Source organism: Bubalus kerabau, chromosome 5 (genome assembly GCF_029407905.1).
Source record: "Bubalus kerabau isolate K-KA32 ecotype Philippines breed swamp buffalo chromosome 5, PCC_UOA_SB_1v2, whole genome shotgun sequence".
Taxonomy (NCBI): domain Eukaryota; kingdom Metazoa; phylum Chordata; class Mammalia; order Artiodactyla; family Bovidae; genus Bubalus; species Bubalus kerabau.
This window is the reverse complement of record NC_073628.1, coordinates 36,804,637-36,876,725: the sequence shown is the minus strand read 5'-3', so window position 1 is coordinate 36,876,725 and position 72,089 is coordinate 36,804,637.

The window sequence follows — 72,089 nt, the reverse complement described above, 5'->3', positions numbered from 1 at the left end:
GCTGCAAGGGCTTGCTGCAAAAGTGGGAAAAAACTGCAGATTGGTCTTAACTGCTTTTCTGGGAAGGAAGTGCTGTTGAAAGTGTGAAGATGTATACCCAGAATACCTGCAGGAGCACCAAGCAGGCAGGGAACTCGCTGGAAGGGAAAGGAGCCAGAAAGTCCCTTCTTCCTTCTCCAACCCTGTAGTCTCCTTCTAGCACCCGCTACTGGTGGGCTACCTGGGAAGAACAGGGAAATGGAGACCATGAAATAGGAACATCGTTTTTCTCAGGTGCGGATGTCCTTGTGATGAGTTTCATCCCACTTTTCCAGAAATGACTTTCCCACTCTGACTTCCAACCCATGTCTACAAACACTTCCTAGATTCCCTTGCCAAGGAGCTTGGCATAAACAAGGACAAAAACAGGACTTACCTTTCAGTACAATTTTATCCATAGTAGTCTTGAGAGTGAGGAATTGCCCCTCACATACCTACCTGTGGACAGCATCAATGTGGTGACTATATTAAAATGTAAAAAGGGGAGGAAGTAATGGAACAGTGGGGGCAAAGCTCTTCTGTATCCTGGTGAGGGAGGGGCCAGATATTTTTGTTAAAATGACAGGAGTAAAGTAACTCTTGCAAAGGATAAAAATAGCCTTATCGTAAATTACATAATGTATTATCTTAGATAACACCTATTTTTATGTATTATTATAGTTGATCCACAAATAATTGTGTAACCGAGTTAATACTAAGAACTATACAGATGAGGAAACAGAGGTTTAGAGAGTTTATATGACCCAAACATGATTAACCATGTCCGACTCTTTGCGACCCCATGGACTGTAGCCCACCAGGCTCCTCCATCCGTGGGATTCTCCAGGCAAGAGTACTAGAGTGGATTGCCATTTCCTTCTCCAGGGGATCTTCCTGACCCAGGGATCGAACCCGGGTCTCCCACATTATAGGCAGCCGCTTTACCATCTGAGCCACCAGGGAAGTAAACATGATTACCCATATAGGATAAGAGTGGGGTGCCGAGTGACATCTGAAAGTGCATGAATTTGAAGTCAGACCAACCATGTGTGAATCTTGGTTCTGTCATTTACCATTTGAGACACCTAGGTATTGATATGATTGCCTGAGACTCAGTTTTTGACCTAAGGGAAAAAAAAGATATGATATATTCTTCTTTATATTATTATGACATTTAAGTGATATAAGATATTTAAAATGGCTAATACAAGTGCTAACATGAGTACCCATATAGGATATGAGTGAGGGTGGGCTGTGTTGGTATGACAACTGTTGTCTTGTTTATATTTGTAGTTTTTGTTGTAATAATTCTCATTTTGGTGATGATAAGGAAAATGATGATGGTTTGCTTAGCTAAAATTTGAACTCAGGATTTTTGTCTTTAGATATTACACTCTTCATAAACGCACCACTTCCCCTGCTTCACTCCATTTTTCTCATGCATTATCCAGAAGAGTTTAAATTTGATTTTTATCTGCTTTTAAATATAATCAACATCTTTATGTCCTTACCAGTTGCTACATGTGGATCTGCAACACCATCAAGCAGTCTTTAGTGTCTAAGGAAAGACTGAGGGCTAAGTAGTTATATTACATACAAGCTAAAACCAAAACTGCCCTCATTTCTTGCAAGATAAGCAGAGAAAACCCCATTAGCAACAATGCTCAGTCAGGCAGACAGGCCTAGCACATCAGGGTGTGCAATTGAAAGAGCTGCTGATACGGAAACCAAAAGGTATGTGACTTACGTTATTCACTTCGTGACTGCTAAGCACAAAACAAAAATCACCTGGAAGGTACAGAAGCATGCAGGGAACTCTTTGGAACCATAGCAAAGAATTTCGCCTGAGCAGTAAGGAAAGGAGGCATGAATGCAACTCAGGCAAATTCTGCTTTCTTTTCAGGACTTAACTGATTATGCATTGTGAAGACCTTTGTCCCAAACAAAATTAGAAGTCAAGTTACTGATATACCAGACCATTCGCACTAATAATTAGCTCTTCTACAGTCATGACTTTTTAATGCCAGAACCTTCATTTTCCGTTTGCTCGTTAGAGGTTTCAAGAGGTTAGATGTGTTGTTTCACTTTTGAGAAGCTGTTTAAATGTTTGTGTCATCGAGGCTACCATTTACAAAATATTTAATCAGCATCTATAGTCGTGATAATAGCTAATGTTTGCTGAACACCAGAAGGCATCAGGATTATGAGAATACTCTGTGCATATTTTCTCTAATTCTAAGAAAGACCTTTCTAGGTATCGTGAGCCTTATTTTGCAGGTCAAGAAACTGCGCCTTGGTGTTAATGATCTTGCCCAATGTTATACAATTACTAAATAGCAAAGGTAGGAGTTAAGTCTATTTCTCTAACCTCAAACTCTGCATTTTTAAAAATGTATTTATTCTTAATTGGAGGACATTTGCTTTACAGTATTGTGTTGGCTTCTGCCATACATCAACATGAATCAGCCATGAGTTATACATATGCCCCCTCCCTTGAACCTCCCTCCCACCTCCCACCCTATCCCACCCCTCAAGGTTGTCACAGAGCACCGGATTTGATTATGCATTGTATCATACAGCATATTATCCCTGTATCGGACAGCAAATTCCCACTGTTGGTGGGAGTGTAAATTGTTATAGCCACTATGGAGAACAGTATGGAAATTCCTTAAAAAACTAGGAATACAACTACCATATGACCCAGCAATCCCACCACTGGAAATATACTTTGAGGAAACCATAACTGAAAAAGGCACATGTACCCCCATTGTTCACTGAAGCAGTGTTTACAATAGCTAGGGCACAAAAGAAGCCTAGATGCCCATCGACAGATGAATGGATAAACAAGTTTTGGCACATATATAAACAAGGGAATATGCCTCAGCCATAAAAAAGAATGCATTTGAGTCAGTGGAATGAATGAATGAGTCAGTCAGTGAATGAAGTGGATGAACCTACTGTCCATTGTACAGAATGAAGTAAGTCAGAAAGAGAAAAACAAATATACATTAAGGCATACACACAGAATCTAGAAAAATAGATCTATATTCAGGGCAGCAATGGAAACGCGGACATAGTGAAGAGACTTGTGGACAAAATGGGGGAAGGAGTGGGTGGGATGAATTGGAAGACAAGCATTGAAACATATTTATTCATTGCTGCTGCTAAGTCGCTTCAGTCGTGTCTGACTCTGTGCGACCCCATAGACGGCAGCCCACCAGGCTCCAGGCTCCCCTGTCCATGGGATTCTCCAGGCAAGAACACTGGAGTGGGTTGCCATTTCCTTCTCCAATGCATGAAAGTGAAAAGTGAAAGTGAAGTCGCTCAGTCCTGTCCGACTCTTAGAGACCCCATGGACTGCAGCCTACCAGGCTCCTCCATCCATGTGATTTTCAAGGCAAGAGTACTGGAGTGGGTTGCCATTGCCTTCTCCGTATTCATTCATTACTATATGTAAAATAGATAGCCGGTGGTAATTTTCTATATGAAACCCTGCATTCTTTAAAGTCTATTGTACTATCTCTAGGCACATAATGTTCCACAGAGAGTAAAAGCAAATTTGATAATTTTGTTATACCTATGCCATGAGAAAGTGGCTTTAAGTTCTACTTTTTCCCCCTCAAAAATGAGCTTTGTATCCATTCACATTCTTTCCTCGCTACTTACCAGCTAGGGGCCCTCGGGCAGCTTCCCTTTTTCTGGTGTGGTTCCTGCACCCTCTAACAGAGTGGCCTGTACTGGGCTTTAAATAGGGAAGCTCTGCAGTGTGTGTGTTCATTCACCCCTTTAACAAGCTTTCTGTGAATGCCTGGGGGCCACATCCTGGGCTAGGCTCATACAATGTTTAAAAAATGCTCTTTCCCTTTGTGTTTCCATCTCGGAAAGTTTTCATCATATCCTAAAAGTTGTATTACTCAGTTTGGTGCTGAAGTCCCCAAATCTAAGATAAAAGAAAGAGGAGTTTTAATGAACAAACTTCTGTGAAAGGGAGAATACTTCTTTTAATGTTTTCCCCTTCATGGAGAAAAAGTGCCTTCATTTTGCATTGTGGATATTGATATTAAAAAATAAAAATCAGATGAGAGAAAGGACTTAGATATTGTTCCACCAACTTGAGAACTGTGCCATATTTAGTAACAACAATTTGTGGTAAGGATCAGTCACATATGAAAGTCTTTTGAACATTTTTGTTGGTTCAGTTTTGAGATAAAAATGTTCTAATGACTATTCAGCCATTGTGTCTGGCATGGTGTTGCTTTTAAGTGTTTCTAATGTCCCATTAGTCACAGGTTTATAAATACACCATGGTGTTTCTCTCTGGCCATTTGAACACAAATGAAAGCTACTGATGAGAAATCCAAAGCTGTGACTTGCTGAATACAGAGCAAAACTTGCTCTTCCTTGGATCCTCGAAAGTCAAAGCTCTCAAGGGAGTGGATTTTGAGGAATATAAATTCTCGCTCATAAAGTCAGAAGGCCCAAAGGGAGGTGTGAAACCATCTGTTCCAACACCTCATTTCATAAATGAGAAATCTGGGGCCCAGAGTGGCTGACTGGCTTATCCAGTCCCAAACTAATTGGCCAGAATTGGCAATTTTGGTGACAAGAGTGAACAGATTGAAATATACAGTTATGCTAATGAAGTAGGTGGGAGGGGTAAGAGGGAAAGCGAAGAGAAAAGGGAGAGGGTGTGACCCTGGACTCCAGCCATCAACCCCATTGCCAAGAGACTCTGTATAGAGCAGACGGTGGACTGATACATCAGCTGGTGTTCATGCTCTTTCCATTATACCACACTGCCACTCCATATGGGAAAACTCCAAGTCCTAATTGCTTTATTTAAGATCTAAATGCAGTCTCTCATCCAACTCCGTATGCCCACTTCTTCTGTTAAATATCCTTGGAAAGTCAACATGGCAAAGATGCTCAACTTCTTGTATGTTTCAATAACTACATGATTGACATTCAATGGCTATTTCTCCCTGCTGCTCATTGTAGAGTGTAAGAAATGACAAATGGCATTGACACCTGCAGCAGAGTACAACGTTAGAGCATAAAAGAATAGATTCAATATGGAGTCGGGTTTGTTCTCCTCTGTAATATTACCTGTGGTCTGAAGTGTCTCATTCAGGACATATTCCAAAGGCCTCTTATGTGCCTGGGTATATGGCATTCCCTGTTTTGGTCAGTTTTACAACTGATGATAGACTTTCTTCCCATCCTCACCACCTCCCTTATTAAAGTCCCCATTAGGTCCAGTTTGAGTAGCCAGTTCCTGCTTTTTTTCTGGTCATGTTGCTTTTATGCAGCAATCTTTAGTCTCTGTGATCTTTTCCTCTGATGGTGCAAGAAGGAAATGAGTGAATCTGTAGAAGAAGAGACCATTGGCTCCATGTCTTTTCTCATGTCATGTCTCTAAGTCTGTTCTCACTGCTGCCTCTAGTTTCTAGTACCACATGACCCAGTTGTAGCCCCTAAAGGCTTGATAATTGTCATCTCTGGCAAGAGCCCCATTTTCACAGCAGCACATAGTGCGTTTCTCAGAGGAGAGCAGGGAGGGGAGTAGGCCTGGGCGGCAGAGTTTAACTATTAAACACGTTATCCGTTGGTCACTGCCAGAACAGGGAGGCACTTAGCATCAGGGATACTTAGCATTTAGAAATCAGTACAAGAGCAACACCTGTACACTTTGAAACAACAAAAGCATCCTGACTGCAGGTAGCTCCATCTCGAGTCCTGGGTCCAGAGATGTCTTAAATCTTGCTTCAGAAGCCCCTGACTTGGCCTGATTAAAAATGTCTTTTAGGAAGCCATGCATTGGTCTTGGTTCCCAGACGTCTGAGTTAGATATTTCCTGAGGTCTGAAAGAGCAAATAAACATATAACAATAAAACTGAAAATGCACAAAGTAAAAATTTTATTTTGTGTCACTTCTTTCAAAGGTATGAGGTATAAAACAGCTTGGTATGTTTTAGGGAAGAACAGTTGGCTCAGAGTTGCAGAAAAGGTCACAGAGAGAGGGGAGTGTCAGTCGATATAAAAAAAAAAAAAGATTGGATTATGAAGTCCTTGGAAAGCATATTAAGAGGTTTGGGCACCATCAAAAATCAATTGGTATTAATATAGGTTTTCAATGAAGAAATTTACATGATCAGATCTGTATTTTATAAAGACTAATTGGGTACAATGTGGAGAATGGATTGCAATGTAGCTGGAAAAGAGGGGATTTAGAGTTCAGATGGAGAAGGAAATGGCAACCCACTCCAGTATTTCTCCTGGAAAATCCCCAGACATGGAGCCTGCTGGGCTACATTCCACAAGGTCGCAAAATAGTCGGACATGACCCAGCAACTGAACAACAACAAGAGATGGTATTGGGAAACCTGTGGAGTGAGTGAGGCAAAATATGATGAAGAGAGAGACTGCAGATGAGGGAGTGAGGCTGATGAGAAGAGTTACACACTCGTTAGGGTGTTGGGTGGATGAGGTTTGATGAAATGTGGCTTAGAAGAGAAGAAACAGAGGACAGAGACTAACTTCAGCTTCTTAGAAACAATGAAGGGCTGGACCACAGACAGCAGGGGTTTAACTGAGCAGATGTCCTAGTCCCTGGGCAACATCAGCTCCCACCTTTGTGCAGCCTGAGAGTCAGAGGGATGGGTCCTGAATTTTCAGCCACTTCCCTTGATTAGAAATGTAGTTCATTCACCGAGGGGGTAAACTGCCAATCAACTACCTCAAGGAAATGTTTTAACTGCAAGTTGAAGAGTGTTAATTCCAAACTCAGGTACAGGAACCCCGAGCTTGCTGTGATCACCTTCATGTGTTATAGAAAACTCATTCTCCGATCTATGCAGTCACATGGACATTCTTCCTCCAAGTCCATTTATTTAGGCTGTCTTTGATACATGTCTCCACTTTTGCTCCTAGTCTGCCCTCTAATTTTAGAAGTAATCCACGAAGAAGACACTAGGCCCTTTTTGATATACTAACGTTGTCAAAGCAGTGATCGTGTGAGCTTGGGTTTTTTTCAAGGGGACAATATGAAGTCAGGATAAAGTTATCGTGCATCCCTAAATGAATGCCACTGATACCCTGGAGTCTTATTCTTTCTTTTTGGTTATATTTCACTGACTGTCAAGTCACTGAATATTACAATTTCTCTTTTTCAAGTATAAGCATCAGCTTTGGAACCAAATAGATCTATGAGCGATGCATTGCCCATTAGAGGTGACCTTGGAACTCGGATGACCTGAATTCAGTCCTGGTTTACTGCGCAGTTATTGATAAGCTTAGGCAAATACTAGAAAAAATGTAAAATCTTACTTTTCTTACCTGTTGAAGGAAGATGGAAATGCTTATCTTTTCTTCACAAAGTTGTTAGGAATTTTAAATGAATATTAAATAAGTAAAATATTTAGAATAGTTTCAATTACATTTATAAATACAGTTGTCTATCAGTAACCACAAGGGATTAGTTCAAGGCATCACTGCCTATATCAAAATCCATAGATACTCAACTCCCATAGACTTCCCTCTGTATTCACTCTTTTGCAGTCACAAATAGAACCAACCACTGACCATGTAGTACTGTGTGGATTTATTGAAACTCAAATCTGTGGGTAAGTAACCCACATAGTTCAAACCCGTGTTGTTCCAAGGTCACCTACATATAATATAGATATAACTACACCTTATTACTTTATTATTATAGCTGTTATATAGATTTGGAACCTGTGGTAATTAAGCTCATCCATACAATGAGAGCTAATATACCCATCTCATATGTTTGTTGTAAGAATTACATGAAAGTAGTAAATGAATTTAAAGTCTAGCTAACTGATTGCATTGAAATGCAACCTGTATTAAGAAGGAATTTTTGTCAGTTTTTTTTAATTGCTCTATGTTTTGTCTAGAAAATTGCTGACCCAGAGTATACACTCAGTAAATATTTGTTAAATGATTCAGTGATGGGCCCATAGCCCTTTACTTCCTATATGTCTGCTATCCCTGGTCTAGTTTGGATGTAAAGCAACTCTCTTTTCCCTCTTTAAATCACTTGATTACTCTAAGACCAACATTGTTAATGTCCATTTTGACCACCTTTTACTTAAAATTTGAAAAAGGCAAAATAAAACCCAGTTTCTGATGTTTTCATGATTTGATTCTGACTTTTTTCCAATATTACTTCAGTCATTTACCTTCAAGTTACCTGCATAAGCTGAAACATTTGCTCTTCCACAAATATATGACCTAATTTCTGATGCTTGAGTTTTTTTTTTCCTTTTTTTCCTAGTGCTTTTCTATCTAAATCCGTCTTGTTCAATGGAACAAGATGTCCTTCTGGGATGAAGGACATATTCAGTCTGTACCATTACATAGGAGATCCACAGTTCACATGTAGCACTAGAAATGAGGTTAGTTCTGAAAATGAACTAACCTTTGAAAATGAACTGAATTTTAAATTTTCTCCTATTTTAATTAATTTCAATGTAAATATTTACAGAGTATAAGCTATTTGTACCAAACAGTTTAGGAATAGACTGTCTCCCTTCATATCCCAGTCCTCCACAGCTCTATTCAAATACATCATCTTCCCATGAGCTTGAAGTCTTTAAGTGGTCATAGCTGTTTATCTATAACCTGCTTATGATATATACTTTTGTATATTTAATTTCAGTTACATAGTTACTCAGTGTATAGTATAGGGTCTTCCACAGCATTTGAATTAATAAATATTGTTGATGGACTGACTGAGGGACTTGTTGATTGAATAAATGAGTAGGTTATTCCATTAATTAATACAATGAAAGAGACTTTGACTTCTAGTACTACGTCTGCTAGATACCACTCTTAAAACTGGAGGGAAACTTAGCAATCACTTTTTAAGTGATTCATCACTTAGCAATCACTCATATATCTTCATTAATGTGATGCCCATACACTCTTCCTATTGTTAGTCTGTCAAAGTAAAAAACTAAACCTCATTCTACTTTTCCAAGATAAGTCAAAAGTTGATTATACGTAAAAAAGAAATCAATAGGACTAAAGGAAATTTGTGTATCAGAAAGCTTTGGAATCTTTTCAATAAGGGCCTATTTGAATATAAAAGCTACTTAAGGAATAAGCAATCTTGCTCATAATAACTTAAAAAAAGAGTTTATTATTTATGAACTACTCAGAGCATATATATCCGCCCAATACATATTTAAAAAATGTGTTTCCAACATATAATTTTAGAGCTATTTAACATTCAAGTTGGAGAAGGCAATGGCACCCCACTCCAGTACTCTTGCCTGGAAAATCCCATGGACGGAGGAGCCTGGTAGGCTGCAGTCCATGGGGTCCGAAGAGTTGGACACAACTGAGTGACTTCACTTTCACTTTTCACTTTCCTGCATTGGAGAAGAAAATGGCAACCCACTCCAGTGTTCTTGCCTGGAGAATCCCAGGGACAGGGGATCCTGGTGGGCTGCCGTCTATGGGGTCGCACAGAGTCGGACACGACTAAAGTGGCTTAGCAGCAGCAACATTCAAGTAAATCCCTGATACCTATGGTGATAAAGAATATTAGACCTGCAAAAACACGCTATAAAATAATTTTAATACTCCAAATGTCTAGATGAGAGATTATTGGTTTTTCAGAGGCAGGAAACTACCATATTTCTTCAGAGTTAGCCATTTCTTATTATAAAACTTACTAATGTCCTTTTCTTATAAAATATCTAATTTATAAAATCAGATCAGATTAGATCAGTCGCTCAGTCGTGTCCGACTCTTTGTGACCCCATGAATCGCAGCACGCCAGGCCTCCCTGTCCATCACCAACTCCCGGAGTTCACTCAGACTCACGTCCATCGAGTCAGCGATGCCATCCAGCCATCTCATCCTCTGTCATCCCCTTCTCCTCCTGCCCCCAATCCCTCCCAGCATCAGAGTCTTTTCCAATGAGTCAACTCTTCGCATGAGGTGGCCAAAGTACTGGAGTTTCAACTTTAGCATCATTCCTTCCAAAGAAATCCCAGGGCTGATCTCCTTCAGAATGGACTGGTTGGATCTCCTTGCAGTCCAAGGGACTCTCAAGACTCTTCTCCAACACCACAGTTCAAAAGCATCAATTCTCCAGCGCTCAGCCTTCTTCACAGTCCAGTTCTCACATCCATACATGACCACAGGAAAAACCATAGCCTTGACTAGATGAACCTTTGTTGGCAAAGTAATGTCTCTGCTTTTGAATATGCTATCTAGGTTGGTCATAACTTTCCTTCCAAGGAGTAAGTGTCTTTTAATTTCATGGCCACGGTCACCATCTGCAGTGATTTGGAGCCCCCAAAAATAAAGTCTGACACCGTTTCCACTGTTTCCCCATCTATATCCCATGAAGTGATGGGACCGGTTGCCATGATATTCGTTTTCTGAATGTTGAGCTTTAAGCCAACTTTTTCACTCTCCACTTTCACTTTCACCAAGAGGCTTTTGAGTTCCTTTTCACTTTCTGCCATACGGGTGGTGTCATCTGCATATCTGAGGTTATTGATATTTCTCATGGCAATCTTGATTCCAGCTTGTGTTTCTTCCAGTCCAGCGTTTCTCATGATGTACTCTGCATATAAGTTAAATAAACAGGGTGACAATATACAGCCTTGATGGACTCCTTTTCCTATTTGGATCCAGTCTGTTGTTCCATGTCCAGTTCTAACTGTTGCTTCCTGACCTGCATACAAATTTCTCAAGAAGCAGGTCAGGTGGTCTGGTATTCCCATCTCTTTTAAAATTTCCCACAGTTTATTGTGATCCACACAGTCAAAGGCTTTGGCATAGTCAATAGAGCAGAAATAGATGTTTTTCTGGAACTCTCTCGCTTTTTCCATGATCCAGCGGATGTTGGCAATTTGATCTCTGGTTCCTCTGCCTTTTCTAAAACCAGCTTGAACATCAGGAAGTTCACGGTTCACATATTGCTGAAGCCTGGCTTGGAGAATTTTGAGCATTACTTCACTAGCGTGTGAGATGAGTGCAATTGTGCAGTAGTTAGAGCATTTTGGGGCATTGCCTTTCTTTGGGATTGGAATGAAATAGCCTTTATTAATCCTTTAAAATTGCATTGTCTTTAGAATGTGTTGAGAGGTGAAAGTGAAAGTAGCTCTGTTGTGTCTGACTCTTTTTGACCCCATGGACTATACTGTCCATGGAATTCTCCAGATCAGAATACTGGGGTGGGTAGCCTTTCCCTTCTCTAGGGGATCTTCCCAACCTAGGGATTGAACCCAGGTCTCCCTCATTGCAGTTATTCTTTACCAGCTGAGCCACAAGGGAAGCCCCAGAATACTGGAGTGGGTAGCCTGTCCCTTCTCCAGCAGAGCTTCCCAACACAGGAATCAAACCTGGGTCTTTTGCATTGCAGGCAAATTCTTCACCAACTGAGCTATGAGGGAAGTTAAAGTGTGTTAGATTTACAGTAATTTTTCACTTAATGACTTTAAAAATGAGTAGGAAAAATATATTTGTTACATACATGTGAACATATATATATATATATATATATATATATACACATATATATAAACTCATATCCAGAAAGTATTAGGAATTCCTTCCTACAAGTCAGTAAGACAATTAGTGAAGAAGTGTAGCGAAAGTCACTTGAGTCATGTCCGACTCTTTGCGACCCCATGGACAGTACAGCCCATGGAATTCTCTAGGCCAAAATACTGGAGTGGGTAGCCTTTCCCTACTCCAGGGGATCTTTCCAACCCAGGAATTGAACCCAGGTCTCCCACATCGCAGGCAGATTCTTTACTGACTGAGCCACAAAGCAATTGGTACAACTCAGTTAAAAAAAAAAAAAAAATGGGCAAAAGACTTGAACAGACACTTCACAAACAGGACATTTGAATGGCCGGTAGGCATGTAAAATGGTGCTCATCATCATCACTCATAAAGGAAATGAAAATAAAAACCACAATGAGAGACCACTGTAGTGTGTATTGAATCGCTCAGCGATGTCCAACTCTTTGCAACCCCATGGACTATAGCTCACCAGGTTCCTCTGTCCATGGAATTATATCCACTTAAATGGCTAACATTCAAAGATAATGCAAGGTGCTAGACTTACAATGGTAAGTAATAAAATGCAATGCCTGCCCTCATGATGCCTAAAATACATAGGATGATTCTGAACCTAAAGAGGCACTAAAATTACTGTTTTATGATAAGGAAGTAGCAATTGCTGTGAAAAGTGGAAGTGAAAGTATTAGTCACTCAGTCATGTCTGACTCTTTGGGACCCCATGGACTGCAGCCTGCTAGGCTCCTCTGTCCATGGTATTTCCCAGAGAAGAATGCTGGAGTGCGTTGCCATTTCCTTTTCCAGGGGATCTTTCCTACCCAGAGTAGGGATCTTCAAACCCAGGTCTTCTGCATTGCAGGCAGATTCTTTACCGTCTGAGCCATCAGGGAAGCAGAAAACAACATTATTTTTCTTTGCTATAAAACTGTGCAATAGACAATTAAGCACAAGGGTAGACAATTGCCAAAAGGGGATGGATCTAAGTATAACATAAAAAAATATTTTTTGCAAGAATACTACCTTAGAATTCTCAAACCATTAAAATTCATATGCAATTCCCTAGTATTATTCCAGTAAAAGAATCTTGGTAATTTTAGCCCTCTACCAGATTTTTTTTTTTTTAACTCCACTACAGTTGCAAATGTGTTCAAGGAAATTAAATGGCAGGCTAATTACAGCAGTCCCCATCGTGGCAATTAGCTTGCATTCATACCTCCCTGATGCTTCCACCATGCATCTGGGTCTCCCTTGAATTGAAACTTCTTTTATATTCTTCTCAGAATTCTTATTGGTTTGAACTTTGATGTCATGTAGGTAAGAAACATTGTGTAGAGAAAAGAGGAAATTTTCTTTGTACTTTCAGACTTTTTAAACTAATTTCATTAGTTGGATGAGGTTTCGAGTCCATTCTCTTTGGGGAGGGAAAGTGCTACTTATCAAGCAAATGTTTCTCAGAGTTTACAAAAGCTAGAGGCCCAGTGAGGAGAAGGCAATGGCACCCCATTCCAGTCCAGTACTCTTGCCTGGAAAACCCCATGGGTGGAGGAGCCTGGAAGGCTGCAGGCCATGGGGTCGCTAAGGGTCGGACACGACTGAGCGACTTCACTTTCACTTTTAACTTTCACTTTTCACTTTCGTGCATTAGAGAAGGAAATGGCAACCCACTCCAGTGTTCTTGCCTGGAGAATCCCAGGGATGGGGGAGCCTGGTGGGCTGCCGTCTATGGGGTCGCACAGAAGTGCACACGACTGAAGTGACTTAGCAGCAGCAGCAGAGGCCTGGTGAATGTTGTCCTCAAACCTAGGGATGTTGGGCCTGGAGACCTAGAAAGAAATTTGAAATTCATTCATCTGACCCTATGATCTTCCGTATACCCTCCCAAAGCCATTGCGTTGGTCTCTTCTGCCATCCAACCTGGCCAAGTGGGGTTCTCAAAGTAAAGTTGTCATACTAGAGATCTTTGGTCCACCTTCCTCATTTCTCTAGGAGATTCTGAAGGAGAATTAAGATTATTCATTGAGTGCTAGTCACCTGTGCTAGTTTATTTAATTCTCACCTTCATCCCAGACTAGTATTTCCATTACAACATACAACTTGCAGAGGAGCCATAACTTGAAAACATTTGGTCACTTTCTCCACAGTTAGAAAGTCCCCCTAGATGTTCCTCTCCAGAATGGGTTTGAGAAATAAGACACTTGAGACTCCAATATATAGAGGCTGGATTTTAAGACACACGATGCAAGATCATTTCTCTATGAACTTTGACTCTAAATTATCGTGGTACCCCACCCAGATTATATAGCTGGAATATTTAAGCTTTCTGAAGAAAGTGTAAATAAATTAGAGATTTATATTAGATTTCATAAGGGATTTTGAACATAATTGAGGACATATTGGAAAATTAAATACTACTTTTAATCAATTACTTCCATTTTTGAAAGAAATAGCAGAGCTTTTCTTTTCAAACAAAATGCTATGCAAAAAATCTCAGTTTAAAACAAAATAAGGCAGAGCAGCTCCCTGGGAAGAGAGTGCCCTCTCTTTCCCTGGCCACTCCTCCTCATCCCTAGCTCCTTCTAATATGCTTTCTTTGAAACCTTAGGGTCTCCATGGCAACAAGAGTTTGAAAACTACCTACTAAAATCAAGTATAACCTAAAATTAGAATGTCTTAGAAGGACCAACCAATAGTATCTACTGTCTTAGCATGATTATCTAAAGATTCACTCACTCTAAGGATTATTTTTATCAGAGTTTGTTACTAATCATAGAAACACGCCTTTTATAATGCCTCTCTCTCTCTTTCTGTATGTGTGTATGTGGGGAGGGAGGTGCATTTAAACTCAGTCTTCTGAAGCTTAGGATGTCAGATAGGCTGATAAGCTCAGTTGCCAAAATCTTTAATTCTCCTATTGTCCTATTTCAGATGTAAAATCATTATGCAATGGAGATTCTCTTTTTCTCACACTCTGTATTTATCTCACCTGAAACTAAAACTGAGACCTTGTAACCCACCCCAAGTCAATTGACATCGCTCCCGATAGCCTCATGCCACTACTTCGGATGCTCACCAGTACTTAGTTGATATCTACACCCTCTCTTCTAGCTGCCGTCCCAAACCCTCCAGCTCAGGACAGCAAGACAAGAGTTTTCAAAATCTGTTTCCCTAAACCCAGCAGGTTTTCAGTCTGCCCATCTTTAAATCCTGCTTTTGTCTTTTTTAAAAAAAACTTTATTTAATATGATCACCTTAACTGAATATAGTCAATGACTTTTTGATCAATCTGATTAATCTTTCCTTATTAAGAAAGAATGTAAAGAAACTAGGAAGAATAACTCTCAATACACAATTACTGAGCTATCTGGGTCAAGTCTCGACTTCTCTAAACTTCCTTTCTTACTCTGACATTATTAGTGTCCATTCCACACCTAGACTTTCTTCTATAGGCTGCAAGATGAGGGAATGTATCCAAATTGAGAATTCTTAATCTTGTCTGAAGCCTCCAAAAGATGCCTAAATGGACTGGAGAAACTCCATGAGCCCTCAGATTATATGTAAAGTGTATACTTTATGCAAATATTTATACATTAATGGGAGAGGATCCAAAACTATCATTTTTCTGAAAAGTAATAGGTATTAATATAGACAGTGGATTCTTAAATAAAACATCAGGAGAAAAAATAGAGTTCTTTGGACCCCCTCCAAACGTATTGATTCAAACTTTCTGGATATAAATGCAGAACAGAAATCTGTAATTTTAATACATTACCCAAGAGATTCTGCTCCTCTGTCACTGGTTCATGTAACCAGTGAATTGTGAGCCACTGATCACAAACCACTGATGTCACAGCTAAAATGATTAAGATTCAGCATCTGTGAACAGAGGCTGGAGTAATTGACCTCATAGATTTGTTTATGAGTCTCAGATGAGGTGATTTTTGATTTTTGAATACCAGGGGGAAAAAAATGGGGAATGGGCACTAATTCTTGTCTACAAACCACCCCTTAGTGTTCTGTATCTTTATTCATGGCCTTTGAATCATTTGTGTTAAATGTAATTGATGCTCAATAAATATTTATTCAATAAACGAATGAATGAGTGACATGTGAGGAAAAACAAAATCCAAATTGTATCAATGCTGTGATTAAAATGAATAGTCTGTCCTTTAAAAGACCCTCCTAGAGGACAGATTTCCTATGCAGATGAATTAATGAATAAACAGCATAAACATTTGTGGCTCACATCTGAGATAATGAAAGAATACTGGTTATAAAAGGTTGAGCAGCAGTGATGAAAATCCTTTGTTGATGCCCCAAGCAAATAACTAATTCCTCAGCTTGGTCAAGTTGTCCAGTCTTGGCTTCAGAGACTGGTTGGTATTTATCTCCCTCTCATATCACAAAGAAGCAGTATGTTGGCATAAAGTCATAGCACTATAATTAAATTGCATGTTTCTCTGAAATTATTCAGAATGAGTAACATTTGTTGCCATATTTTTCTCTCCCTCTGTGAAGTTACTCTGGGCCATTGGTTCATATAAATTAGGTTATCACAGAGAAGGAAAAATGTTATTGACAAGTTTATGACTTTGGATAAGTTATTCAAACAATTAGCCTCAGTTTCCTCTTAGGCAAAGGGAGGAACATTTCATTCACCTCTCAGTGTTGTACAGAAGATAGTGTATGTAAATCTAGCAAGCCTAGTGCCCTGAAGAGGAATGTGTACATCAGTCTAGTAAATAAATCTGTCATAAATAATAGTACTGTAAGTGAATTACATCTATATCTTTATAAAATTATAGTTTAAAGAGGCAAGCATTAGCACCTACTTTTGTCTTCACTGGAGAAGGCAATGGCATCCCACTCCAGTAGTCTTGCCTGGAAAATCCCATGGGCAGAGGAGCCTGGTAGGCTGCAGGCCATGGGGTCGCTAAGAGTTGGACACGATTGAGCGACTTCACTTTCACTTTTCACTTTCATGCATTGGAGAAGGAAATGGCAACCCACTCCAGTGTTCTTGCCTGGAGAATCCCAGGGACGGAGGCGCCTGGTGGGCTGCCGTCTATGGGGTCACACAGAGTCGGACACGACTGAAGTGACTTAGCTTAGCTTTTGTCTTCACTATAAACCTGTAGTATGAGCAGATTTGCTAATCTACATTTTTTATATTGATAAACTGTGGCTTAGAGTGGTTCATTGATTTCTCAAGTGATTTTTGCACACAGATAATAGCAACAGAATATGATCTTTAACCTAGGCCAGGCCAGTATTTCAATGTCTTTTGCCTTATTATACTACTGTCTAGAGGGCTGGATTCCATCTGGGAATAAAATGGAAAATAATGTAATGTAGTAGTTATTCCAGAGAGACTCAAAAAAGCAGAGAACAATGCTGAAATGAAGTGGAAGAAGGCAGATGAACTAATTGTTTGCGTTAAGATGGCAGTATGGTCGCTTATTCTGAGCAAAAAGGACCAGATAAACCGGTGTTCAAATGCAACTTGATAGCATTTATTGTCTGATTTTAAGCAAATCTCTCCACTTTCTCAGGTTTAGTCTCTTTCTTCAAATGCAAAATAGTACCTGCTTGATTGGCTTATTATGCAGTTTTAAGTTAAGTGTCTGCCTGCAATGCGGGAGACCCGGGTTCGATTCCTGGGTCGGGAAGATCCCCTGGAGAAGGAAATGGCACCCCACTTCAGCACTCTTGCCTGGAAAATCCCATGGATGGAGGAGCCTGATAGGCTACAGTCCATGGGGTCGCAAAGAGTCGGACAAGACTGAACGACTTCACTTCACTGGTATCCATGGAGTATATTAGAAGACCAATAACTGTTAGCTATTTTTCTCATTGCTATTTGAGTGGGCAGTTTGCTTTACTTAGAAACAACAAACCTGAATTTAAGATCACACTTTACCTTGTATAACTTTGTGATTTTGGATAATTACTTTTTTTGGACACCTTGTTTCCTGAAAAATTATCAACAATAAGAACAAAGCAACCATAATAATACCTGCCTTAATAAACTGTGAAACATTCTGAAAGAGATGGGAATACCAGACCACCTGACCTGCCTCTTGAGAAATCTATATGCAGGTCAGGAAGCAACAGTTAGAACTGGACATGGAACAACAGATGGATCCAAATAGGAAAAGGAGTCCATCAAGGCTGTATCTTATCACCCTGCTTATTTAACTTATATGCAGAGTACATCATGAGAAACACTGGACTGGAAGAAACACAAGCTGGAATCAAGATTGCCACCAGAAATATCAATAACCTCAGATATGCAGATGACAGCACCCTTATGGCAGAAAGTGAAGAGGAACTCAAAAGCCTCTTGATGAAAGTGAAAGAGGAGAGTGAAAAAGTTGGCTTAAAGCTCAATATTCAGAAAATAAAGATCATGGCAACCGGTCCCATCACTTCATGGGAAATAGATGGGGAAACAGTGGAAACAGTGTCAGACTATTTTTGGGGCTCCAAAATCACTGCAGATGGTGACTGCAGCCATGAAATTAAAAGATGCTTACTCCTTGGAAGGAAAGTTATGACCAACCTAGATAGCATATTCAAAAGCAGAGACATTACTTTGCCAACAAAGGTTCGTCTAGTCAAGGCTATGGTTTTTCCTGTGGTCATGTATGGATGTGAGAGTTGGACTGTGAAGAAGGCTGAGTGCCGAAGAATTGATGCCTTTGAACTGTGGTGTTGGAGAAGACTCTTAAGAGTCCCTTGGACTGCAAGGAGATCCAACCAGTCCATTCTGAAGGAGATCAGCCCTGGGATTTCTTTGGAAGGAATGATGCTGAAGCTGAAACTCCAGTACTTTGGCCACCTCATGCGAAGAGTTGACTCATTGGAAAAGACTCTGATGCTGGGAGGGATTGGGGGCAGGAAGAAAAGGGGACGACAGAGGATGAGATGGCTGGATGGCATCACTGACTCGATGGACGTGAGTGTGAGTGAACTCCGGGAGTTGGTGATGGACAGGGAGGCCTGGCGTGCTGAGATTCATCGAGTTGCGAAGAGTTGGACATGACTGAGCTACTGAACTGAACTGAACTAACTACATTAAACATTAATAGTATACATAATGCAAGTTAATACTTGTAAAAATTGCTTTTGAACAGATAATGACCATACACACATAAATAGTTATAAAATATATCCTAGCATAGAAATCTTTTACTTTTTTTTTTCAATTCTTCCTACCTCTGGGCTGCTAGGCTGCTGGAATCAGAGTGTGTCTAAACCGGCTTGTGTTAAATGGTATCCTCTTGCCTTTCACATAGATCCATGCAACATATAAATGAAATTGTCCTTTGGAGAAACAATTTCCTTATCAAGCCTAAACACACCGGGCCACTGAAATGGGAGCACAAATCACCTGTGCTGGGAAAAGCTTTGCTAATTATTTTCAATAATACTTAACGGTTTCTTTGTGACTGCAAAAATAATATATGTTCTGCTTAGAAAACTAGAGAGAATATATATATATATATATATATATATATATATATATATATATTTAGTATATATATATAGTATAAAAATCAGCTGAGCCCCCCAAACCTAGAGAATATCTATTTTGCTCTAAATCTTCCCAGGCATTGTGAAAATACTTGGGCTTAAGGAATTTAAATGATTTACCTTAGTTCTCAAGGTCAAAAAATTAACAGTAAAGTTACCTCTTGATTGAGTATAGCATTTAGTAATTTGTATGTCATGTGTTCCAACCAGTCCCAGCTATGAAACAGTTGTGCCTCTCAGCAACTCTAAAGCCAGTGAGAGAAATCCTGTTTGTTACCTCATGGAACAGAAGAGTAAACTGATTCTCAGTAAAGTTCCATGACTTACCTGAAATCACACAGCCTATAGTGGAAGGCTCAGGATAGAAGTCTAGGTCATTTGACTCTACTTCCTAGGCCTCTCCACTGGGTCATCCTACGGAACTTACCAGCATGGTGGACCAATATGGAAGTCATTAAAACATTATGACTAGATTCAGAATTTGATAATCACGTCTGAGGAAGATCTATTTCTATTTATTCAGCTAACAAACCGTACCTGATATCTAGCTATCCTATTTATAGACTTAGGTTCAACAGTCTAAATGTAGCCATTTCCCAGAAAAGGGCCTCAGTTTAAACATCTGAAAAATGGGCATAAGCTCAATGGATCCCCTGTCATTTTGGATGTCTTCAGATACATAAAAGAAAATGCAGCGTCTGCAATAGTTTAATCGATAACAACTTTTCTTTTCTTACTATTACATTAGTTTGTACATTAGAGTAGTTCCAAGGCTCACCCATGTCCCCAACCCTCTCACCTTACTGCTCTGTCAAACTAGAATAGCTTTTCTCATGTTTTCCCAACACCTACTTAAGAAACACTTCAGGATAGGCCATTCATTGACAGAAGTGCAAATGTCTTTTCTGTATGTCCCCTCTTACAGAAATTATTTCTAGATACTTCTCGGCATATTTTCTCTCTGGCCTTATTGACTAAGATTCAATCACATTTTATTCCAAAACCAACTACTGCCATGGCAAATGGTTGTCTTAAAGTATATACACACTCAATTTCAAAAAGTTATTCAATTGTGTGCTCTAAAATGCCTGCATCTTTTTCTAGCTGATAATACTCTTCGAAGCAGAACATAAAAGCATTTTTCCTCACATTTATATCATAAAAATTTATAATTATTGCACACTGAATGACTATCAAGTGGTAACTTTTAGTTGTGTATGTGTATACATACACGGTACTAATTATTTTAATGCTTCAGTATCTTCTGTCAGCTTCAGAAAAATAATGACATTTTAAAACACTGTTAGTAAATCTGTGAGGAAAAAAATAGCCTCATCGTTGTCGGTATAGTTATTAGTGCAACATATATGGAAGCAGTTTGGCAATACCCTTCAAAACTCTAATTCCAGACCCAACCATTTTAATCATAGCAATTAATTCTCCAGATTCACTTCTACACTGTGAGTTGTGGTTGGTATCAGGATATTCATTTTTTAAAATACTTGTTTGGCTGCATAGGGTCTTAGCTGTAGCATGCTGGATCTTTGCTGTGGTGCGTGGACTTCCCAGTTGTGGTGCGTGGGCTTCGATAGTTGTGGTGTGCAAGCTTAGCTGCTCTGTATCATGTGGAATATTAGTTCCCTGACCAGGGGTCCACCACATGTCAGATTCTTGCATTGCAAGGTGGATTCTTAACCACAGGAGCATCAGGGAAGTCCCCAGGATATTGGTTTAAAAATATTTATTAAGAACCTGCCATTGGGACTTCCCTGCTGGTCCAGTGGCTAAGACTCCATGCTGCCAATGCAGGGGGCCTGGGTTCAATCCCTGGTCAAGGAACTAGATCCCACATGCCACCACTAAGACCCAGTACAGTCAAATAAAATAAATGAAAAAATAATAATAATAATTAAAAACAAAAAAGGGAACCTGCCATTGACAAGGCAATAAATATCCCAGTTGTTGAGGGGGATACTAGGAACAACATAGAAAAACGTCCCTGCTTTTGTGGGGCTTGTATGTTGGTGCAGCATTCTATGTGATGGGGAAGCATTGAAAGGTATCAAAGACAGAGGCCACCCATCATGCATAATACAAGAAGCTATTGACTAAGCAAGGGAGAACTTCTATGTGGAAATAACACTTAATTTAAAAAAAAAATTCATAACATTTTCTTACATAAATATACCATAATTGAATCAATCAGGTCTTTTTTTTTTTTTAATTGAGAAAAAATAAAAGTGCTGTCTTGGCAAAATTTGATTGTATGCTGACCATCTCAGCATGTAGCAACTAGACCCAATTTTGAAACATAAGATGAAGAAGCTTTCTGAGTACTAATATGGAATTATCTTCTAGAAGTATCGTTAAACTAAAATGTAATATTTTTATTTGCTTCTATAATGCATAAAATGTTTCCAGAAGGAGATATAAGAAATTAACAACCACTGTGTCAGGAGGCAGTGGTAGGGGAACTGTGTAGCTGTGGAAATGGAAGGAAAGGAAGACTTTCCACTATGATTATCTCTGTGTAATGTGATGATTAGGCCTAACAGTTAGACTATGGGGTCGTAAAGAATCAGACACCACTGAGCGACTTAACAACTTTACGATAAGTGAAAATATGTATTTACCACTTAAATTTAAAATTTAAAAATAGGTATCATTGTGTGTCACTGTAAAAATATAAATTTATTTTACTGTTATTAATATCTCAGCTTATTATTTATCCTGATTCATAAGAGGTACTTTATTTTCTCAGTTTTATTTCTATTAAATCTAGTTAATTCAAGGACTTTCAGCAGCTTCTTATCTATCTATGATGTTCTTTGTCCAATAGAAACATTCACTTTTAATCAAATCCTAAAACTTTTTCTTTACACCTTTGTGTGTGTGTGTGTGTGTGTGTAATTTGTTTGAGAACTCTTTCCAAACTCCAGCGGTCTTAAAGACGATCAGACATTTTCAGGAACGAGCTATTACTTTGAATCTATTTGAAGTTTATTGTCATAAGTGGTTTAAGAAAGGCTTCCAAATTCATTTTCTTAACACATTTTAATAAACAACTGAATATCGACTCACTGATGTGGAATGCCTGTTCTTGGTCTTGTATGAGCCCCAGGATGGTGGTTAAGCCATGGTTAATCCATCACCATCACCACTAAGCCCCAGAATGGTCTAGTCTTTCATGGTGGTTCTTTCCCAGGCTTCTGTGGTTTCCTTATAAGCATGTTCTTACCAAAACTCAGCTAAAGTGACAAAAAAGATACATTTTAGACAATACTCATGTGTATGGGCAAAAAACCTCAAGGAATGTACTTGTGACTAACTACGTAGCAGGTCACTTTAGTTTCTGTTCTGTGGCCAGAAACTCTTACTGAAACTTTTTGTCTCTCTCTGATAACTTGTTTCAGGCAGGATAATAAATCCAATTCCTGTTGTTATCTTGGCTGAAAGCAGAAGTGTCTTGTAATATTTCATAATACATGGCCAGTCTCCCATTTTGCTCTTCTTATTCAACATAATTTTAGTATTTGGTATACTTTGAAGACATGTTCCAAGGTGATCCCTGGAATTTTGAGCAAAATTGCCTTGAATTAATAGATTAAATTAGGGAGTTTTCCTCTTCACAAGATTAAGTACTTTTATACCAATATATAGTATTTATTTATTTAGTCTTATTTAAGCTCTTTATTCGGAGAAGGCAATGGCAACCTACTCTAGTACTCTTGCCTGGAAAATCCCATGGACGGAGGGGCCTAGTAACCTGCAGTCCATGGAGTTGCTAAGAGTCGGGCACGACTGAGCAACTTCACTTTCACTTTTCACTTTCATGCATTGGAGAAGGAAACGGCAACCCACTCCAGTGTTCTTGCCTGGAGAATCCCAGGGACTGGGGAGCCTGGGGGGGTGCCATCTCTGAGGTCGCACAGAGTTGGACACAACTGAAGCGACTTAGCAGCAGCAGCAGCAGCAGCAAACTCTTTATTAGAACTTTGTTTTTTATCTTCTTAAAGTGATTGTCTATTTTCAGTTCAGTTCTTAGATACTTTAGAGTATTTTTTGTAATATAAATTAATTGTCTTTTGCACTTCATGGTTGCTTACTGGTATAGTGAATGACTCTTGATTGCATAAATAGACATGTCTTAGCATCACTGAAGATTCAGGTCCAGACAAGCACAAGAAAGAGAATATCATGATCAAGTAAGTCCCACAGATTTTTTGGTTTCCTATTGCATATAAATTGATGTTTGCTATATATTGTACCTTGTTAAGTGTACAATAGCACTGTGTTTTTTAAAATGTGCATGCCTTAATTATAGAATGCTTTATGGCTAAAAAATACTAACCATCATCTATGAGCCTTCAGTGAGTCATAAGCTTTTAGCTGGAGGAAGGTCCTGGTTTGACTTTTTAAAAATTGTTAAAGTTTTATCAAAGTACACTTGATTTACAATGTTGTGTTAATTTCTGCTGTGCAGCAAAATGACTCATACACATATGTGTATATATCATACATACGTAATTTTTTATATTCTTTCCATTATGGTTTGTCACAGGACATTGAATATTGTTCCCTGTGCTATATAGTAGGACCTTGTTACTTTTATTTTCTATATATAAGGGTTTGCATCTGCTCACCCCAGACTCCCAATCCTTTCCTCTCCCACCCTCCTTCCCCTTGGCAACCATGAATCTGTCCTCTGTCTTTAAGTCTGTTTCTGCTTCATAGATAAGTTCATTTGTGGCATATTTTTAGATTCCATGTATAAGTGATATCATATGGCATTATCTTCTTCTTTCTGACTTACTTCAGTTAGTATGATAATTTATACGTCTATCCATGTGGCAAATGACATGACTTCATCTTTTTTTATGACTGAGTTGTAGTTTATTGTAAATATGTTTTGCATCTCCCTTATCCATTCATCTTTCAGTGGACATTTAGGTTGCTTCCATGGCTTGGCTATTATAAATAGTGCTGCTATGAACATAGGGGTGTGTGTATCTTTTCAAATTATAGTTTTGCCCAGGAATGGGATTGCTGGATAAAATGGCAACTTTGTTTTTAGTTTTATGAGGAACCTTGAAACTGTTTTCCATAGTGGCTGCATCAGTTTCAGTTCAGTTCACTTCAGTTCAGTCGCTCAGTCATGTCCAACTCTTTGCGACCCCATGAATCACAGCAAGCCAGGCCTCCCTGTCCATCACCATCTCCCGAGTTCACTCAAACTCACGTCCATCGAGTCAGTGATGCCATCCAGCCATCTCATCCTCTGTCGTCCCCTTCTCCTCCTGCCCCCAATCCCTCCCAGCATCAGAGTCTTTTTCAATGAGTCAACTCTTCACATGAGGTGGCCAAAGTACTGGAGTTTCAGTTTTAGCATCATTCCCTCCAAAGAACACCCAGCACTGATCTCCTCAGAATGGACTGGTTGGATTTCCTTGCAGTCCAAGGGACTCTCAAGAGTCTTCTCCAACACCACAGTTCAAAAGCATCAATTCTTCAGCGCTCAGCCTTCTTCACAGTCCAACTCTCACATCCTTACATGACCACTGGAAAAACCATAGCCTTGACTAGATGGACCTTTGTTGGCCAAATAATGTCTCTGCTTTACATTCCCAGAAATAGTGTAAAAGGGTTTCCTTTTCTCCACACCCTCTCCAGCATTTATTATTTGTAGATTTTTTACTGCTGGCCATTCCGACCAGTATAAAGAGGTACTTCACTGTAGTTTGAATTGTCGTTTCTCTAATAATTAGCGATGTTGAGCATCTTTTCAAGCGCCTGTGGGCTATCTGTACGTTTTCTATGGAAAAATATTTAGATTTTCTGCCCCTTGTTTGATGAGGTTTTTTGTTTGCTGTTGTTAAATTGTGTGAGATGTCTATATATTTTGGAAATTAAGCCTTTTGTGGTCACATGATTTGCAGATATTTTCCACAGTCTGTAGGTCATCTTTTAATTTTGTTTATGGTTTCCTTTGCTGTGTAAAAGCTTATAAGTTTGATTAGGTCCCATTTGTTTATTTTTGCTCTTATATCAATTTCCTTAGGAGATTTACCTAATAAGACATTGGAACTATTTATGTCAGAGAAAAATAAATAAAAGATATTCAAATTGGTACTGAAGAGGAAAATTGTCATTATAGCAGATGGCGTGATACTATACATCAGTTCAGTTCAGTTCAGTCACTCAGTCGTGTCTGACTCTTTGCGACCCCATGAATCGCAGCACGCCAGGCCTCCCTGTCCATCACCAACTCCCGGAGTTCACTCACACTCACGTCCATCGAGTCAGTGATGCCATCCAGCCATCTCATCCTCTGTCGTCCCCTTTTCTTCCTGCCCCCAATCCCTCCCAGCATCAGTCTTCTCCAGTGAGTCAACTCTTCACATGAGGTGGCCAAAGTACTGGAGTTTCAGCTTTAGCATCATTCCTTCCAAAGAAATCCCAGGGCTGATCTCCTTCAGAATGGACTGGTTGGATCTCCTTGCAGTCCAAGGGACTCTCAAGAGTCTTCTCCAACTCCACAGTTCAAAACCATCAATTCTTTGGCACTCAGCCTTCTTCACAGTCCAACTCTCACATCCATACATGACCAGAGGAAAAACCATAGCCTTGACTAGACGGACCTTTGTTGGCAAAGTAATGTCTCTGCTTTTGAATATGCTATCTAGGTTGGTCATAACTTTCCTTCCAAGGAGTAAGCGTCTTTTAATTTCATGGCCTCAGTCACCATCTGCAGTGATTTTGGAGCCCAAAAAAATAAAGTCTGACATTGTTTCCACTGTTTCCCCATCTATTTCCCATGAAGTTATGGAACCGGTTGCCATGATCTTCGTTTTCTGAATGTTGAGCTTTAAGCCAACTTTTTCACTCTCCTCTTTCACTTTCATCAAAAGGCTTTTGAGTTCCTCTTCACTTTCTGCCATAAGGGTGGTGTCATCTGCATATCTGAGGTTATTGATATTTCTCCCCGCAATCTTGATTCCAGCTTGTGCTTCCAGCCCAGCGTTTCTCATGATGTACTCTGCATATAAGTTAACTAAGCAGGATGAGAATATACAGCCTTGATGTACTCCTTTTCCTATTTGGAACCAGTCTGCTGTTCCATGTCCAGTTCTAACTATTGCTTCCTGACCTGCATACAAATTTCTCAAGAGGCAGGTCAGGTGGTCTGGTATTCCCATCTCTTTCAGAATTTTCCACAGTTTATTGTGATCCACACAGTCAAAGGCTTTGGCATAGTCAATAAAGCAGAAATAGTTGTTTTTCTGGAACTCTCTCGCTTTTTCCATGATCCAGCGGATGTTGGCAATTTGATCTCTGGTTCCTCTGCCTTTTCTAAAACCAGCTTGAACATCAGGAAGTTCACAGTTCACATATTGCTGAAGCCTGGCTTGGAGAATTTTGAGCATTACTTTACTCGTGTGTGAGATGAGTGCAATAAAAACCCTAAAGACTCCACATGAAAAGTACAAGAACTGATAAGCAAATTTAGCAAGTAGCAGAATACAAGATTACAGAAAATACAAAAATACAGAAATCACTTTCATTTCTTTACACTAACAATGAAATATCAGAAAGGGAATGTAAACAAGCAATCTTTTATAAAATCACATCAAAAAATGAAATAAAATACTTAGAAATAAACCTCACCAAGGATGCTAAAGAGTTATATGCTGAGAACTATAAAATATTAATAAGGAAATTAAAGATAATTCAAAAAATGGAAAGATATTTCATGTTCTTGGATTGGAAGAATTAATAATTTTAAAATGACCATACTACCCAAAGCAATCTACAGATTTAATGCCCTTAATAAATTACCCATGGTATTGTTTACAGAACTAGAACAAATAATTCTAAAATCTAATGTTGTTGTTCGACTACTCAGTCATGTCGGACTCTTTGAGACCCCATGGACTGCAGCATGCCAGGCTTCCCTGTCCATCACCATCTCCCAGAACTTGCTCAAACTCATGTCCATTGGGTTGGTAATGCCATCCAACCATCTGATTCTCTGTCACCCTATTCTCCTCCTGCCCTCAATCTTTCCTAGCATCAGAGTCTTTTTAATGAGTTGGCACTTCCCTTCAGGTGGCCAAGTACTGGAGCTTCAGCTTCAGCATCAGTCTTTCCAATGAATATTCAGGGTTGATTTCCTTTAGGATTGACTGGTTTGATCTCCTTGCTGTCCCAGCACCATAGTTTGAAAGCATCAATTCTTTGGTGCTCAGCCTTTTTTATTGTCTGGCTCTCACATCCATACATGACTACTGGAAAAACCATAACTTTGCCTACAAAGGTCCATATAGTCAAAATCTAGATGGAACCATAAAGATTCAGAATTGTCAAGGCAATCCTGAGTAAAAACAACAATGCAGGACACATAAGCCTCCCAGACTTCAGGCAATACCTCAAAGTTACAATCATTAGAATTGGAACACAAACAGACATATGGATCAGTGGAACAGAATGGTGAGTGTAGAAATAAACATGCACACCTATAGACAAATATTCTTTGACAAAGGAGAGAGGAATATACATACAATGGGGAAAAGACAGTCTTTTCAGCAGTGGTGCTGGGAAATTTGGACAGCTGCGTGTGAACCAATGAAGTTAGAACACACCCTTACATCATACGTAAAAATAAACTCAAAATGGCTTAAAGACATATGTGACAAGATACCTATAAAACTCAAGAAGAGGATGTAGGCAAAGCTTTCTCTGCCTCAATGTTGATGGCTGTTGACTGATCAAGGTGATGGTTGCTGGAGGTTGGAGTGGCTGTGGCAATTTTTTAAAGTAGGACAGCAGTTAGGCTTTGCCACATTGATTATGTTTTTCATGAATAATTTCTCTGTAGTGTACAATGCTATAAATATTTGATAGCATTTTACCCATAGTAGGACTTCTCTCAAAATTGGAATCAATCTTCTCAACCCTGCTGCCACTTTATCAACTAAATTTATGTACTATTCTAAATCTTTTGTTGTCATTTCATAGCATCTTCATCAGGAGTAGTTTTCATCTCAAGAAACCACATTCTTTGTTCATTCATGGGAAGCAACTCTGCCTCCATTAAAGTTTGATCATAAAATTGCAGCAGTTGAGCTATATCTTCAAGCTCCACTTTTAATTCTAATTCTCGTGCCATTTCCACCACATCTGCAGGTTATTTCCTCCACCAAAATTTTGAAACCCTGAAAGTCATCCATGAGGATTGGAATTAACTCCTTCTTCCAAATTCTTATTAATGTTGATATTTTTGACATCTTCCCATGAATTCATCTTTTTAATGATGCCTAGAACTCCAGAACTCCAGACACCACTCCAGTGTTCTTGCCTGGAGAATCCCAGGGATAGGGGAGCCTGGTGGGCTTCCATCTATGGGGTTGCACAGAGTTGGACACGACTGAAGCGACTTAGCAGCAGCAGCAGCAGAATGGTGAATCCTTTCAGGAAGGTTTTCAGTTTACTTTATTGACCTCCATCAGAAGAATTACTATCTATGGCTTCTATAACCTTATGAAGTGTATTTTTTAAATAATAAGACTTAAAATTTGAAATTACTCCCTGATCCACAGGCTGCAGAATGGGTGTTGTGTTAGCAGGCATGAAAACAAGATGAATCTTGTTGTACATCTCCATCGGAAGTCTAGGGTGACCAGATGCACTGTCAATGAGCAGTCATAAAAGAAAGGGATCTTTTTATCTGAGCAGTAGGTCTCAAGTGTGGGGTTAAATACTCAGTAAACCATGTTGTAAACAGATGTGCTGTTATCCAGGATTTGTTGTTCTACTGATGGAACATGCACAGAGTAGATTTAGCCCAATCCTTCAGGGCCCTAGAATTTTTAGAATGGTAATGGAGCCTTGGCTTTACCTTGAAGTCAGCAGCAGCATTAGCCTCAAACAAGAGAGTCAACCTGTCCTTTGAAACTTTGAAACAAAGCATTGACTTCTCCTCTCTAGCTATGAAAGTCCTATATGGTATCTTTTTACAATGTAAAACTGTTTTCATCTACACTGAAAGTCTGTTGTTTGGTGTAGCCACTTTTATTAATTATCTCAGCTAGATTTTCTGGATAACTTGCAGCTTCTACCTCAGCATTTGCTGTCTCGCCTTACACTTTATGTTATGGAGATGCTTCTTTCCTTAAATCTCATGAACCAACCTCTGTTAGCTTCAAACTCTTCTTCTGAAGTTTCCTTTCAGCTCTCAGCTTTTATAGAAATGAAGTGAGTTAGAACCTTACTCTGGATTGGGCTTTGGTTTAAGGGAATGCTGTAGCTATCTGGAGCACTAAAACTCGCTCTCTATCAGCATTCAGCTGTTTCCTTTTCTCATCATCCCTGCGTTCACTGGAGTAGCTCTCTTAATTTCCCTCAAGAACTTTTTCTTTGCATTCACAGCTTAGTTAATTCTTTAGCATATGAAATCTTTCTTTTGGCCTATCTTGACTTTCAGCATGGCTTCCTTACTAAACTTAAACATTTCTGGTTTTTATTTTTAATGAGAGATGTGCAACTTTTCCTTTCACTTGAACTCTGAGAGACCATTGCAGGATTATCAATTGGCCTAATTTCAACATTGATACATCTCAGGGAATAAAGGATGTCTGAGAAAAGGGAGGGATGTGTGTGTGTGGTGGTGGGGACATCTGACTGGTAGCGCAGTCAAAGCACCACAATATTTATCTATTAAGTTGACCAACGTATACGAGCCTTGTTCATGACACCCCCAAATAAGTACAATAGTAATATCAAGGATCGCTGGTCACAGATCATCATAAAAAATCATAATAGTGAAAAAGTTTCAATACTACAATATTATTGAATGTGGCATAGGGACAGGAAGTGAGTAAATGCTTTTGAAAAAGTTGGAACTGAGAGACTCTATGCAGGGTTGATACAAACCCTCAATTTTGTAAATAAGGTAATATCTACACAGCATAATAAAGCAGAGTGCTGTAAAACAAGGTTATGCCTGTATTGAATATGTAACCAGAAATTTTGTTTACATTTTGAAATTAGTTTCAATGTTAGTTCTGGTGACTCCTGGTATCTTACATACATCATTCTGTCATCTGTATCTAATTATACTTTTGACTCTTTTCAGTCTTCCAGGTTTTCATTTCTTTTTCTCTTACATTTTGCATTCTTCAATGCACACTGAACAATATTAGTGAGAGAATAGGTATCATGTCTCTAAGCTTAAAGTAAATGTCCTGTAGTATTATATTTAAGTGTAATTTATGTGTTTGTTATTAGTAAGTAGCCATTAAAAAGTAAAAGAGTTCCTTACACACCTTTTCATATTTAATCAGATAAAGATGCTGAATATTGTCATTTTTTTCTAATTCTATTGAGAGGCTTCTTTTTTTAATTTAATCGCATCAATAAGCTTTCTAACATTGAAATATTCTAACTGAACATTATCTGTGGTCACTTCTATACTTTTGTTTTCATTTTGTTTATTAGTTTTTGTAATATCTGTTTTGAGACACCAAGTTGTTTTCCTCTTTTCTTAATTTCCATCAAAAGGGTATGAAGGATATCATGCTAGTGTGGATTTAATCTTCTATCACAAATTTGTGCTCATATCCAGCACCAGCTACCACATTCTGGAGAGTGGTTTAAGCTCTTTGGGTATTATTGTTCACTTCTTTAAAAATCAGGATGGAGATGAGAGTCAGGAATAAAATTCTTGATGTTTTGACTCTTCAGCTCTTAAGAAGATTGCACAAGACATCCAATCAGAATTTCTCTTCTGGTCTCTCCAACTTTGTTTCCCAATAATTCTATCCTGACATCCTCACCTCTTTCCTCAAACCTCATCCTCCAGAGATACATTCAGGTTATATTGTCCCTCCAGGTTTTCACACACGTATATCTGCACAAATATGTATGTGTGTGTATATATAGATAGATAGGTAGATCGGCTTCTCAGCATCCCCTGGAGGAGGTTATGGGGACCCACTTCAGTATTCTTGCTTGGAGAATCCCATGGACAGAGGAACCTGGCAAGCTACAGGCCATGGGGTCACAAAGAGTTAGACACAACTTAAACAACTTGGTAAGCACACATGCATATATACACACACACACACACACACACACACACACACATATATATATATATATATATATATCTTCTCTGTTTCATAACCTTTATGTTTCAGTTATTTACCTAAAAATGACTGATTTTACCTCTTGCTAGATTAAAAACAATTGAAATGTATTGGAAAGGTGTTGCATAACTCATAGTATTAACAAAACCAGAGCAGCGCTGTGAATATGGACAACACGAAACCCTTGATCATCTATTCCCTCTTATGTAAGTTACACAGTACAAATCTACCCCAGCCCAAATTCAGCAGCACATACACTAAACTGGAAGGATAGAGAAATTTGCAATGATCGCTGGCAAAGATGCAAATTCATGAAATGTCCCAAATGTTTCTGTATCATATACTTAAAATTGCTAACAAACTGGATTTAAATATTCACAAACAATATACATGATAATAAAGTGATATGATAGAAGTATTAACTAATATGTAGCAGTAATCATATTACAATATGTAAATGTATCAAATCAGAACACCTTATACCTTAAACTTACATAATACTGTGTATCAACTATGTCGCAATGTGCTTTTTAGAAAGATTTATTTATTTGCTTGTTTATTTGTTTTTGGCTGTGCTGGGTCTTTGTTCTTGCTCATGGGCTTTCTCTAGTCACAGCAGGTGGGGGCTACACTTCATTGTGGTGCTCTGGCTTCTCATTGCAGTGGCTTCTCTTCATTGCAAAGCAAGAACTCTAGGCAGGCAGGCTTCAGTAGCTGTGGCACAGAGGCTTAGTTGCTCTGCAACATGTGGGATCTTCCTGCACCAGGGATTGAACCTGTGTCCCCTGCATTGACAGGCAGATTCTCAATCGCTAGACCGCCAGGGAGGCCCTCAATATAATATTTTTTATTTAAAAATATCTACTTTAAAAGATTTCTCTATCACTTTGTTACTCTGATTAAGATTCAGAATACCTACAGAAGGATTGTAGTTGGCCTTGCTCATATCAGTCATTCGCCACCCCTTGGAGGATTCTGGTCACCTTGATTTGATGATTCACAAAGGTGGAAAGATGATTTTCTAAAGAATTTTTTTTTTTTTTTTTTTGGTCAAAGAAATGAATTCTAGCAACCCGACCCTCCCCTAAGAAATGTCCACTGAATTTCCCCATTGTTTGATTAACCCATATGTATTAGGAGACAAGGGGTTGAATGCCGTTTCCATATTCCCATAGCACCGTGTTTCTTCTCTGCGTCAACATATACAGGATTGTACTTTCTGCTATCACTACAAAGGTTCAGATATTTGAGAGCAGAAACTGAAACTTTAATCCTGCCCTTGGGTATGACTTCCTACATTTTAGCACCTAGCACTTGGTATCGTTATTCATTTTTTTAAAGAAAGAAAGGAAGAAAAGGAAGGAAGGACAGAAGGAAGGAAGGAGAATACAAGGGAAAGGAGACAAGGAAAAGAGAGGATGAAGAAAGGACGGCAGAAATGCATCTAGATGAGAACAAAGGACAACCATTCAAAGAACTAGACTATCCTGAAGGTGATACAGCCTTAATCATGGCAGGTTCTTAGTTATCAGTGAAATGAACACGTGACTCATAGTGTATAGAGGGAATTGAAGCCCTGAAAGGTTTAGTTTAAATTAAAGTTCCCTTTCAGCCATCAGTCTCTATGACTCTTTAATACAAGATCTTAAATTTTGGGGACTGAGGGAAAACAGCAAGACTAGGTCTGAGGGAACAATGAGATCTATATGAAGGTGAGAAGTGTGGTTAGAACCTGTGTATCCCCGAACTTTGCTGAGCCTTCCTGATTTGGTCAAACTCTCCAAGGAACAGCCATGTTTCTTTGCAGCAGTGTCTTGAGAGCAATTTGACTCATTTCTATTCATCAGTGCACTAAGACATTAGAAAACTTCTACAATAACATAGTCTTATGATTTTTGGATGGGCATCTCAAGCCTCAAAAAGATAAGAGAATATATATGTCTAAGTCAATGTCCCTCAGACCTCCTGGGATCTCAGTTTTCAACATCATCAAACCTTTGATATTTGGATTTGTTTTGCCATTGGCAAAACAGTACTATTATTTCTAAAGGGAGACTGTGAACTTCAGATGGCCTTTTTCAAGACAAGTCAATTTTTAAAACTTTTTTGTTTGTTTTTTAGTATAAACAAGGTAGGACTTTACTTTTTTTTTTTTTTTTTTTTGAACCAGACACGGATATACTTGCTGGTGTAGGACTCTATCAAATAGCATTTTGGTTTGCTTTAAATGCAAACTTTCAAAGTCAAGAACTGAATTCTTCAAATGCCAAATTTCCCAGAAGTTTTAATCCTTTGGCTTGCTCTGATATACAAAATCCTCATGATATATGACAGAAAATGAGCTGCTACCAAGTATAAAACAAGCTGTTTACCCATTGTAAAAAAAAAAAAAAAAAAAAACAACGAAACAAGGAGTATCACTCCAGAATGACTGTGTGAAATTGGAAAGATTAAGAACAAAATCCCACAAGATAACAAGATACAAATGATAATTTTAACCATTTCTCTTTGTGAGATAACACATCCTAGTTAATATTCACAGATACTTGGAATGTCATCAGTATTCAAAGCACAAATACTGCAGTTGTGTCTGTATTTCCAATAGATAGGTAAACAGTCAAAAATTGAGATGTGTAGATGTAAAAACCACAGCATAGAGCAAGGATGGACTAAGGAATTTCTAATTTAGAGGGACCCAGAGGAAGCTGCATCTGAAAGGCATTGCACTTTGTATTAACATCATATGTATTTTGTGTGGCTTGCAGAGGGCGTGGCAGGACTGACAAAGACTAAAGTTCCCCACTCCCACATCATTTCTTGGTTAGCTATTGTCACAAATACTAAATAAACAAATTTTCTAAAGTTACTAGGTACATTAGGGTATATGTATCTGCGTGTGTATGTTTGTGAAAGTTTGTGCGCACGTAGGTATAGGAGGAGGTATGATTATACCCAGATACCATTTTACAAAGTAACTTCATGTTTATTCTCTTAGCTAAACTTGAAACTTACCCTAAGGAATCAGGAGGACCTATTTGATAAATGAATATAAAGGGGTGTATTCTCACTGCAGCAAAAAGACACACCCATGGTGATCTACCTACTTTTTCACACAGATTGAACTGAAAACTATATTCTCCCTCCACAGACTTGTCACCGAGCCTCTGTCTTTCTGGTCTACACTACCTCACAGAAGTATTAAAAGATTACATGAGAACACATATAAATAAATGCTTGGCACTTCTAAGTGCTCAAAAAAGAGACTATGAAAGTACTCTTCTTTCTAGGCTCTCTGCAAAATATCAGATTGCATTTTCTAGAAAGAATGAGGCTTCCATTCTATTTCATTTTATTGAAGCTGTGTAGACAGTCACTCTGAATGCACTCTACCTACTTGGTACTTGTCACACTGCGAACCACATCCATGAAATCTTTTTTCCAGGTTTGCCCTGTCCTTCTGCCACCAATGCCACTAGCACAGCTCAGATGTTCTCCTTGCAAAGGGAAATCTAGCCCCACAAATATACTCTGCATGCGAACAAATGACGAGAGGAACTAAGAGTCTACTTAAGACAGAAAATCTCTGCCCTTGTGCCATTTTTCTCTGTCCAGCAGGGTCAGTTTGACTGCAAAGTGACTGTGCCTAGTTCCTTTAAAAGTGAACAAAGGCACGAGGTAGAAGGTGGGAATTTAATTCAAATGTCTATTACAGATGTACATGATTTGTTGTTGTTCAATCACTCATTCATGTCCAACTCTGCGACCCCATAGACTGTGGCCTGCCAGGCTCCTCTGTCCATGGGATTTCCCAGGCAAGAGTACTGGAGTAGGTTGCCATTTCCTTTTTCAGGGCATCTTCCTAGATCAGGGGTCACACCCACATTTCCTGCCTTGGCAGGCGGATTCTTTACCACTGCGCCACTAGGGAAGTAAGCCACTCCAATAGTCTTGCCTGGCAAACCCCAAGGACAGAGGAGCCTGGCAGGCCACAGTCCATGGAGTCACAAGAGTCAGACATGACTTAGCAACTAGACAACAACGACAACAATGATTAGTTGGGTCTAGTATCTCACCTGCTGCTGAATCTAATTCTCACTAGAATTGACCACATATCCTGGTTTTTCAGTGCCAAGTTTCCCAGCGTGTGACACTTTAAGTGCTAAACATGGAAATATCCCAGGCAACTGGGACCAGCATTCATCCCATACGTGGCCCAGTTTGTTAAAACTCACGACCTGGGGCTTCAGACCCCACTGAGAAGCTCTTTATCTATCTCTGCGGGCAGCCTCAGCCCTGCCTTCCAGAAGCCCAACACAGGGGGCTCATCTGCATAACGTGATTGGTTCCCTGAGTTGCATTTTCTTACTCACATCCCCCCATAATTTGCATGGGAAAAAAGAGTTAATGAATAGATAGTTATAATCACATTTGAATTTTTTCTCCCATATTTTCCCTTAAACTTTGGCACCTGTTACCACTTGTCTGCTAGCAAAAACAAAAGGAATCAAAAAGAGCAAACAAATGTTAATGAGAAAATTCAGAAACAGCTGAGATGTTTATTTTTCAACAGCTCTCTTTTTCCACAAATATGTGGACACAGAGTTTTGATTTTTCTCATGCATATTTAAACCATGGTGATATTTTTTTGACAGTTGACCTGTTTCTCCTTCTAATGGTAGACTGAAAAATAAGAGCTAAAAATTATACTAAGAAATGCTAAGATTTATTGAGTACCTACTATGTGCTAGTCACTGGACTAAGCATTTTAATCTGATTAATTTGTTTGTTCTTTACATGGTCTCTGTGAATTAGGGTTACATCCATTTTATTATTAGAGCAAAATGAAACCTAGAGAGCTGAAATAACTTACTCAAGTTCAATCACACAGCTAGTAAAGAATACAGAGTGGTGTTTTTAAATAAAGGGGGTCTCAATGGTCCAGCTCCAGAGCCCAGGCTGCAATATGTTTCCTAGATGATCACTTCAGCATCATCATCTTGAGGCTCTTGGACTCCTGTGCAACCATGAAGAATCTTGGCTTGGAAAACACTGCCTCTTAACCTTCCACACCCTTAGTCTTTGAAAGCTGTGAACATTTTTCCCTGTGCACCTAGAAGCTCTCAGAAGAAACATCATGTGAAAAAGATAAAGGCTCTCTATCTTGTTATCCTCCATATTTCTTGGAAAATTTAGTCTTAAGCCTAAAATATACAATGAGAATCAAATTATAAAATATCTCTCTTCTGGGACATTGGCTATACCCCAGCTGAAGGGACCAACAGAAAAGGGATATAGTCATTGGATTAGATAGCCCTAGACTTAAATCTTCAATGATGACTCTTTTCAGACCATCTCAACCTAGAGAAGTGACTAGCCTTATCAAATCTGTTTTCTCAGTTTTTAAATTGGGGGCATAGTATGTATCACTGTCTCTCTCCTGATGCTGAAGCCTCTAGTTTTTATCTCCTGGTTTTGTACCCTAATTGGTTACTACTCTATTTATAATCAAGACTGGTGCAAATTATTCCTTCCTTCTGAACAGGGCTTCAGAGTGTTTAATGCAAAGATAAGAGTTGAGATTACAACCTTGAACCTATGTTTTTTAAAATTAATGTGTTTCTTCCATAGACTCAGCCTCCCAGATCCTTCATAAAGGAGCTTTCAGGTAGAATATACAGGGAAGTTTCACTTTGTGAAATCGTATTTTTATTAAGCAGTATCTAAATTAACATCTAATTTCTTTGCCAATCTTATTCAGGACTTACTCAAAACACTCAGATTTCTTTCCTTTTTAGAAAAAGAAAGAAATTAGTATTCAACTTATTAAGGAAGAAACAATTACACACTAACGAATCACTTGACATTTTTTAAATTAATCTTTTGCTGAAGTGAGTGTCATTATATTAAAATAGGTAATTAATAACTAATTGAGATTCATATCAAATATTTTTTTAAATGTTCAACATATTGAAAATAGAGTCTAAGGGCTCAGTCAGCATCCTTGTCGCTAGTATTACTGACAGAGATTTGTTGAGCACCTACTGTGAACAGGACCTTTGAGTATACCCTCAAAACAAACATGTATGTTTCTACTACATTGTAGATTTCCTTCACTGTCATGTGGAATATAGTGTCTTGCACACAAGTGTTTATTGAACCAAAAAGCAAATGAAGGAAGGAAAAAAGGGAGGATGTACTCATTCATTTGAAGAAAGGTCTTCATTCCACTCCTGATGTATGTTGTTAGGGTTCCCTGACCAAAAATTTGCATAACAAGACACGTTATCCCTCTCTTCTGAGCCTAGCTGAGGGTACACTGCTTGGATTATATTCAGTATATTGTTGCTGGATGAATAAGCGCTAAGCCACTTCAGTAGTGTCTGACTCTTTGTGATTCTATGGACTGTAGCCTGCCAGACTGCTCTGTCTATGGGGATTCTCCAGGCAAGAATACTAGTGTGTTGTCATTTCCTCCTTCAAGGCATCTTCCCCACCCAGGGATGAAACCCACATCTCTTATGTCTCCTGCTTTGGCAGGCAGGTTCTTTACCATAGCACCACCTGGAAAGCCCTGCTGGATTAACAAATGAGTGACAAATACATATTTCTATACCATTCATCTTTCTCACTGGTCTCCTTCCTGCCCAGACCCCTTGCTTTCAGGGAATGCTTCCATATTTTGTCACGTGTGGTTGGTTAAAAGATTTTGAGATTAGCCCATCTGAATGTGACTTCAATCTTGCTTTCACATGCTCCTCGTAGTCCAGCCTACTCACCGAGCAAGGGAACTGGGAAGTAGATAGCATGGTAAGGAAGCACAGGTGTGCTAAAAGGGTGGGCATTAGGCACTTCTGCAGGCTGCTGACTCCTCCCTTTTCCTCACTTCTCTTCCCACCAAAAGCCCTTTTGTGCCTCCCTCCTTTTGACCACTTCCAATTTGTCTTGATTCATGGACCTAACATTCCAGGTTCCTATGCAATATTGCTCTTTACAGCATCAGACTTCACTTCTATCACCAGTCACATCCACAACTGGGTGTTGTTTTTGCTTTGGCTCCATCTCTTCCTTCTTTCTGGAGTTATTTCTCCACTGATCTCCAGTAGCATATTGGGCACCTACCAATCTGGGGAGTGCATCTTTCAGTGTCCTATCTTTCTGCCTTTTCATACTGTTCATGGGGTTCTGAAGGAAAGAATACTGAAGTGGTTTGCCATTCCCTTCTCCAGTGGACCACGTTTTGTCAGAACTTTCCACCATGACCTGTCCGTCTTGGGTGGTCCCACATGGCATGGCTCATTGTTTCATTGAATTAGACAATGGTTAAAAAGTATTGATATGCCCCTTTGTGACCTTTCATAAATTAATCCCTCATGAAGTATCTTACCGTGGCATAAGAACAAAAGATTGCAAGCTTATTACCGTTTTTATTATTAGGATCCAAAAAAGGAAAAATGCTTCTCCTGGGATTTCTTTGCCACCTTTGGCCAAAGCTTGATTTCAGAGCTGGAGACTGTTGGCCTAGTAATATATTTCAATGTTAAAGGAGATAATGAACAATATCAGGTGATTAGAATAGAAACTGTAGGTGATAAAGAGGAATTTAGTAGAAGCATTTCCTTCCCCTAATTCTTCAGAAAATTGAGCCATTAAACTGTTGGACATTTCAAGTACAGTCAAGGATGCCTTAATTTGAGCCTGAGACCTGACAGAAGTAAATCTTTGGGAATAAATAAAAACAACATGCAATATTCTAAGATAAACCTTTAAAGCAGAAGTAAAGAGGCTCTTAGGAACCACAGATGTCATCCTTTTCTGAGACCCACTCAAAGTCACACACAATTAAGAAGATACATACACAGAGCCCCACATACACATGTAATCATATATGATTATATATATATGCAATCATTATTCCTTAATCATGTGAGAGAGTACTGCTGTGTTTATCATATTTCATCAATTCTAAGATGCATGTTTTTCATACTTTCACAAATTGAAACTTGGAATGGATCTTAAAATATATTAAAATCTCTATGGACTGTTATTAGTTTTTCTAGAAAAGTTGGCTTCCACTTGTCATATGGGGGCATCAAGCCAATTTTAAATTTTTTGCACCAGGGATTTTTGCTCTTTGTTGGAAATGGGGGGCTATACTGGCAGTGTAAATCCAGAAGGCATGATGGCCTGAACACGTATGATTTAAGTTCTTAAGAAAGATGCACCCTCTGCCACCAGGGCTGAGGTATACACACTTCCTGGGAATGTCATTATTTCACTTACCTGGAGGCCATAACCCTTTGGTATCCCAGATTTATGTGGGGGGTCTCCTATCAAACTCCTTAGCTAGAACATTTTTCTTTCTTAGTGGAACATAAATTATTAATAACTGCATGGCAGAGACAAGGCAGAGCAGCATCATTAACCCCTTATATCCATGAGAAAATGAGGCTTAGAGAAGTTAAGCAACTCTCCTAACATTACATTGAAAAATAAACTTCGAATTTAAACCCATTTCTTCTTGATTCCATGTGTTTTCCAGTGTACCACTTTTTACCAAAAAACAACTATGTAACGTTGGTTAAAAACATTCATTCTCTCTTCTGAGCACTGATTTTCTCATGTAAGAAATGAAAGGAGATTAAGTAGAAGAATTTTAAATGGAAGTAACATGTGTTGCTTACATTAATCTAATATAGGTGCTTATGCTTTGCTATATTGAGAGAAGGCAATGGCACCCCACTCCAGTACTCTTGCTTGGGAAATCCCATGGATGGAGGAGCCTGGTAGGCTACAGTCCATGGGGTCTCGAAGAGTCGGACACGACTTAGTGACTTCACTTTCACTTTTAACTTTCATGCATTGGAGAAGGAAATGGCAACCCACTCCAGTGTTCTTGCCTGGAGAATCCCAGGGACGGGAGCCTGGTGGGCTGCCGTCTATGGAGTCACACAGAGTCGGACACGACTGACGTGACTTAGCAGAGATATGTTTTGCTAGTCATCTAGCAACCAAGTTAACTCTAATAGATAGGTTTCATGTAACCTACTTTTACAAATGATGAAATTAGGACAGAGGTGGAGTAACATGCCCAGGGTCACACAGAGAGTTAGTGGCAGAGCTAAGAGTTGATTTCTAATAAGCCTGACTCATGAGACTTGCTGAGACATACTGTTTCTCAGAACTCGTGGTCCAGCCCTCTTCCCTAAAAAGCATAACTTCTTGCTGCAAAGTTTGATTGCCACAGTGGTAGTTTTGAGAGATGCCCTTGTGGCAGGTGCATTATCAGTGTGCTTTGTCCTCTTTTGCAAGTGGCCCCCTGGCCATGAGGGGCTCTCTTTGTCTTATAGCTAGATTTGGCCCCACAAGCAAAGCCTAGGCAGAGGGACTAGAGAATCCAAAGGAAGATGGATGGTAGGTTAGCTCCCAGTAGTCTGCCAGTTATCACCACAGACTTTCCCTTCTCTTCTGTACCGTAAGTCCAGGCTGCTACTGCACAGGGCCATGATCTAAGGTCCCAAAGACTGGGAGCTGATTAAATGTTTACTCTCTGCCTCTGATAGATGTTTACAAATTTGGGAGCTGTTCTGCAGATTTTCCCCTTTATTAGGAAATGTTTTTCTGAGGGCTGAAAGATGTCATCTGTGCTGACATTTCTTACGCTGGTCAAGAAATAGGGTGGTGTGTACAACCATCCTTACTCATGGACATGCTCTCTCCCTGGACAGGCCAAGTCCTAGACATCATCCCACTGGAAGTGAATAGTCCAAAAGAGGAGCCCCAGACTAGGGGGATGGAAGGGAGATTCCTAGAGGCACCTAACCAAGTTTATTATCTGTGTAGGTGGAGTCTTCTTTCCGAAACAGATTTGCATAAACCAAGCTCATGGAGGTTGTTTGTAGGGGTGCAAAACTTGCTACTCCAAGATATCTCTTTGGCATGAAGAGTATTTTGAGCTGAAGATAATCAAGGTCCAAAAGACTCAAGAGCAAACTTTGACCTTCCCCCTAACAGCCTGAAGAATTTAGATAGAGGAATCTAGCTATCACTAGAGATACCTTCAAGCATGGACTGGGTGTGGTAAAGGAAGCTCTTAGAGATCAGACTTAACTCTGTGGCCCGTTATCTTTGCATCACCCAGCAAACCTTTATTACCAAACATTTGATTTTTCCTCTCAATGCCAATTGCCTTCCTCCCCTTTGAAATTCCAAAGCACTACTCTCAACATTCTCTTTTGTCGTCATCTAGAGATAACATTTAAATGAAGATTTTTGACCATCTGACAAGTTAGTTTCCGTGAACCTCTCCCGTGTATACATGTTACTGAACATGGGTTTATTTTCTCCTGTTAATCTGTCTTATGTCACTTTAAGTCTTAGATCAGCCAGAGGAGCCTAGAATGGTAGAGAAAGTGTTTTTCCTCCCCAGCAGTGTTTAGGATCAAATGCATTAATCCTCAATGACAGATGCAGTTACGAGAAATTCAAATCGGCATAAGTCAGGCCACAACTCATCTTTCACTGTGACCTATTCTACAAAATATTTACTAGAAGGCTGGTGGTGGGAAAGGCCAGAATGAGGTACATTAAGAGTGTGATATTCAGTCAGATTCTTTACCAAACCAAATCTGTGTCCATTCACCCATCGCACAGGCAAAGCCGAGCCATTGACACTGGTTTGTGGTAGATTGCCTGTCTGATCATGCCATATTCAGGGGTTATGGAATACTGATCTCTTCATTCAAGAACCTACACAAAAACTGCTTCAACATATGGGAGCAGTTTCTATTCCCTGAAACACCCTAGCTTTGGGACAGTTAGTGAAATATCCTGTTTTCAGGGAAACTTTGTTTCCCTAGACTCGGCCTTTATATGGAAAAAAGGTGTCTCCCACTGTGTTCCACCATGAAATCTCCGCTGTCTACACCCCATTAGGTGGCTACCTTTAGAGTGGTGCTCACAGCCCACTTGCACAGAATTGCGAATTCTGTGAGCCAGGCTGAACTCATCAGGAATGCGCCTTTTATCCATTGTGCTTAAGGGAGTTCCACTGAACAAGCGCTTCAGGATATTTGCTCTTTAAAAGTGTATTTTAAAATTCATAAAATCAATGTAATCCAATTCAGAAAATTCACTAGATAAAACAAATCCCCCATATAGTAAATACCATAAGATAGCCCCACTCTCATTTTATGTATTTTATTATATCATTTACCTTACGTATAATACAGTTAAAATTGTAATGTACACATAAATATTTCAAAATTGTTTTTTATTGTTACTTAATATATCATAAACATTTTTCTATATTGTCATGTAGAAACTTCCCAAATGCAACATGCAAGCCCTTTATGTTCAGCTATGCAAAGCCCTTTATGTTCAGCTTCCTTCTTTAGTCTCACCACTCTCTACCACAATGTCATACTCTACTCCATCCATGTGGAACAACACACGCTTACTGGGCATTACACCCTTCCCAACCCACCTCTCACTCTGCCTTCACCTGGTATATCCATCAGCCAGCTTATAGGTAGGCAACAGAATCCACCCTTAATTGTTCACATGAAGAGGCTTTTAATATAAGAACCACTTATGGAACGGAATGTTAGGCTGGTTTAAGAAAAGGATGCTGAGGAAATTAATAGTGAGATGTTCAGAAACTAGCAAGTCGGGAAGTTCTTATCCCTGTAGGGCCAAGTAGTCTGGGGCCAGCTGAGGACCAGAACCTAGAATCCCAGAAGAAGAGCCTCCTGGCAAGCGCTGTGATCATGGAGAGATGAAACTGATGGAGATGGGATATTCCAGCAGGGAGGGAGCAGGGTAGAAACACTCCATTTCTCTCTCCACTGGGCCTCTTATTTCCTATCAGTATTTTCTTGCTGGCCAAGACCCAAGCAGAGATCAAAGAGCAAGGAAGCAACAGTACTACACCATACAGATGTCAGCTGCTGAGTCTGCAGCAGCAGTTCAGAGGAGGACAGAGAACAAACAGGAAAGGGGAGGCTGAAGAGAAAATAACCACCCTTCCTGCCTAATTTGGGTTTATCCTCTGGCCCTCAGCATAGATGCTGCCTTATCAAGGAAGTGAGAATGGGCTGCTTTCCCCTCTATGTTCTCACTGCTTCCAGTGTTCACCTCAAGATATTTTATACTTGATTAAAATTACGAACAAGACAACGCCATCTCCCACTGAATATTTAAACAGTAGCAAGCAGAGTCTTGCAAATAATAGGCATCCCGTAAATATTTGCATAATCGCCATTTCTAAAGTCTTCATAATATTTGTTCTTGGAGCTGGGCCGTAATCGACTTCGTCTTTCTATTGCATTTAAAAATTCTTAAACTGTATCTTGTTCATTATTTCAGTGTTAGCCAGTTTCTCTGGTTGAGCTGTAAACTCTTTGAAGGCCAGAGGCTATGTTAAAACACACCTCTCTGGATGTCTTTACTGCTGAAGCCAAATCTGGCCTCTGTACCTCAACACTGAATTAAATCAATCTCAGAGACATAGTTTTGGGTGAAGTGAAAAGAATAGCTTTATTGCTTCGCCAAAGAGGGCTACAGGAGGCTAATGCCCTCAAAGCTGTGTGTCCCAACTTGGGGTGGGAATTGAAAGGTTTTGGAGTAGTGATTCAAAGAGACATATTAGCTTGTGGACATTTTCCTGACTGGTTGGTGGTAAGATAAGTAGGAGTCAGTATCATTAACCTTCAGGGGTCAACATTCTTGTGGGCAGCATACCGTCATTAACTATTAACTTCTTCTACCTACTGGGGGTTTCAGTGTCTGCAAAACAACTCAAAAATATTGTTGTGCATGGTCCTTGTTGGGGAACCAGGACTTTGCCGGAAAGCTGCAATGTTTTCTCTCTTGACCTTTCATTTCCTCCTGGTCTCACATCCTCCATTCCCTAATAAGCAACTCTTGAATCAGCCCGTTGGAACTCAGGGAAGGTCATGGGGGCTGGATGAAGGCTGATTCCTATGATCAGAGAAATGGGGGAGGCTTTGTTTCCAGGAGCCCCACAGGGCCCTGCTCAGTATCACTACTAGTGCTTAATGCCCATGTGCACTAGCACAGATACACACACACTCACACACATATGCACACACACACATACGACCTGTCAAGGTTTGGTAGACATGGGACAGAAACCCCTTAAGTGAGAAGGAGTCTCCAGTTTCCCCAAAATATCCCCATGTTCTCCTCATAGCTCCCACCCCAACAGCTCTGTGTTTATATGCACAGAAAAAGGAGGATTCACTAGACCAACAGTTCCAAAGCTTCATGGCAACAAAGCAGCAAACCAACAGAAAATTACTGTCTGCCGTCTTTCTGACACTAGGTAAGACTATGTCCCTACCCTGGAGCCACTTCTAACCCTGCTAACATTCTCTTTGACTAGACCACAATGATTCCTACTTAATATGCTGCTCAAGGAGGTTTTGTGAAAAGGGATAAAAAGAACAAGGCATCGGGGGTTGGTAAGTCTGACTTCCTGCTGTTCCTCCCCTAGAGACTCACTGAGAGGCCTTAGAGGCACACTGTTCATCTCTGGGTCACCCCCCTTCTATGATGTGACACTTCATTTATGTTGATTCATCCAATTCTTCCCAGAGGGCAAGGGCTGGGTTCAAATCCTACCTTACTCGCATGTGAACTGGGTCATCTTCATCATCTTATTTTTCTCTCTTGACCTTTAGTCCGCTCAGCTTTAAACTGGGATCTTGAAACTGAGTACACAGACTTTTGTTAAAGTTAACTAAAGATAGATGGGAGAAGTCAATGGCACCCCACTCTAGTACTGTTGCCTGGAAAATCCCATGGACAGAGGAGCCTGGTGGGCTGCAGTCCATGGGGTTGCTAAGAGTCAGACACAACTGAGGGACTTCACTTTCACTTTTCACTTTCATGCATTGGAGAAGGAAATGTCAACCCACTCCAGTGTTCTTGCCTGGAGAATCCCAGGGACGGAGAAGCCTGGTGGGCTGCCGTCTGTGGGGTTGCACAGTCGGACACGACTGAAGTGACTTAGCAGCAAAGATAGATGGCAAGCTATCTGTTAAAAAAAAAAAAAAAGATTGGTGATATGATCGTAGACATTGTTGAAATAGTAAGATGGTTCTGGGAGGTTATTGTGAGGATGGACATGGGACATGACAAGATAAGGAAAGGAGGTGGAGAAGGAGAAAGAATCAGGGTTGGGGGGAAAGAAAGGAGGGAAAATGGGATGGAGGAAGAAAGGAAAAAAGGAAGGCGAGCACAAAATTCAGGGAATGAATGAGCAGAAAGAGGCATTTGGAGACAGTTTATAGATATCTAAGAAAATATAATCTAAGTCAATGCTTCCCAGTCAGAATAGTCACACTCCAATTTAGCTACCTAAACTTTAAGGTGGTGTGACTTCAGCATTTAACATTATAAATAGGCATGTAAATGTCTCAGCATGGGAGCTGAAAGTTGGAGGCAGCTTTTGGCAGAGGTAATAATGAAGTGATTCCCATTAGTGATGGAAAGGCAATTAAGGAAAACCTCAACGAAGCTCCAGATCTGAGCATTCAACTAAAAGACTGGGATTTTGGAGGAAAAAAGGTTAAGCACCAGGAGGCTGTTTATAATGACTTTAATTAGACTGAAAATGAATTGTTTCACTTATTTTTTTTTTTCCTCTCCAAGTTTGCCTTTTAGATAACAGAGCATCTGTATTAACACTGAGATACACTTGTCAATTGTAGGAATGATGTATGTGTAGGAGGTGTTTCATGAATGACACTGATTTCATAAAGTGATTATGTTCCCTGCAAGAATGTGGAGATTCTAGCCATGTCAGTCGCTGCACCCCGGAGGATAGACAATCGTTAACGAGGATCTTTGTTTGACTCAGTTTGAACATTCCCTCAACCTTCAGAAAAGTGTAACATACATGTCACAGGTTTTGGCAACCTGAATTATTGTTTTTGTTTTGCTCTATTTTTTTTAATGTTTATTTATTTGGCTGCTCCAAGTCTTAGTTCCAGTACCTGGGATCTTCAATCTTTGTTATGGTATGTGGGTTCTTTAGTTGCATGCAGCCTGTGAACTGTTAGTTGCGGGATGTGAAATCTAGTTCCCTGACCAGGGATCTAACCCAGGCCACCTGCATTTTGAGCACAGTGTTTTAGCCACTAGACTACCAAGGCAGTCCCCTGAATTATTGTTAAGCACTGTGATTTGAAAGAGAAGGGAGTGCACATTGGATGCTGATATTTAAAAACCTGGTAGAATGAAGGAAAGCTAATAAATAAATTGCCTTTAATCTTAAATTTATGTACATCTTTATTGATATCAACAGACAGAAGAAACATCTATTCCTATGATAGTGAAAGTCACTCAATTGTGTCTGACTCTTTGCAACCCCATGGACTGTAGTCCATGGAATTCTCCAGGCCAGAATACTGGAGTGGGTAGCCTTTCCCTTCTCCAGGGGATCTTTCAAACCCAGGGATAGAATCCAGGTCTCCTGCATTACAGATGGATTCTTTACCAGCTGAGCCACCAGGGAAGCCCATTGTTATTATAGATATCATATTATATAATAATTGAAATTGACAAATTGACAAATGTCTTATCTCATTCTATCTTCAAAAACAAATTTCAGATATGAGTGTTTCTATTATGCAGATAAGAAACTGCAGGTTAAGTGATTTCCCCAGTGTTGTAACAGCTAATAAAACAGCAGGAACAATACATAAGCCTATTGTCCACATCACTCCCAGGTAACATGGAGGTTAACCTTGGAGGTTAACCTTAGAGGTGGTTCTATCCAGCAAATTAGAAGCAAATGTCCAGTGACTTTTCTGGTGCTGTTTAATGCATAGCTAGAACCAGAGCCTAACTCGAGTTCTCTGAGTTGATCTAAATGGGTCCATATAGAGAAAAAGTGGGTCCTACTGCAATACTTTTAATTTGGCTGTGGATCATAAGAAGACTTTGTTATCCCAATGACTGAAAAGTGTATCAGCTATTTTTAGAATTAAAGTAACCTGGAGGTTTTACAACCCTCACCAAACTAGTGGATAAATTTCCATGGCAACCAATTATTAGGCAGAGATTGATTCCAGAGGCAGGCAGTCTACAGAGCACTGATTTTTCAGTCCTGACTACACATTAGAATCATTGGGAAGAATTTAAAAAAATATTGAGACCCAGGGTCTACCCCTTGAGGCTCTAACTTAATTGGTTTGGAATATAGTCATAGCATCAAGATTTTATAGGTTACTCAAGTGGTTCTAATGTGACACTTCATTGAGAACTGCTGTTATAGAATGTGGTTTTTAAATACTGTATACAGTTACAAAGATTATACACTACCTGGGAGAATTTCAAGGGGTTTCAGCTAATTCTGCTCCCCGTTCTTTCCTTCCCTTCCTTCCTTTCCTCTTTCCAACCTTCCCTTCCTCCCTCTTGCTCTCCCTCCCAACTTCCTTCCCTTTTAGCCACAAATATTTACTGAACACTCATTTTGATACATTGCTCAAGCCCACCCTTATAACCATCGTTGTAATTTAAGCCTCATCTTCTTGGGTCTGGGCCTGGAATATTTGCTAGCTTTCCATCTGGCCTTCCTTACACCACTTACGGTCTCTACAGCCCAGTCTCACACAGTTCTCAGCGTATTTCCTCAAAAATGTTTCACTGCTTATAAGAAATAATGTAGAGTATTTGCCTTTCTCTGTCTCACTTATTTCACTAAGCAAAATACTCTCTAGGTCCACCTACTTTGCTGCAAATAGCATTATCTCATTCCTTTTTATGACCATTCGGTTCAGTTCAGTCGCTCAGTCGTGTCTGACTCTCTGCAACCCCATGCACTGCAGCACGCCAGGCCTCCCTGTCCATCATCAACTTCCAGAGTTTACCCAAACTCATGTCCATTGATTTGGTGATGCCATCCAACCATCTCATCCTCTGTCATCCCCTTCTCCTCCCATCTTCAATCTTTCCCAGCATCAAGGTCTTTTCCAATGAGTTGGTTCTTTGCAATATTAAATTGCATGTGTATACATATACAATGGAATATTAGAAATATTATATATATATATATATATACTTCCAAGGAGGCTCAGTGGTAAAGAATTCACAAGCAATGCAGGAGACACAGTCCCCTGGAGAAGGAAATGGCAACCCACTCAAGTATTCTTACCTGGGAAATCCCATGGACAGAGGAGCCTGGCGGGCTATGTCCATGGAGTCACACAAGAACCAGACACAGCTTAGTGACTAAACAACAGTATATATATATATATATATATATATCTATCACATCTTCTTTTGTTCATTCATCTGTTAATAGACACAGGTTGCTTCCATATCTTGGCTTTAAACATTGGGGTGTATATCTCTTTTTGAATTAATGTTTTTGTTTTCTTCAGATATAAACCATATATATATATATATATATATATATATATATGCAGGAGTGGAATTGCCTGATCATATGATAGTTCTATTTTGAGGAACCTATTTTACACAGTGGCTAACAAAACAGACTCACAGATATAGATCACAAACTAACGGTTACCAGTGTGGAGAGGGACAGGGGGAGAGGTAAAATAAAGATGTGGGATTAAGAGGTACAAACTACTATGTACAAAATAAATAAGCAACAAGGATATATTATGCATGAGAGAAATACAACCATTATTTTGTAATCAATTTATTCACAAAGTACAATCTATAAAAATATTGGGTTATCATGTTGTATACCTGAAAGTGAAAGTGTTAGTCATTCAGTCGTGTCCAACTCTTTGTGACCCGATGGACTGCAGCTGACCAGGCTTTTCTGTCCATGAGATTCTCCAGGCAAGAATACTAGAGTGGGTTACCATTTCCTTCTCCAGGGTATATCTTTCCAAATCAGGGATCAAACCTGGGTCTCCTGCAATGGAGGCAGATTCTTTACCATCTGAGCAACCAGAGAAGCCATATATACCTGAAACTAACATAATATGGTATATCAAGTATACTTCAAAAAATGCTTCACTGCTTAAAGCTTCCGAGTAAATCTCACAGAGGTTAAACATGAAACTTTATAGTATGGCATAAATAGGTCTTAATCATCTTCCTATTGCCTGCTAAACTTTAACCCCCAAAATAAGCAAGTGATACTGAGTTTGGAGCCCAGGAGGGAGACCAAGCTATCTTAACATCCATGAAAGTACATGCACCATTCTGCCTGTGATTTCATGAAATGTAGAATTTAGCTTTGAAACCAGTTGCATTAGGAAATAAGTCAGTGATTAAAAAAATGCTTCTGACTGCCCTGAAACTCAGTCATTTGAGGCAAATAAGTAACAGACATTAATCATGTCTTGGCAGAAGCTGTTTTCCTGAAAGAGTGAGGTGACGGTTGGAACACTTGATCTTTTCTTTCATTAAAAGGTAAGGGCAATATTGCAAGTGACAATTCTTAGGGATCTGATTTTTGGTCATTTTTTATTTTAATTTCTCTAGACCCTTTGTTAGGACATACTGTAATTGGCTTCCCGCAAAGCACTGGAAAACTTGTAGGTTGTGTTGTATTCCTGTATTTTAAAAGGGAAAATGTCAAAAGAAAATTAAATCTCTTTTTAGAGAACAGCACTGGTTCCTGAAAATTATGCTATTTGAGCTGAAGCTTGGCCAGGCTTCAGAGAGAAGCCTGTGACGTGCTCAGTCATGGGGAGAGGTGCCATGCTTGACTTGATGGGCACAGGTTCTGTATCCAGAGGGATTTGAAAACTTGTGTTTGGTCTGGACAAGCTTTGACATCCAAGGGTGTCTGATCTAAGGTATAGGCCGTTTTTTAAAATAGCATTGCTTTAAGGGTAGCATCTAATCTTTAGCTGCCAGTTTGAAGTTGAGGACTGGAGACTTAAACTGCAGGGAAGTAGGTTAAGTTTAAATGAAGGACTATGGTCCTGAAGAAAGGAATTAGACCAAATGCAGATCAAGAAAAAAGTTCAGTCATATGTCTGTCTGAACAGCAAGGCAGGCACTGGAAAAATGCCTAGAGGATGGTTTCTCTAAACTCATCCAAGAGTTGTTTATCAATCATAGGATAGAAAACTAACTCAGAATCCTATTTGCTTGGGAGCCCTGAAACTACTAACACACTCCATTGAGTGATTTGTAGTGTTGAGGGGATGAATTTTCTTTATGTCCAATGTCCTCGTCTATAAAACAAGATTGGTGATGAGGGTACCTACCTCCCAGACCTGGATGCTGGGAAAACACGTCCAGGCATGGCCACTGATCCTTTCAGTGACCAACTGGCCACACTGAATGACTTGAACAAAACTTCTTCCATTTGGTGATATGCATTTTGTTTGTAAAATATTACTTGGAAATAGTACAACAGCATGACATACAGTATACAAAAACAGTATGCATATAAATTGACCATTCATAACATCAGTTTTATTTCTTTCCACACATTTTGCTTTCTGAAATGCCAAATCTGTCATCAGTCCTCTGGGTTATGCTCGGTATAATTATATGATTTTTTAATTCAAGGAAATTGCTTCTTATTTATGTTGTGTGAGTGTCAGGTTTGGGCCTTATTTTTGGTTTGCTTTAGGTTGATTTTGGACCTTTTGACTCTTATTAGCAATTTCCATTCTGAAAAGAAATGCAGTCAAGTGAGACTAGATTTGCCACCAATGAGCTGTATACGGCATATGAAAGTAATATCCTAAGTGTTTTTGAAAGTGTTTGTGATAACTAACTACATGGCTTACACCAACAAATGTGCAAAAATAGTCCTATAAGCTCCTGTGTGCTGTGACCCTTAGAAACTAGGTATTGTAAAACCACCCTTGCAGGTGAAGAGTTTTCTCCTACCATTAACCAAGGCTGGAACTGCATTGCTCCTAGAAAAAAATAGGGAAGCCTTCAGGTATCTAGACAATCTGTTGGGATGCAACTAGGCTGCAGGCTCTAGCATGTTCAGAGGTGGTGGTGAGTATGAAATGAGAAAGAGTCTATGGGCACATTACACTGTGAGTGGAATATACATATAAATTTTGCAGTTGAGGATGGGGAGAAAGTTAAGATTCCCTAGGATGGGCATGAAAAAATCTCCAGGTGAGTATGTATACTCAGGAGCCAAAACCATGTAATGGATTATTGCATTGATTTATTTTATGGCATGGTTTCAGGTATGCTTGCTGCTGCTACTGCCAAATCGCTTCAGTCGTGTCCGACTCTGTGCGACCCCATCGACGGCAGCCCACCAGGCTCGCCCGTCCCTGGGATTCTCCAGGCAAGAACACTGGAGTGGGTTGCCATTTCCTTACAAAACACCAAAGGGAGGAATAACATTCTTTAGGTTCAAACAGAGCATTAGATGAGACACACTGAAGTAAACACTGCTCCAGTGTCTGCCTACAACCCTCTCTATTAGGCCATAGGCATGAGGCCGAGGGAATGGGCAAGAAGCCGAACTCAGACAGTACAAACTATCCGCTTCATCTCAGCTTGCTTCTAGGACTCTGGTTCTCATACTTGAGTCTGTATCAGAGTCATATGGAGGGTCTGACAAAACGCAAGTGTGGATCTCCATGCCAGAAGTCATAATTAAGTCTGGGGTGGGGCCTGAGGATTTGATTTCTAACAGGCCCCCAGGAGAGGCTGGTGCTGAACCATTGATCTGGGATACATATTTTTTTCAAACTCTTCCCCCTACCATGTCTCATTCCTTAAGGCTACATAGGGGTAGATGGAAATCTTTCTGTTAATTAGCTAATAAGGCAAACTCCCAGCAGACTTGTAACTCCAGTCTTTCACGTATGCAGACATCTGAATTCTAGCTGAAATCCCCAGATTATTATAGACATAAAAACTGAGGCTTTGTAGAGATGAAGCGAATCATCCAAATTCACGGTGGGTGGAGAGGCAGGGTTTAAGCCCACATCTCTTGACACCAGATCCAGGACTATTGCTAAAATACTGCTTATGGTTGGGAGTTCTAGGCTGAGTGACTCTTTATGACCAAGATCATAATGAAAACAGGAATTTACACTATAGAGAGATTCTCCTGTAGTGTACACAGTAGAAAGTGAAATTAAGAAAAATTCATGGCCTTTATTGTCAGTAAGAACACTGACAGATCTGTTTCAGAGGCACTCAATCTAAGCCTGGACAGACTTCTCTCTCTTTCTTGTTTTTATTTCACCTGGGCCATCTGGCTGCATTCTGCTTTACCAGGGACTTAAGGGTAGTTTGGGTTGTTTTTCTCTATTAAAAAATAAACCAGAAAAGTATATTTTATTGATGAAGAAAGAAAAATTTGCAAAATCAATCATATTTAGTTTTTATTTTTTTTAACGTATTGGTCTATAGTTGATTTCAATGTTGTGTTAGTTTCAGGGGTACAGCAAAGTGAATCAGTTATATATATATACCTATATGGACTCTTTTTTGCATTCTTTCTCCAGGTAGGTCAATACAGAATACTGAGTAGAGTTCCCTGTGCTATACAATAGGCTCTTATTACGTATCTATTTTATATATATATATAATATATATTAGTGTATATATGTCCATCTCAGTCTCCCAATTTATCCCTCTGCCCTCCTTACCCTCTGGTAACCATAATTCCTTTTCTACATCTGTGACTCTATTTCTGTTTCATAGATAAGTTCATTGGTACCCTTTTTCAGATCCCACATGTGATATCATATGATATTTGTCTTTCTCTGCCTGACATTTCACTCAGTAAGGCAATCTCTGGGTCCGTCCTTTACAGCCATCAGCCTACTTGTGACCATATCAAATACTGGCTTTTCTTTTCCCAGTACAATGGCTAAAATAAGCAAACAACAAATACCAAGAAGAGTGAATGGAAGCAATTATATTTCTTGTTGGCACTCTGCAAATTTCATCTTGGTTCATGTTTCCCCATAGACCTTTCTCCAAGTTTTTTTTTTTTTTTAACCCAAGATAATTTAATCCTTAAGGGAATTCCAGTGCCACCTCTTCTAATAACATTTGTTGGACATCTACCATCTTGAACTTGGAATGGCTAGGAGGTACAGTAAAAGGGGACCTGGGACCAAGACATAAGACCTTGATGCTGAACTGGGGTCTTTTGCTAACTAGTTTCTGCTAGGATGTCATTTCTCGGATCCTTGATTCTTTCATCCTGAAGTTAAAATAATTATATTGACCCTAGCCAGGGTTGGAAGGGTTTACACTCACATAAAATGAGCTGCGAACTGTCAATAATATACAAATGGAAGGTATGATTAATAGTTCTCAGTAAGGAATGAATAGCATACTTTCCCTCTCCTTCACTCTTCCGCCCCCACCCCCCAAGCCCCCACATCTGGACAATTTTGGCTTGTTGTTTTCTCTTGCAAAGGAATCAGAATTCCATTGCTAGTTTATTCTCCAGGAGCAGTTAATATTTCTCAGGGGTAGGGAGCTACTTAATTCACAAGAACAGGCATTGGCCTGGAAGGAGACACAGACCTCCCACACTGAAGTCCAGCCATAGGGTGATGACTCATCTTATTCTTCAGCAAATTCTCATGGAGTAAAACACTGTCTTCTCTCTTAACTTGAATCTAAGGGACATGGGATGAGGTAGATTGTGGAAAATCTATGAGACGATAAACTCAAGGCTACATTACTTTAAATTATCAAGGCGATCGTGTAACTCTGGCCCATAAGTCAGTTTCTCTGTTAATGAAATGCAACCCACCAGAAAAAGGGATGAGCACTTCATGTTCACTACTGATTTGAATTATTGCTGCTGCTGCTGCTGCTAACTCACTTCAGTCGTGTCTGACTCTGTGTGAGCACATAGACAGCAGCCCACCAGGCTCCCCCGACCCTGGGATTCTCCAGGCAAAAACACTGGAGTGGGTTGCCATTTCCTTCTCCAATGCATAAAAGGGAGGAGGGAAAGTGAAGTCCATCAGTCGTGTCCGACTCTTAGCGACCCCATGGACTGCAGCCTACCAGACTCCTCTGTCCACGGGAATTTCCAGGCAAGAGTACTGGAGTGGGTTGCTGCAACCTTGCAAATTACACTTTGGTATTTTTATATCACTAGTGCAAAAACTAGGTTTCAGTAAGACAAAGCCCACAGTCTCACAGGCTTTGCCCCATCTCAGGGACCCCACTGATAGAAAAGCAGTGTTTAGAATAGTTTGGAGCTACATACCGTGGGAGCAAATTATGTGGCTTTCAGTCCTTACTTTGCAATTTAAGAGCAATGTGTTTGAGTGTTTTTGGTTTATCTGTGCCTCAGTTCCCTTTGTTGTAAGATGGGATGGTGATATTTCACAGGGTTAGCAAAGATTAAATTAGCTAAAACTTGTAAAAGGCCCAGTACATACAAGCCCAAAATTTAATCAGCTATTAGTGAGCATGGACACAACTGAGCAACTAACACTTTCACACTTTCACTCTTATAGTAGTTTGGTCCCCCAACATCTGAGTTCTCATGACGTTAGTCAGAAATGCTTCACAGAGCATTTTCTTTTTGGCCAGGCACTGTCCTGGGAACCAGAGGTCGATCTTCTTAGAGGTGATGTGATTCTGATGAGGTGACCTCATTTTTGTTAGTTCAGAGTTTTATAAGGGGTCAGAATATACTACCACACGTTAATTTCTCAAGTAGAGGCATGATTGTAGAGAAGCGAGGAGAAAGGAGGAGAGATTAAACAGATTTGGAGGGAGGATGGTAAATCCCAACAGAAATGATACTATTTTTTTTAAAAGTTGGAACTTAAAATATTTATTCAATGCAGCCTAAAGATGGATAATGGATATTACAGAAAGACCAAGCACATCAATGAAGCCACAAAGGCACACAAGCACATGGCATGTTTAGATAATTTACAAAAGGAGAAAAGCAATGAACAGAAAAAGAAATAGAGGTGAGGGTAGAAATGTTAGTTGAGGCACATTGCCAGCCATGCTAAGGAATTAATCCTAAGAGCCAGGGGTAAACGCTGCATTGTTTGAAACAGAGGAATACCACCTTCAGACTTTCATTTTCCTTCTTAATTGTTCTTGTTCTTTCACTTTCTACCACACCTCTTCCCCTCTTTCCATCACGAATAAAACTTAAGGCACCAGTTCATTGCATGGGAAGATTATGTCAATGTGGGAGACATGACTGGGGTAGCGAATTATAGGGGGATAAGTGGTATTTGAAGTGAGTTTAGAAAATAGATGGTAGAATTAGCAGAATTTTTTTAATTAATTAAATAAAGAATGGGAAAGAAAATGAAAAAAAATAACTCCAAGGTTTTCATGTTATTACAAATGGGTAGGTAGATGGGAGCGTCAATCATGGAGACAAGGAGCATAGGAGATAAGTGAGTTTGAGACGGGAAGATGCTCTTTAGGGCATATTACATTTAATGTACATTCAGAGGATCGAATAAGCCTTGGGAAATATGTTATAAAGCATTTCACTTTAGACAAACTGGAATGGCTAGGTCAGTGTTTTTGCATATTTGCAAGTCCCCAAACAGATGCAGTAATTAATGAGTTAATACTTAAATGGATGAAATTATGCATGTGTATGACTGTAGTTTGAAAGAATATGAGAATGAACAAATAAACATTAGAAAAAATTCATGGGCATAACATTGCTATTCCTAGCAAAAGTCCTAAAGCAGATTTGAGAGCTGGTTTGTATATTTGCAAAAAACCCATATATTAATATAACTGCCTCAGCCTAACCAGATATGGAAAAAAAGCCTTAAACCCACTTGTTTGACTTAACTGACCTTTGTTGAACGCATCTTCACATACTGATCACAGCAATTCTGCAGCATGTCAGTCAGAATAAACTTAGACAGAGGACTCCAAAAACATCCAGCACAGTTTCCATCTCCATCACTCAAAATCAATGAGGAAAATATAAAAACTGAACCAGGCATATTCAAGGGTAGCCTCTGCAGCTCTCTGATGGCTTCTCCTGTGAAGCAGTCTGTCCATTGTCTTCCCTTCTTATAAACCAATAAATATCTACATGGATTTAAACATCCCCAGCCCACGGTCAGAGTACTAAAGTTTTTGCCCTGCTCTGACATTTCCATGAGCCAATTCAATCAAGTCCTCTATGGTCTGTGGAGTTCTTATCTTTAAGAAAAGATAGGTCAAGTAGCTATGTTGTAATCAACCCAGGGTTTTGATAAAATCTTAAAGGAATATTTTCTCATTGCTTTTTTAAAAATGTACTCATTCAGTAAGTTTTTATTGAGGACCACTATGGGCTTCTCTGGAGAAGGCAATGGCAACCCACTCCAGTACTCTTGCCTGGAAAATCCCATGGACGGAGGAGCCTGGTAGGCTCCAGTCCATGGGGTCGCTAGGAGTCGGACATGACTGAGCAACTTCACTTTCACTTTTCACTCTCATGCATTGGAGAAGGAAATGGCAACCCACTCCAGTGTTCTTGCCAGGAGAATCCCAGGAATGGGGGAACCTGGTGGGCTGCTGTCTCTGGGGTTGCACAGAGTCGGACATGACTAAAGCGACTTAGCAGCAGCAGCAGAAGCATGGGCTTCTCAGATGATGCGAGTTATAAAGAATCCACCTGCTAATGCAGGAGACCCAAGAGATTCGGGTTCAATCCCTGGGTCAGGAAGTTCCCCTGGAGGAGGAAATGGCAACCTACTCCAGTATTATTGCCTGTGGACAGAGGAACATGGTGGGGTACAGTCGATGAGGTCGCCAAGAGTCGGATGTGATTGAGCAGAGAACATAGTACTGGATATTGGAACTACAGAGACAAACAAAATCAAGTACAGTGCTTGTCCCCACATGACTTAGAGTTTCATTCTAAGTCCAAGATATTTGGGAGGTCAAACCACTCCATTCTAAAGGAAATCAGTCCTGAATATACATTGGAAGGACTGATGCTGAAGCTGAAACTCCAATACTTTGGCCACTTAATGCAAAGAACTGACTCATTGGAAAAGACCCTGGTGCTGGGAAAGACTGAAGGAGTGAAGAGAAGGGGATGACAGAGGATGAGATGATTGCATGGCATTACTGACTTAATGGACATGCATTTGAGTAAGCTCCAGGGGTTGGTGATGGACAGGGAAGCCTGGTGTGCTGCAGTCCATGGGGTCGCAAAGAGTCAGACACAATGGAGCAACTGAACTGAACTGAACTGAACAACAGCTTAATGAGTACCATCCACCTGTCCACGGCATTCTCATTGACAACTCATTGACTTTATTGCTTTGAGGCCAAAATTTAATCAACTCAGTCAATTCTACTCACTCGGTTAATCTCATGGTATCTGTAGTTGAAAATTTTGAGTTGCCTGCATGCATATTGTATATGGATAAGATGGTAGCAAAGGGACCATGGTGCATACTGTATTTAGAGCCCTTGGACTATTTATGTAATTGCTAAGGCTGTGAAATATGCCTGGTGTACAGGGCAGTTGGGCTCCAATATCAGGATAACCTGGGTTGAAACCTGGCCCTCTACTTCCTAGTTATCTGGCTATGAACAATTCACTTAACCTTAGCAAAAAATCCCCAAACTAACTTTTATGTACCCTTTGGTGGAAACATCACACATAAGACTTTTTTACTTGGCTCTCCCAAAAACTGGGAGAAAGCAGAGTATTTCTCGGGACAGGTAAGGAAATTGAGATTTAGAGAGGTAAATACAGAAGACTCAGGGCTTACAGGAGAGGGCAATGGCAACCCACTCCAGTACTCTTGCCTGGAAAATCCCATGGATGGAGGAGCCTGGTAGGCTGCAGTCCATGTGGTCACGGAGGGTCGGACACGACTGAGCGACTTCACTTTCACTTTTCACTTTCATGCACTGGAGAAGGAAATGGCAACCCACTCCAGTGTTCTTGCCTGGAGAATCCCAGGGATGGGGGAGCCTGGTGGGCTGCTGTCTCTGGGGTTGCACAGAGTCAGACACGACTGAAGTGACTTAGCAGCAGCAGCAGCAGGGCTTACAACTGGAGGAGGAAGGATGCAAACATAGGCTTTTGACCTCAAGTTCAGCTTCCCCCTTACCATTGTCACTCCAGCTATGGAAGCTTTAGAAACTCATCTCCTTTGCCGCCCCTGCCGTGCCTGGTGCAGTGTCAAGCAGCGGGTGGTGTCAGTCCTCCCGACACTGATGGGGAAGCAGCTCCTCCTTGGGGAGGGTCCATCCCCAAGGGTCCATCTGACCTCTCTCTCTCTCTCCAGGCAGGCTGGCTTCCCTATCACAAGTGTACTTCTGCAATACCAATTAACCTCTCCCTTCTCTGAATTCCAAAACTGCCCAAGCCTATCCTTGTTGTCAGCAGATATCTTAGAAACTACATTTTCGACGTGCTTTCCAATAACAGCAGCAATTACTCTTAATCATCATTTATACTAATTTGATGCTTCAGTGATATTATGTATTATGCGTGTCCTTCCTAATTTTTTCATTTTTTTTTAACTGTAAGTGAGAATCAATGTAAGGGATTGATGTCAAGCTTTAGGTAGTTATTAACATGACTAGGGTTATCTAACCTTATTAGGTTGATTGTAGTTTCTATTTTGTATCTTCCAGCAAACCCTCAAATGGATTTTAAAATGCTTCTATTGACCTAAAGATTCTTAACAACAGGAGGTTTAAATGCTTTTCATTGTTATGCTTCCTGCCTATAATACCAATTACTGTTCAAAGTCTGCAGTAGGGAACTGCATTTTGCTGTAGATTTCCATTCATAGTCAGGGCTTGGTGTCTCTTAAGAGACAAACATTGGGAAGAGGAGCCATCATCATTCAGCCCCATCTCTCACACCCAGAAGAAATCCCCTTACCTGCAACTCCTGCTAGACAGCCAGCCAGTCTCAGCTTGAATGATATCTGGGAGCTGCTGGGAGCCGGAGAGGACTTGAGCTGAGTGCTCAAAGGACAGTTTAAGACCTTTTCTGCCACTAACTCATTTTGTGGCTTGGATTATAGTGTATGATCTATTGAAGGCTCAGTCTCTCCATTGGCAAAATCAGGATATTAGACTCTGTCTCAGGAAAAGTAGCATCAATCTCAATGTGTCATTGCTTGAAAAGGGTCAAATTAAATACATAATTCACAACTATGTATATGAGTATGTGCTTCTGTTTATGAGCATGGGATATGAATGCACACCTCAAAGACCCTACGCATATATCCCAGCTTTGCATAAATTTTTTCTCAGGACCTCTAATAAGTCTAATAAATATCTTCATCCCTTCAAGTCATGCCTGGCTTGCAGCTGGTCCAAATACAGGAACTGTGGCTCTTCTTCCTCCTTCTCTTTCCTTCTTTCTTTTTCTTCTTCTTCCTTTCATTTTATACGAGAAGAGTGCACTTACATAGCCAGAACTCTTTGGCTGAAAAAAGAAGGAACCCAACTAAATCCATCTTGAACAAAGAAAATAATTATTCACATAGTTCAGGCTCTCTTGGAGGAACCACACTGCAGGAACTGAGACAGGGGTCCAAACAACATCACCATTTTCCCACTTTGTGTTTTCTCCCCCTGGTAATTAATTCAAGTATTTTCGTATGCTGCAGATTTGCATTCTTCGCGTGTTAGAAAATGTGTGCTCCTAAGTTTGTACCTTCCAGGCTCAATCACCAGGGACATTCTACATCCATTTAGAATATCACTTAAAGGTACAAGTTGTCCCAAAGATGATCTGGTAAACAATAAGTCACTTCACCGATTGATGGCTGCTCCTGAGCTCATGCAGAGGGTGATAAGCGGGGGGCACAGTCTTCTGAAGAAAGATGAGAGGTCAAAAAACCCTATAGAGGGACACTATATACCGAAGTGGTTATAAAATTCTTATGCTGTGTTTCAATTTACTGTCCTTTGAAAACTCTCCACCAGCCTGATTTTGTTTTGTTTTCCGATTATGTTCTGTACAGTGTAAGTCTAACCCCACTTCAACATGAGGAGCCTCATAAAATCTGTTTCTTTTTAGACTTTGATGTGTTTCAAGTGCAAATATGCCATGCACTGTAATTGTGCTACAGATTGAAGTGATTAGGTGGTGCAATTCCAGGGTAGCTTTTGAAAAAATGATTCTGGCATCAGGCCCTCTGCCTGCATTTGCTGTCCTCTGCTCAAGCGCCCTCACTGGAGAGCATGCAGAGCCCCGAGTTGCCCAGTTGCTTCCTGCCCACTTTCAAAACCCTGTTGTCATCTTGGGCGATTCTCTTCCACCATCCTTCATACTACTTGGTGAGGTCATGATAAGGTCAGCAGTCATGGCCCACGGAGAGCTGTGTGACTCCCTGCAAGTTCAGAAACCTCTCTGTGGCTAGTGCTCTCATCTTCAAAATGAAGGCTGAAGAGGAGGAGAGACATATACTTAACTTGTCCCATTTTTCCCAGGCACCTTAAGTGCTTCCCTCACTCATCCTGCAAAATAGGTATTATGTGTTGTGAACTTATTGCACATTAGAAATGAAGGAAACACGAGCTACAGAATGAAAAGAGTTCTAGGCTTCAATCAGAAGGTCAGGATTCAGATTTCAGTTCTACAGCTGATCCCTGAAAGTTAGAACAATTCATTTACCCCTCGAATTTCAGTGTGATTCCTGTAAAATGAGTACAAGCATACCTTCCTTGCAAGGCTTGTGAGATAAAAGCTAAAATGTTAAGCACCTGACCTGTCTGTCATATGGTAGGTGGTTAGCAATTGTCTGTAATGTTTCTGTGTGTCTGTTTATTCATTAATTCAAGAGTCTACCAGTTATTAAGGAAATAGATCTGGTTTCTACTCACCCTGGCACAGCCCTGAAGAGTTGCCTAAGCAAGAAGGATTCAACAGCAAACAAATCCCATAATTCCTAACATTTAACTTTGTAACTTCTCTTATGCAGCTGTTATTTGAAAAGACTGTTGTTTTCTTGTACCCCTAAAGGCCTGATGTGTATGATCCACAGTAACATAGTCTATCCCTCTAGCTCAGATCAGTTGTTGTGGAATACGAGTGCCACTCACGGGGAATTCCTCATACATCCTTCTATGAGGAGTAGCTTGTATACGGAGACCTCATTTCTAAGGAACCAAAAGTGAACTTTTGATATATCTTATAGTTGTTCTATATACCATACCACACCAAAAATATGTCCCAAATTTGGTAAAAATAAAGTTATTTATACCTGTTCTCTTGATGCAATGACTCAAGTCAGTCAGTTCAGTCGCTCAGTCATGTCCGACTCTTTGTGACCCCATGGAATGCAGCACACCAGGCCTCCCTGTCCATCACCAACTCCCAGAGCTTGCTCAAATTCATGTCCATTGACTTGGTGATGCCATCCAACCATCTCACACTCTGTCATCCCCTTCTCCTCCTACCTTCAATCTTTCCCAGCATCAGGGTCTTTTCAAATGAGTCAGTTCTTTGCATCAGGTGACTAAAGTATTGGAGTTTCAGCTTCAGCATCAAGTCCTTCTAATGAATATTCAGGACTGATTTCCTTTAGGATGGACTGGTTGGATCTCCGTGTAGTCTAAGGAATTCTCAAGAGTCTTTTCCAACACCACAGTTCAAAAGCATCAATTCTTTGTCACTCAGCTTTCTTTATACTCCAACTCTCATATCCATACATGACTACTAGAAAAGCATAGCTTTGACTAGATGGACCCCTGTTGGCCAAGTAATGTCTCTGCTTTTTAATATGTTGTCTAGGTTGGTCATAGCTTTTCTTTCAAGGAGCAAGCATCTTTTAATTTCCTGGCTGCAGTCCCCATCTTCAGTGATTTTGGAGCCCCCCAAAATAAAGTCTGTCACTACTTCCATTGCTTCCCATCTCTTTGCCATGAAGTGATTGCCATGCAATGACTAACAGATAGTTATTTTTCTCAGTTTATATAAGCTCATACATTTATTATTAATTAACTTGATAATTAATTTTCAAATGCTGAAGTAAGCAGGGGAAATAATTAACATCTCAAATTATTCAATTGAATAATATTAATTGAGCAGGCAATAATCATCACATGCCCCATGAGCCCTTCCCTGGTACTTTACGTACATTTTATCTTTCATTAGCACAATAAGTGGAGAAGGCAATGGCACCCCACTCCAGCACTCTTGCCTGGAAAATCCCATGGACGGAGGAGCCTGGTGGGCCACAGTCCATGGGGTCGCTAAGAGTCAGACAAGACTCAGTGACTTCACTTTCACTTTTCCCTTTCATGCATCAGAGAAGGAAATGGCAACCCACTCCAGTGTTCTTGCCTGGAGAATCCCAGGGACAAGGGGAGCCTCATGGGCTGCCGTCTATGGGGTCGCACAGAGTCGGACACGACTGAAGCGACTTAGCAGCAGCAGCAGCACAATAAGATCTATGCTACAGAAGTTGGGTCTACTGACAAGGACAGGTGAAGATGATTAAATTAAGAATGTTCAGAGAGATTAAAGGTTAGAAAGTAAGTGGCAGAGCCACTTTTTCTGATCTGTCTGGATCCAGAACTCTTTACCACCATGTTACACAAAACCTCCTTCTATTGCAATAATCCTGTCATAAGTTATGACAGGTCTTGAGGCTATAAAACCTAAAAAACAGAATTATTATTTGAAAGAGCTTAGGATTTAGAACTGTACCATTCAATATGGTAGCATATTCAGCAACCATATGTTGCTAATGCGAATTGAGATACGCTGTAAGTATACAAGGCACACTAGATTTCAAAACTTTGTTCAAAAATGCAACATACTGATAATTATATATTGATTGCATGTTGAAATTATATTGGTTATGTAAAAATATATTACTAAAATTAGTTCTGTTTTTTTTTTTTTCTTTAATGTGGCTATTGGAAAACTTTAAATTGTATAGGCGACCTGCACTATTATGTTTATATTTGACAGGGCCAGCCGAGGAGGCAAAGTAAAAAGATGATATTAATGCAGTTTGATTAAAGATTCCAAAGACATGGGCACACAGAAAAGACTTTAGAATCCTGGAAGCTTCCTTTCAGGAGAGAGGTGTGAGTGACAAATAAGTAGTTATTACAGAGATAAAAAGAAGCAAAAGGTATTTCAGGAGAAGAAAATGAAACAGCCCAGCCCATTTAGGGAATATCAAGACATTCAGTAAAGTGCAAAGAATAGGAATAGAGAAGTGGCAAATGCCTCCGGGATTACACAAGGGCAATTTTCATTATGAAGGCTTGGAGCTACTTAGGACTGGGGATATGGAGTATAACAGATTGCACTTCTATCTGCATAAAGGATCACACTGTGATCCTTTGAGCGAATACTGGCCCTTTGGTCACAGCTAACCCTGACCTCGGAAAAGTACATGATGCACAGCTCCTAATAGTGTGATTGACTGAGATTTTTGACTTACATCAAACACATCTTCTGCTTTTTGTCAAAGACATTTCTTGGTTCTAGTTGTCTTAAAACTATATACAAGTGACCCAAGCAAAAATACCTTCTTAAATCAAGCTCCTGAAACCTATTGAAATTGACATGTGCATAAATGTTGGGGGACTATTGTATCTAATTCTGAATGCTTTTCTTTCATCTTCCATTTAAGTACTCTGATTCCAAATTACTCATGGTCTGGGCACACTCATTGCATTCCAAAAAAGAGGCATGCCAATGTGCTTCTAAACCTGGGGTAGGGTAGGACAGGATAAGCCTGTTATTTTTCTCAGGAAATCAGGAAGATTTCTGCTCCTGGAGTGTCCTTCAAGAGGGTGGGGCTAATCGGAGACTAAAAAAAAGCAAAAATTTTTATGGATAAGGAGTCTCACTAGAAGAAGAAAGGACAAAAGATCAGAGAAAACAGTAAGGGCAAAGACACACTTGAGAGCTAGGACCTTGCTCAAGCGTCCACGTCTCTGTGATTAACAAAACACCCAGGACATCCCCAGTGACCCACTGGCAATGTCTCGGTGGTGCTCATGTTTGCATGAGTGACAAAAAAATAAAAATTTAATGAATCAAACAATCAGTCATATAATGCATTAAAATCTAATTCTATCATGGAACTTGCTAAGTGTCCTTGGACAAGTAACTAATTTTTTTTGGAAGGGGACATTTTTATTTCTTCAGACTATATATGGACTTAGAATTTCCTTTTAAGACAACATTATGTGGTTCCACACATTCAGGAATATAAACTTCTGAGAATCTCGCTCCTTACAGCAGGTCAATTAGGAAAAAAAAAAAAAAATACACCAAAGAATAGCAGTAGCAGCAATACACTTATATGTCAATTTTTTAATCTATTTAATAATACAAGTATGCCAACGATTTTTCTCCCTTTGTTTTATTCAAAAGCCCATCCTTTCATGAGCAAATAGACAATGCATCCACTTTGTTTTCAGTGTGTAAGAGCATAGTATATGTCCTTGAAGATATTTAGATACTTGAAAATATAGAGAGATAAGGGTACTATGAAGTCACAAAAAAGATCAAGTTTTTGAATCACATTTAATTTCTAAGACTCTCAAGAATTTTCATGAACTATATAGGCATAGGCCACCTCTGTTATATGTCTGAAACATAAACACTCAAATGCGTACTATCTGAGAGTATGTGAAATGAAGCAGGTATGCTTGAAGTTAAGGAGGGAGATTCCCTATGCTGTATGTAGCTTTCTAAATTAGTGTGTATTTGTAGAGTCCCTAAGTGAGAATATTTTCTTTCCTTTCCTTTCTTTCTTCCTAAAGTTCCTTGGGATAATTCTAACTAGCATTTATTCAAAATCAATTTTAGAAGAAATAACTTACTATAGGATGCAAACTTGTGAAAAATATCGTGTCATTCTTTTCATGTTGACTGCTTCCAAATTCAGAGCTACAGTTATTTTATACACTGCAATTAAGTTGAAATGGTGACATAGTGGTTTAATACCTTTTATGAAATTGCCATACTTCTGACATATCACATATTTTCATGCTCTGAAAAATGCTAGCACAGTAAATTACTCTGAGAATCACACTGCACCTTTATTTTGCAGAGAGAAAATTTTCATCAATTTTTGTTTTTATTCAGACAATGCACATTTACTGATCAACTAGGATGTGTCTACACACTTTGATATAAAGAGGAATACCGGAGTTCCTGCCTTTACGATTGCACAGTTTCACTGGGCATGTGCACACACACACACACACACACACACACACACACACAGAGTGTTAATATATAGTTTGTAGGAAAATTAATAGAAATTTGTAGAAAGGTAGAACATTGCATTAGATAAATTGCTCAGAGAGGCAGGGCATCAAGGCAGCATTAGACAGAGAAGAGATTTATCGGTAGAAGAGACCAGAGAAAGACTTGGATAAGGCTTTAGATCAGAATGTGATCTGACACTGATGGAAAGAAAGGGAGGAAGTAGACGTGGGCTAGGAAGCATCTCAGACAGCATCGTAATTCCCAAAGCATTTAGCCAGAGCCACAGGGAATCCTCGGGCCAAAGATATCTGGTGGAAGATATTTGATTCTCATCAGAACGGGCCTGCTTTTACCCCAGAACTGCTCCATCATTGGCTGGGAACAATCTTCACACAGCATGACCTTGACAGGAATGCACTGGTAAATCCAAAGAAAGAAAACCCGGAGCCATGAATCAAACATACTCCCTGGAGCGGGAAGTGTGTGACCCACTTTCACGGTTGCCCCAGATAACTAGATTGTTACAGGAGATCAGAAATGTTCTGCCTAGAGCTGTGATACCTGATCTAAGACTTAAGAGCTGGATCCATAGACAGTCAGATAGAAGCTGATAAGGGACCAGTTATTCCAATGAAGAGGTAGAGCTTGAGTTAAATCACAGAGGAGTGCAAGGTGCTGCTGACAGAGGCAATTATTAGCAGTGTAATATTTGTGGGACATAAAAAAATAAATAAAGCAGGAAGTGGTAAAAGATGAGGCTGGCGAGGTCAAGCAAAAACCAAATAAAAAATGAATTTATGTTGCAATATAGTTATCCAGTGGGAAATATGGAGCCATCCAAAGGATTTAGTTAAGGAATATCATAACAAAAAATGAATTATACTAAATCACTATGGTAGCTGCTGAAAAGGATGAATAAGGAGAGAGAAATCTGAATCTACTTGTTAATTGTTTTAGTAAGATAAGGACCTATATTAAAGCAACAGTCAGAGAAATGAAAAAAAAAATGGAGAGGGTACATGATATAATTAAGATGTGAAGTAAGATGTGATTGTGGGATATGAAAGAATGAAAAAGATTCAAAGATGATTGCAATGGTGTATCTTAGTTGGGTGGATGATGGTACCATTAACCACATTGAAATAGGAATTCAGAAGTAGTATCAGAGAGTGTGAGGAAAAAAAGCAATGGGAGAATTTCAGTGGACTGAGTACATAACTTTTGGTCACACCAATATTCTCAAGTGGAAAGAAGAGAAAGAATTCATGGAGAACAGCCACAACAATAAATGTTATTTGGTAAATATGAAGAGACTTTATGTAGATTACAGAATGTATAGAAACATCAAGTTTCAAAAAAAAAAAAAAAGCAGGTACATGCATAATGATGTGCTAAAACTGTTAGCACTGGCTTGAGTAAACTGATTATTACATTTTTCAGAAATTAAAAAAAATAAATTTATTTATTTTTGGCTGTACTAGGCTGGGTCTTTGTTGAGGCACATTGGCTTTGTTGCCTTTCAGCAAGTGGGATCTTCCCAGATCCCAAACCTGTGTCCCCTGAATTGGCAGGCAGATTCTTAATCACTGGACAACCAACAAGACAGTTGTTAAGCAGAGTCATTATTAAAAATGAAATGATCTAAACTTAAACATCATTTAAAAACAGAGGCAATAAATATACCAACCTTGTCACGTCCTAATTTTACTGCATTTTACTCTTATATATGATTTTGAGGTTATTGATATCTCATATCCATATGGTGGAAGTATTATAATAGTGTGCTATTGAGTATCTCTCCCTAACTCCATGTCCAATGCCATTATATCGAAAGCTTGAAATCAGTCATGGTAGGAATATTTTTATCCTGGAAATTGGCAAATGCTATAAACAAAGTTGTTTTTCTTTTCCTGAAGAACCATCTGTTGATAGGTTTCTGGTCACGGATAACCTAGGAGGCACAGTTTTAATCTAGAAACTTTGCATGAGAGCAAAAGTAGCTCATTCAATGCAATTGATGCCTGAGGGTTTTGAGCTTTGCTCTCTCAGGGATGGATTGAGACCAGCTACAAGAGACTTGAGTTTCTTATAGGCTCAGGCAACGTAAGAGTCTAACACTACTGTAGAGCTAGGTAATGATTGAAGTATTCGCCTCTCAGATGAATGAGAGCTATTGTTGAGTAAAAGAATAGCCTTCTCTCTGGGGTTGGAAGAGGTATTACAAGGTATGGATATGATGGTATGGTAGAAGTTAGAGTAGGGAATGGAAGTAAATGGAATTTGAGGTCCTTGGGTATCCCCAGTGAAGTAAGAGACTCTAGTCATTTTCTAGGATTGAGTTAAACTGGATTGTAATAAGCAGGTGTTGATAAGCACAAAGAAAAAAAAAAAAAAAAAGCAGTTGGCATGGCCGAGGACTCAATTGAGGTTGGAGACCTTAGGTGTAATGAGTGATGGTCAGAAGAGTTGAACTCAGCTGTAAGGTGGAGGCATAGAGGAAGTGGGTGCTCTCTCAGGTGGGGTTTTCTAGGTAAGAAGTGGTAGAACAGCAAGGATGAAAGAGATTTGAAGGTGCTTAGGTGAAGATTTTAGATTTAGATGATCCACGTCAGGACCAGGCTGGTTAGTGAAGGAAGGAAGCCCAGGAGGAGAAAAGTCCCACAGAGAAGAAATGGTATTTGACCAAAAATTTACCAAGAGGCCCTGAAGAACCTGGTGTAAGCAAGGATCATTGTCTGGAATGTGGACTCCCAGGGTGGACATGGTTGTTCAGAGTGGTTAGAGCCCCAGTTATGATAAAGGCTCCTACTATTTCCATGCGGGGCCTGCAGGGCCCTAATTCAGTTGGGAGCCTCTCTCACAGAATGGGTTAATGGCTGATTTGTGTTAATGTTTGGTAGAAACCAACACAATGATATAAAGCAATTATCCTTCAATTAAAAATAAATAAATTAAAAAGGAAATTAACAAAGAAAAAAATAAAATTTAAAAATAAAGGCAAAATAAGCCATGGTGAAATGGCACTCCTGGGTCAGATCATCATGGAGCTTGTTTCCTAAAGGTCAGTTATTGGCCTAAGAATTCAAGGGAGCACCATGGATTGATAAATGGTCTTGGCCCTCTAAACCTTGATGACTAAATGCAATTGTTTTTGATCTGTAGAAATAACAAGTAATAGATGTTTTAATCAATAAGTGAAACTATAGTCACACATACACACTTTTCTCCCCAACAACTCAGTGACTAAGCATTGGTTCAGAACTTGGACCATGGTGATATTCTATCATCTCCTTTGACACAGATGTGCATTATAGACCTGGAACAGGGAGTCAGAAGAATCACCACCACCCACCTCTTCCAAAGCTGATTGCTCCTCTACTGAGAAATCCAGCTTGTAGCATAGGAAACCCAGATCTGTATGCCTGGCCTGATTTTCTCACTAATTAAGAGTTTAAATATCATCTTTCTTTTCTAGGACTGTTTCCTTTCTGAAAATAAGAGATTTGAATGGCATGACCATCTTAGCCAGGGTTCTTATTGGATGAAAAAACAAAAACCCAATTTCATCCACCTCATTAGAACTGATTCAAATGTATTCTTTTTAATGGCTGAGTAATACTCCATTGTGTATATGTACCACTGCTTTCTTATCCATTCATCTGCTGATGGACATCTAGGTTGCTTCCATGTCCTGGCTATTATAAACAGTGCTGCAATGAACATTGGGGTACACGTGTCTCTATCCCTTCTGGTTTCCTCAGTGTGTATGCCCAGCAGTGGGATTGCTGGATCATAAGGCAGTTCTATTTCCAGTTTTTTAAGGAATCTCCACACTGTTCTCCATAGTGGCTGTACTAGTTTGCATTCTCACCAACAGTATAAGAGGGTTCCCCTTTCTCCACACCCTCTCCAGCATTTATTACTTGTAGACTTTTGGATCGCAGCCATTCTGACTGGTGTGAAATGGTACCTCATAGTGGTTTTGATTTGCATTTCTCTGATAATGAGTGATGTTGAGCATCTTTTCATGTGTTTGTTAGCCATCTGTATGTCTTCTTTGGAGAAATGTGAAATAAGCCAGAAAGAAAAACACCAATACAGTATACTAACGCATATATATGGAATTTAGAAAGATGGTAACAATAACCTTGTGTACGAGACAGCAAAAGAGACACTGATGTATAGAACAGTCTTATGGATTCTGTGAGAGAGGGAGAGGGTGGGAAGATTTGGGAGAATGGCATTGAAACATGTAAAATATCATGTATGAAACGAGTTGCCAGTCCAGGTTCGATGCACGATACTGGATGCTTGGGGCTGGTGCACTGGGACGACCCAGAGGGATGGAATGGGGAGGGAGGAGGGAGGAGGGTTCAGGATGGGGAACACATGTATACCTGTGGCGAATTCATTTTGATATTTGGCAAAACTAATACAATTATGTAAAGTTTAAAAAAAATAATAAAATAAAATGAAAAAAAAAAAGAAAATAAAATTAAAAAAAGAAAAAACAAAAACCCATTGATACAACCATAAACAAAAGAGGTTTATTGGAAAAGTACAGGGGAAGCTTATAGACCACAGTATCAGGCAACATAGTGGGAACTCATGTCTCACAGCTTTTTGTGAACCTCACACATCTTGTATGTGGGGGGATGGGAGACCCCTATTTCTCACCCCTGCCTCTCTCCATCTCTGCTTCACCGGCACCTTTCCTCTGCAGACTGACTTTCTCCCCTTAGTTACCTGTGACAATGGCTGTCACCTCTGAATCTGCCACGGTCTTACAGGTCCCCACCCAGAATCTTTTGTTGAGTTTTTGTCTTTTGATCCCAGTACTGAGGAGGGAAAGAATTTAACTCGATTAGCTTGGATCAGATGTTCACGAAGCTGTGAGATGGTAGCCAAACATCACTGGACACAAACATGCTAGGAATGCAACCATGAAGGCTCTTCCCAAGAAAGATGCATGAGCTGGGCATGCTTTTTAAATATATCATACAGTGGGCTTTAAGACTACTTCAGTTTATGAAAGTACACAATTGTTTGACTCCTTAGTCCTCTCCATAGCTGTATGCTGAGTCTCTGCTATATTTTTGTAGGTACTTCTAGATGAGTGAGTCTATAAATCTGTTACCTTTCCCCATCATAGCTTCTGTCTAAATAACTTGTATATTTCCTTTGTTGATATTATGCATTCAGTGCCAAGTTTGCCTGACATGTAGTTTGTGTGACGGGGAGCTGATCGTTGACTTCATGAGTCCCTCCTTCACCTGTAGTCTCTAGATAGCCCTGAGACCCAGCAAGGATCCCACTGCCCTGAATTCCTTAATTTCAAAGCATTCAGTTAGGTAACTGTATTTACAACAAACACCTGTAGACTGTATGTGTTGAGAAATGAAAGTGAAAGTAGCTCAGTTGTGTCCGACTCTTTGTGACTGCATGGACTATAGAGTCAAAGGAATTCTCCAGGCCAGAATACTGGAGTGGGTAGCCCGTCCCTTCTCCAGGGGATCTACCCAACCCAGGCATCAAACCCAGGTCTCCCATATTGCAGGTGGATTCTTTACCAGCGAGCCACAAGCAAAGCCCAAGAATTCTGAAATAGGTTGTTTATCCCTTCTCAGTGGATTTTACTGACCCAGGAATCGAACTGAGGTCTCCTGCATTGCAAGAGGATTCTTTATCAACTGAGCTATCAGGGAAGTGGTTGAAAAATATCCAAACATTAAAAAAAAAAAAAAGGGAGAACATGAGCTAAGAGTAAGCAGTGAGAAAACCACAGAGAATAAGTAGTTGGGTGAATCAGTGGCTGTGATTTCTTTTTCAACTTCTGCCTGTGACCTTATAGAATATTACCATTTTCTTTTCCTTTTTCTTTTATCCCATCAGATTTGCTGTACACCAAGAGTATAAACAATAGTATTACAGAAGGAATCAGAAAGTTCAGGAGTAGGACTCCCAAACCAGCTTGGTATAGATACAGTATCAGGGAAAGTGATAAGTGATGCACAGGAATGAGCCAGAATTTTTTTTTTTAATTCCTCCTAACATATTAAATGAGTCCTAGCTGCTGAAGCCAGGACAGAAATCACAGAAACTGAGCATATTATTTTGGACTGAACATATTATTTTGGATGTGTTTTCCCTGTGCCAGATTTCATAGACATGCAATCACCCTCTCCCCCTCATCCTCCTCCTCTGCCCATCCATAGACCTCCTGTACCCCCTGCAGGCCGCTTACATCAAACCCTGGTCCAGCTGAAGAGGGTGATCTCGCAATTACCCAGACTCCCCATGGGCAACCCCTGTGCAAGTTCAGACTTGCTTCTTGTTCTTTACTTGATAAATTCCGACAGCATGTCAGCTCCATCCTCTCTTCAATAGCCATCAAATATTGATGGATGGAGCAGGTGTGCTTCCCAGGGTGCAAATAAAATGATGGTCTAAAACTCCAAGTCCTTTACAAGAGCATAATTCCACTACAATCTAGATGGAAATGTAGAGCTGTCTCTCTCATGTCATATTACGATTCTGGTGTGAGAGAGCAATGTGCTGGTTCCTGACAGACCCCCTGGCAAACTTGGCTGGAGCCAAAAACAGTGGCAGAATCTTCCTTCAAAGGCCTCTACAATTTATCTGATGAAACACAAGTAAGTGGAAATAGTTCCTCTGGTGGGTCTCAGCCAGGGAAAGGA